This window comes from Phocoena phocoena, chromosome 16 (assembly GCF_963924675.1).
Source record: "Phocoena phocoena chromosome 16, mPhoPho1.1, whole genome shotgun sequence".
In the NCBI taxonomy this organism is placed as follows: Eukaryota; Metazoa; Chordata; class Mammalia; order Artiodactyla; family Phocoenidae; genus Phocoena; species Phocoena phocoena.
Genome location: NC_089234.1, coordinates 29,484,089 through 29,554,457, shown reverse-complemented (window position 1 = coordinate 29,554,457; position 70,369 = coordinate 29,484,089). Strand labels below are relative to the sequence as shown.

Here is a 70,369-nt window from a genome sequence, read left to right as displayed (position 1 = left end):
GTTTTTTTTTTCCCCTGAGACTACTTCAGGGGGGTCATAATGCCTGGTCGTTTCCCTTGCTGCCATCAGCATGATATTATGCAGGAAGAGAAATGCTGGGCATTTCAGAAAGGGCTCTCTGTAGAGTGGAGTCTGGGCAGAGTTAGGGAGACTTGGAGGCAGGCCAGCCAGCTGGGAAGCTCCTGCAGTGATCACAGCAAGCTGCTGCCTTCCAGCTTTGCAGATGACCTCTTGTAAACAAGGGCTGCCTTCCTGTCTGCATTTCAGAAGGCCCACTGGAGCTGCGGGCAACCCTCTGAAGCGACAAGCTTGTTTTTGTGACCTGGAGGGACTTGAGAGCCACCTGAGGTGCATGAAGCAACTAAATACAGCAAAAGAAATGAGCCACTTTTATGGCTATGTTTGCTTTTTTTCTGAAGCTTTGCTAGGTGAATTATATCTCCAATGTGCCGCCCCTCCCCAGAAACATAAAATCCCCAGGGGTTAGGAGGTGGGATGGAGCTGAGAACCCCCATCTGTGTGGTTTGCTGTGTGTGTTTTAAATGAGAAAAACAGCAGCTGTTTTTTTACTAGCAAATGCTTAAACAGTGAAAAAGCCCCAGATTGCAATATCTCATCCTACTAAAAAGGTATCAGGAACTTAACGTTTGAAAATGGTTTCCAATCTCTTTTGCGACCAGAAATAGTCCTGTTATCTGTATGCCCATCAGCTAGTCTCTGACTCTCCTTGAAATGCAGGAAGGAGAGAGAAAGAGAGAGAAGCATAGCATACTTCTTACACATAAAAGTATCCAGTAATGTAATTTCTGAATGTGTAACTCGGCTTATTTTCCCATAGTCTTGAGTCATAAAATGAGACATTAATTTTAGAAAACACTTTGATTCTAGGATGTAATAAAATCATATTGGATGCTGTGAAACATTTTAAAGTGTGCTCTTAAAGGAAAATAATACACTTTGGATGACTATTAAGGAGTTCAGCTATTCAAAATAAACTATAAAATGCAAATAGAAATGTACCTGGACTATGTTTGCATTTTGGCACCAATACCTTAGAGCTCTAATGTGGCAACAAGAATGGCAGCTGAGGGCTTCCCTGGTGGCGCAGTGGTCGAGAGTCCGCCTGCCGATGCAGGGGACATGGGTTCGTGCTCCGGTCCGGGAAGATCCCGCATGCCGCGGAGCGGCTGGGCCCGTGAGCCATGGCCGCTGAGCCTGTGCTCCGCAACGGGTGAGGCCACAACAGTAAGAGGCCCGCGTACCGCTAAAAAAAAAAAAAAAGAAAGAAAGAATATTTTGTAATCTCACTTTTGTTATTCAGTAAGGGTAATATCAAGGTATTTCTCTGATTTGTGAATACTGAAAGTCTGTGGTATGGTAACCAGCTGCCAAGTTGATGCCCAGGGACTCCTGGTCTTCATGACTAGAAGGGGATGTGTAGTCTTTCCATTGCATAGGATTGGCCTGTGTGGTCACTAGAATATGGCAGAAATAATGGAAAGTCACTTCTGAGACTAGGTCATAAAATACATTGTATCTGTATGCAAGTGATTGAGGTTGGATTCTTATCTCACACCATATGCAAACAGTTTACTCAAAATGGGTCAAAGACCAGAATGTAAGAGCTGCAACTATATAAAACTCTTAGAAGAAACCTAGGGAAATCTTTATGACCTCGGATTAGGCAATGGTTTCTTAGATATGACACCAAAAGCACAAGAGAACAAAAGAAAAAATAGATAAACTGGACACCATCTAAATTAAAATTTTTTGTGCTTCAAGACCAAAGTCTTGATCAAGAAAGTGAAAATAAAACCCAAAAAATGGGAGAAAACTTTTGCAAATTATATTTGATAAGGATCTTATATTTAGAGCATATAAAGAACACTTATAACTCAATAATAAAAAGACAAATAAAGGGTCTGAATAGACATTTCTCCAAAGGAGATATACACATGGCCAATAAGCACATGAAAAGATGCTCAACATCACTGTCCATGAGGGAAATGCAAATCAAAATCACAATGAAATACCACTTTGCACCCATTAGGATGGTTATAATAAAAAAGGTAGACAATAACAAGTGCTGACATGGATGTGAAGAAATTCAACCCCTTATACATTGCTGTATACATTGGGAATGTAAAACAGTGCAGCTACTTTGAGAAACAGTCTGGCGGTTTCTCAAAATGTTAAACATAGAGTTACCATATCACTGAGCAATTCCATTCCTATGTACATACCCAAGAGAAGTAAAAACACAGGTTGACACAAAAACTTGTACATGAATATTCATAGCAGTATTATTCATAACAGCCAGAAAGTGGAAACAACCCAAATGTCTATCAATTGATAAATGGATAAATAAAATGTGGTCTCTCCACATAATGGAACCTTATTCAGCACTGAAAAGGAATGAAGTACTGATATATGCTACCAAAAGGATGACCTTTGAAAACGTTATGCTAAGTGAAAAAAGCCAATCGTGAAAGACCACACTGTATGACTGCACTTATATCAAATGTCCAGAATAGGTAATTCCCTACAGAGAGAAAGTGGATTATTTGTTGTCTAGGACTGGGGGGCTTAGGGAGAAATGGGGAGAAACAGTTATGGGGTTTCTTTTGGGGGTGATGAAAATACTCTAAAATTGCTCATGGTGACGGTTGCTCAACTCTGTGAATATCCTAAAAATATTCACATACTATACACCCAAGTACTTACCAGCCTGCTTAAAATTCGAATATTACCAAGAATATTACTCACTCCAGTGGAATTCTTTTCCTTTTCCCAAAGGAAACGCTGAATTTTATGTTAATCCTTCCTTTACTTTTCTTTCCATCTATTGTATTCTAAGGTTTCTGGTTGTTTGTTTGTTTGCCCATAGCAGCCAGCATGTCTGCAGTGGGGAGGATTCTAGACCAGACTAACCATTTTCAGGTTTCTGGGTGAAAAATCCAGACAAGAAAAGTCTAATACCCATCTTCCCTCTCCCATGACCACCCTAAGTAACGCAGACTCTGGGTGGCATGGCTGTGTCTTGAAACAAATGCCATTAGTCACGTACCATTAAAGATCAAAGGGACTTTAAATATCATCTAGGCTGAAGATGGTAAATTGTCATCAGAATGCTGCCATTCCTGCGCTCATGCAGACATCACTAATCCATCAGGATGTTCTTTCATACTGACCTGTTTTGATCGCAGGGAAGAGATGGTGGCTGTTACTACCATCAATCAACCACAGGAAGGAAACTAACATTTATTAGACACCTACTATATGCCAAATGCTTTACCCTTTATCTTATTTAAACACCACAATTCTCTAAGCACCAGTATCTCCATTTAGGGCTGAGGAAGCATCACTCAGAGATATTGAGTCACTTGCCCATGCAGTTAGCAAATGTCAGAGCAGAGATTCAAACCTGTGCAGCTGGGGAGCTGTGTGGAACCTGACCCCTGAGAGAAATACAAATTAATCACAGTGAAAAGATGCCACAAGACCACACAGAAGTCCATCTCAATCAAACACGTGAATGAAGCTACCAAGTAGATCCAGTTCCTCACCTAAGAAGGCACAGCCTCTCTCTGGGCAGACATTAGCCAGCAGCAATGGTATCCATGGGTGCCCAGGATTCTCCAATCCTCATTACTGGAGGTGATGAGAAAAAAGAGGGAGAAGGGAAGCAAGGTGTCCTTTGGCAGCAGTGTCCCAGAGCTGACACCCCTGCAGTGAGGGGATCTGAAGGAGACCTCTTCTTTCCTGCCCTGTCCAATGTCAGGCTTGCCTCTGAGGAATCACTGGTCACCAAAACCTTCAGACACAGGTTTTTAACAATTTTGAAAGTTCCGGGCTATAAACTCAACTCTAGATAGGCCACGCAGAGGGCCTAGTTCAGACAGCTCTCATCTGATAGAAAATCCCAGGAGGCCTATGGATGTGGCCCACCCTGTAGAGCTCATTTGGGCACAGGCATCTGAACAGACACTCAAATCACTTGATGGACGAGAGATCTGAGCTGAATTCTGGCTCCAAACAAAGGTGGGGCCGGTCAGGGCACCCCACTGGAACTTCTGCCGTTCCCGCAGGAGAGGCTCCTGCCTCCAGGTCTGGTGGAAGCTGCGTGGATGGAGCCAAGTCAATGCTTAATTATCATCTAAGACCAAAACATTTTTAAAAAACACCCCCAAAATGCTGCTTTCAAGTTTGACGGAAGGGGACTCAGAGCGCTGAGCACAGAGCAGGAGCTGCTCCAAGCAACCAAAATGGGCGGGGCTGAAGCAAAGCAGCCTGGGGTTTTGCCTCCACATTTCAAAAACCTGAGTCAACCCATGATATTTTAGCCGCCTGTTGACTTCCTGAAGCCTAATTACAGCCCCCTGGGGAGGCGTGGGGCGCGGGGGAGGGGACACACACACACCTCTGGGTAACGCAGGGAGGCCCACGCACAGCCCCATGACCCCTCTTTGCACGTGCAGTGTGAAGTGGGAGATGATGCATAACAGGAAAGGGCTGTCACACCTTCTGAGCCGGGGACGGCTGATGTCGCGGGAATTGCCGACTTTGCCCTCAGTGCGCTCACCAACTCAGTGTCTTCTTTATCCCAGGTGAAAAGGGACGGTTGTCTCACTTGGTGCCCAGGGTCCCCAGAATGTTTACTCTTCTTTGTAGAGAATATTTCTGGGCCCGTCCTCTTTTCTCCCACACTATCTAGGACAAAGTTCCCCTTACAGATGGAGGGAGGACTGTGGAACCTGCTCTGGTTCCGTGTCTCCCCCCAGGATAAACAGCTTTACCCTCAGCTTTATGAATTCCTTCCTTATTCTTACTTATCTTAGAAGCTATTTTTAATTGACCCGATGTCTCATGATCTATTGATAAAAGCACCACTAAAAGTGTCCTGTGTGCATGTAAATCACTGTTAATTTGATGTTAAGTCGAGGCCTTGGCATAGATTAGATGCAAAGTCAGATTTTTACTTTGATGCTATGGCTCTTCCCTTTATGCTATTCTCCTTCCCCTAAGAGGGAGACAGAGGAGAAGGAGGAAATAGGGAAGAGACTGGGGGGGGGGGGTCTCTAGTTGCAAGCGACAGAAACTGACATCTAGCTTAGATGGGAAAGGATTTTATTACAGGGGCAACCAGGTGGCTTTCAGAATCCAGTGGCGGGTCCAAGGGCTTGGAAAAGGACAGGAACCGGAGTGTACTGGGGTCTGGGCAGGAGAAACTAATTAATAATAGCTGCCTTGGGGCTCTGTCCCTGGAACAAATTTGCTCCCACGATTTCTGTCTCACTTGGAGCAATTGTCGAAGTCCCAGGAGAGAGCCTGATTGGTTGTACTAGGACTACTTGTGTACCGTAGGCCAGGAAAGAGAAGAACCCCAAGATGACACACAGTGCAGGGGAGTCATCTAACTCTCTACATGCTGTTAGCAAATGAAGGAGAAATGGATGCTGAGTGCCCAAACGACAAATGACTACTATGCCAAAACTTTCTAGGTGTTGGGGACGAAGATTCCGGCCACCGCAAACTGGATTAGGGCTGGGGCAGGGCCCTGCAGGTTGAGTCTTTCTTATTCATGACATTGGGATGGCCGCCATCATTACCACCATCTCCTTCTATCTAGGAAAGGGGGGCTGGGCCCCTACATTCTCCAAACCTGGCTGCTGGCGGGGGGAGCATTTCTTCTCTCAGGAAGTAGTCCTCATCCAGAAACATAAGATCCAGCTATAAGGTGGCAGACCAATCAGCGACTTACAATCAACTGTGTAGACACACTGTCTTATAAAGACCACTCATAATGCAGTGGTCTTTATGGTCAAATGACTTGAGTTGGACATCTAGCACTACTTACCTGTTATGAGCCTCTGAGAAAACACCTATGTACTCTGAGCCTCAGTTTGTTCTGCTGTAAAATGGGGAGATAATAACATGTACTCTGCCTCCGTCTACATGTCGTTCTATCAAATGAAATAAAAATTGTCAGAGTTTGTAAGCTGTGAGCTATATACAGATACAAAGAGGCATGCTATAATTTTCATTATTATCAAGTGGGGCCAGGCTGCTTGAATAAGTGGACAGAGGCAGGAAATGCAGCTGGAAACCATAGTACCTGAGGGGAGGTTTGAGGAGTGGAGGATGGGAGCTTAGAGGGCAGTCATCTAGGCTTTCCGATTCTTCTCAAGGTCAAGCGCTATGAATAGGTGAGGCTCCACTAGATGCCATCACACATCCCAAGGCCAAATGGCCTGAGGGTAGAGTTATAAATTCCACCAGTAATTTTAACAGCTCAGTTTTAAGCTCTGTCCCCTTTACTGAGACCCCCAACTGCGAAAGCCTTCCTGGCAATTAAGCTTCTTGAGGCTGAGCATTGACAAAGCTGGGTTGCCTCCAGACTCCCTTTCCCCACCTCTCAGAGGTTGGCATCACGCAAGGATGGAAGCTGATAAAACACTCCCTCTTCCATCGCCTACCTGTATCTCGCTGGCCGTGTTTCCTGCAGCTGTGCTCCAAGATGAACATTTCAATCGTCGTTCCTTAATAGCTTCATCTCCCCCTACTCCAGCGGGATGTGAATTCCGCTCCTCGCTTACATGCCCCACTTTAAGCCATCTGCACGCACTACAGGACACTTGCCACCTGACATCTTGATGTTCAAAACCATCCAGATCCTCTGGAATCTCACTGCGTGTGCTATTTATGCCCTCGGAGCATGAAACAGAAAGCAGCCCTCTCATCTCTTTAAATGTTTCACACAGGTTCCACGGACCTGGTCTGTCACAAGATGGGCTTGGACTAACATAGTCTTTTTATTAATTTCTCATTGTCTTCCATATCCTTGTCCCTTAGTGACTATTCCAGACCCTCTCTTCTTTAAAATCGTATTCCTACTCACATTTTTATTGCTTATGTACTTCCCAGAGGCTTCCTGAGGTTATGGACTCTGTTTTATTTTCGTCTGTATCCCTAACACCCAACACACGCCCACCCCATCGTAAGTGCTCAATAAATGCAGGCCATGCCTGCACGGATAAGCCCTCTGACACTGCTGTAACATGTAGTACCCCTGGTTCTAAACTAAGCATCATTAAAGCAGCAATCTGGAAAGGGTTCTGTTAACCTCGTTGTCTCACTTTGGGAGTTGGAATCTTGTTTGGTCAGTCACCTGTGGGACCCTCCATTACAGATTTATAATTATAATGATATCCAATAACGTTTTTACTGTAGGACTTCTAAAGACAGCAAAAGAATTATTTGAGATGGTCTGAATCTTCACTCTGGAAAGAGAATCTTAGACAGCTTACTGTAAAGTAAACAAGCATAATTATATACTGTGAAGTACAGATATACAGTGGGATTCTGCTATTAATTTCCACTCACTCCTCACCAAGGATTGGTGAAAATCCTTAGCCAAGTGCAGTTAAGGAAATGTCCCTGTTTCACCTGGTTTGGGTTTATTGTCAGCGTGCCACTCACAGATCCTCCTCCTCCAGCTTCCAGGCTGTTCCTGCTTCACACTGCACGGTCCTGGGAGGCTCCGCTCCCTGCACCCGGATTCCCCACACAAGGACTTGTGTCACTGCAGAGACTTCTTGTGTTCTGATTGCAATCCTACACAATCCAGATTTTAAATTAAAAAGGTGAAAGTGGAAAGATGTGGATAGAGGTTCATAGAATATCATCATTGGAAGAGACACGAAACATCACTGAGTCCAAGGATCACACAGTTTTCTTCCTCAGGTGTCTTGCCAACCAGCGCTGTGTCCAGGCTTTGCCGGAAAAAATGCAGTGACCACTCGGTGATTTGGCCACGGGCACGGCATGAAGAGTGACGTATGTCACATATCTGCCTCCTTGCAGAAAGGCAGGGGAGTCATATGGGTGAAGGGAGGGCAGGATTCAAGTTGAAAATAGCCCTGGGGTTTCAGGAAAGTGGAGGCATGGTGGCAGAAATAGTATTCTTTTACTCAATATCAACTGATATTCAAAATCACTTTCATTCCAACAAGACTAGTAGCAAAGTGCAAAATAGTGGCAAGAATTCCACCCGGCTGGTATGGGGCAAAACAGGCCCAAACCTAAGCTTCCGTCAAACAACCAAAGCTGCAACTCGGCTGATTTCCAGACGGTGAGTGTTGGTGGGAGCACAGGGCGGTGGCTGACCAGCAGAGCCCCACCTCCCTCAGACCAGGTGCCGCCGACTTCATGCACCAGACATGTTAGGAGAATCTCAGCTCTAAAGAAGTTTCTGCAAACCCTCTCTCAGCTTCAGCAGAAGGGAAGTTGCCATCCCACAGGGGAGGGCAAATCAAAGTGTATCCTGGGACACAAAATGCTGGAGACGTCTAAAAAGTTGTAATTTAAAGAAAGGGGGATAACACTTTGATGAGACATAAATAAACACATGCATATGAGCTACAGAGAGTTACGGAGTAAATTACTGCTTATTAATAAAAATAAACCAAAGGGATTAAAAGACATAATACAACCTGTAAATTCTCTGGCGCTCTGAACTTTTGATGTTAGAAGTGAAACACAAAATTCCTAATTTTAAAATTCCAAACCTAAAATTAAAATGTCCAATTATAGGGACTAAGTAAATGAAGGTTTATACACTTAGGGGACTGTTATGCACCTATTAAATCTTATTAAGAATGAAGGGTTTAGAACAACATGGGAGATGCCTGTGATGACTTCAAGTGAAACCACAGTTTTGTAAACACGGGATAATGTGTTTCCAGCTAGGAAAAAAGGTGCTTCACTGGAAAAAGCTCTCTTTATTCCTTTACAGAGTAAGAAAGGGTTAGCGTTATGTATTATGTGTACTTACATCATTATCGCTCTCTGCATGTTTTCAGCTGTCCATCAGGCATCAAAATAATAACGGCATTTGTGCTCAAGAGCTGTAACTATGGGTGGTTTTCCTTTTGTTAGTTTTATTACAACTTTCCTTCCATTAGAGTTTATTGTAGCAATATTAGAAAAGTGATAAAAGTAAATTAAAACATTCATAATTCTACCCTGGATAGATAGCATTTGGTGTTTCCTTTCCAGGTATTTTCATATACAGATACATATGTAAGTACATTTATTTTATAAAATTAGAATCATACTTGTGTCCGGTGAATATTTATAACCATCGACCTTGCACTGGCTGGTGCCATCCTGGCCCTGGGAAGCTTCCTCTTTCCTCTGGGTGGAAGCTCACGGGCACTCAGATCACAGAGCAGTTTGTAACCCAACCAAGTCTGTTTGTTGCTTTTTAAGATGTTAAACCTGAAATCAAAATAATGTGCAATCTTCTTAGTTTCCACAGAGGTAGCCCCTCCCCCAGTAATCTGATGAGCAATTTGCTTTTGTCCTAGAAAAAAAACAGAGAAGGGCAGGATGGCTCATCAAATCCAGTGCCCTTGCCAAATGGCGTGTGGACAGGAAAATGTCAAGGGGTCCTCCTGGAAGCACTTGACCAAGAAGAGCACCCTCAGTGAGCAAGGGAGCGTGCCTGCCAGGGCCCCCCACCCTCCTGCTGCCCAGACATCATCCACCCTCTCCATGCCTGGGCTGTGTGCCCACCTCCCCAGGGAGGGAGACTCCAAAGCACTCTGATGTTGCTATCACAGAGACCGGGAAGACACAGTGAAGACACGGATTAGGAACTGTCCCTCCCTCTTTTGTTCCCCAGATACCCAGCCCCTGAGGGCTGAGAGCCACTTACAGGTCTTGTATGAGTTTCCTGGAGCAGCTGCGACCAAGTACCACAAACCAAGTGTCTTAAAACAACAGAAATGTATTCCCTCACAGTCCTGGAGGCTAGAAGTTGGAAATCAAAGTGTGGGCAGGGCTGTACCCCCTTTGAAGCTTCTAGGGGAGGATCCTCCCTTGCCTCTTGCTTCTGGTAGCCCCAGGTGTTCCTTGGCTTGTGGCAGCATCTCTCAGATCTCTGTCTTCACATGGCCGTCTTCCCTCTGTGTCGGTGTCTTCACATGGTGTTCTCCTGTGTGTGTGTCTCATTCTCCCTCTTCCTATAAGGACACCTGTCATACTGGATTAGGACACACCCTGATGACTGTGTCTTAACTGGATTACATCTTCACAGACCCTATTTCCCAACAAGGTCACATTCACAGATACTGGGGGTTAGAACCACAACATATCTTTTTGGGAAACAACTGAATCAATCCTCTTTCAGTATTTAGATGTATCTGGAGAGAGTGACTAAATAGGACAGATTAAGTACCTGAAAACCCTACAACTCTGCTCTCTAACACACCTCTATAATACTCAGAAAATCTTTTTGGGGTCTCTATGACAATCATAGCTTTGAAAAGTCATTTAACTTCCCTGGGTCTTAGTTTTCTCTTTTATTAAATGAGTTAATGCAGTGCCTTTGAAGGCATTGGCCATGACACTGGTGGGAAGTAAGTGTTGTTTTGATGACTGTTAATGACCCAGGAACGCCAGTCTTTTTCCTGGTTCCTGCAGGCGACTCAAACACTTTCCTTCTCACGTACAATTAAAGGCTGCTTGACAGCAACCCTCAAGAATTTGGTATTCATAAGCTAAAATTAGTGTTTGCAGGGTTCACCAAGGACTCAAATTTGTTATTCCAGGCTATACACAGGTGGAATTTCTCCAGTTTTTGGAAGGATGCTTTTTGGTTAGCTGTTTGGCATTCATTTTGAGTTGTTGTGGTTTCCAATAGCTGTTATTCATACTTTTTATTTATAAGTCACTATTGGTTTTGTGCCCTCATTTTCCATTTTAGTCTGATGAGAGATTTTGGTTTGTCCTAGAGTGGGTATTTTGGTCCTATAAAATAGTCCACCATTCAGACGTGGATATAAATGAATTGTAGTTTAGTAAATAATCCCTTATAGATCCCAGTTGCTAAAGGAGACAGACACACAATCCCTCACAGTTTGCTTGTATGGTAGAGTGAACAGCCAGCCATCCCAGGCTGGTCAGGACTGAGGGTTTTGCCAGGATGTGGAATTTTCAGTGCTAAAACTGGGGAAATCTGGGCAACCTGGCACCATTGGCCACACTCTAGTGTAGGCACACTTCCCTAGTGTCTTGCCTGCCGTGGATTTATGCTATTCTATTCTAACTTGCATCTCACGATTTAGATTAGTGTTAATACATGTAAGTAGGGTTGTTTTTGAGACCAGAGGCCGTTCACTCACGATGTAAAATCCAGTGTATGTCAGGCTCTTCTCTTTTAATACAAATGGGTAGTGAGTCTGATGTCACATGTTCAACAAGTTCAGTGCAACAAATTCATTGGGTTCCTCTGCGATTCTCACCTCCTTCCCTTTAAGCTCATTCCCCTAATTACCAAACTCAGGAGAGGCATGGAATAAATAGGTGGGACGTTGGTGTTCTTTGGAGCTGCCCAAGTGGGTATAGTTGAAAAGGTTTAGGAACCCCTGGTTAAGGGACTCAGAAGAATGTTCCTCCCCGCCGCCTCCCCTCTGCAGCCTCGGGTTGCAGATCCACCTGGATTTAGCTCAAGGTTCTAGGCAAAGGCAGAGTGAGGACCACAGCCTCGTGAAGTATCCCTGGAGGTCCTGACTGAGAACTACCTCAAGGGAGGGTGATTCTCACCACCTTAGGAAGATTTTGATACTGAGAGACTCCTTAGATAGTGTCCAGTACAGATCCTCTTATTTGGGTCCACTGTTTTATGGGAAGCAGGGGTGGGGGGAAGGGAGCTGCTATTAATGACGTGTACACCTTCAGCACGGCAGAGCTCAGATTAGGGGCTGTTTGCTTCTAACTTAATGTACTTCAGTCCTCGCAGCAACTCTATGAAGTCTGACTAACCCGACTTTGCAGATGAGGAAACTAGCTGGCCTGACATACCTCAAACCCTGTGCCCCGTAGTCCCCAGGGTCCCAGAGAACCGAGCACTCTACTTGCCTAAGCAGAGGCCGCTCTCAAACTGTGAAAGGAGCAGAAGCCTTAAGAAGCTCAAACAAACAAACAAGAGGTCGACAATTTAAAAATAAAACCAACACATACTGAGCCTGGAATGGAAGCTCCTGATGGGTCCGTCCTTAGAACGCACTGCCCCCGATTCACCCCAAGCCCTGGGTGACCCCTCTGCCACTGTTTAGGCTGCATTTAGGGTTCCATGGGCTCATGGGGCATCACAGCCACCATAAAAGGTGGCCGAACCATGGATGGGAGGCTGCTTTCCCCCCACGTACATCTCATCCCAACTCGGAATGTCTTTTCAAACACAAACATTTCTCTGCCTTATATTTCCAGAGGAGGTGTCCTTACGCGCAGGTAGGCGACAGTGCTGTGACCTGGTTCCTGCTCAGCCCTTAAGGTTTTTCTGTCTCCTGGCGAGGGACAGACACAGCATTCCAGGCAGGGTAAGCAGTGGGACTGCTATTTATTTAACTGCTAATCCCACTTATGTGAAATTGATTTACTATTATAACTCCCCTTGCTTCCTGCCCTGAAGGGCTCCTATAATTTACACCTGACTGCTTCTCTGTGCCCTGCTTCCTGGGCTGAGGGTTGGGAGCTGGTCTTGGGGTGACTCATGTTAGGAGGTTGTTTACACTGGAGAGAGGTTTTCTCATTATAGACTGAGGAGGGTTACCATAAAAGCAGTGGTGGTGTTTTTTTTTCCCCTAATAACCGGTTCCCCTTTAGGTCACCCCTTTCCAAGGCAGTTTGTTTACTATTATTAAACTTCTTCCCCACTCCAAGCGTGGGCTGCTCCAGTTTATACAGTGTGCAGATGACCTTCCACCTCCTCTAGCGCAAACCCGGCCCCTGGGTTCTCACCTGTCTCCATCCTTGATGAAATGCAGGTCAGCTGCATAGTCCCAGAGCAGGTGCTCACGGCCAAGGTGTCCGGGGCTGCTCTTAGAATAAAGAGCTTGCCGGGGCCGTTACTTACCAGGTTTTACAAACATCTCTAAAAGGCAGGGTCTGCTCAGTAACGCTTCTACAATAAAGGTCCCCTGGCCAGGGACTTTCACCTTTCTTGTGGGAGGGGTGAGCAAGGAACTTTTGGCATTGAGGTTGCTGGTGACAGGGCCCTTCTACTGAGAACAGAAGGATCCATGCTGGCCCCCTGCGGACACCCCCATATCGAGCTCCTGGCCTGAGCAGACAGTGGGGGTGATGGTCTGAAGATCTGGTTCTAGCCTTCTGGAGACACTGCCCCATTCCTAAGTCGCTTCCATCTCCGAACAGCTCATTTGGGTGCCTAGGAGAAGCCGAGAGAAGGCAGCCACAAAGCTTGCCTTGGAGGGGCGCTGCCAACATGTGAATGTGGTCACTTAAACAAGTGAAGGAACTGGTCACCTTCCAAGTTGTGTACAGTCGCGGGTGTCTTCTCAAATAAACCTCGTGTTGGCTGTAGAATGAAATCAGCCTTCAGCCAGGCTTGAGCCTTCTGTCCTGCCTATTTCCCATCATTGCTTTTCACAAATCCTCTTCCCAGCCAACAGCGTGCTCCTGAGCTCTCTGCCCATTGCTACCTCCTTGCCTTTGCCGCGTGGCACACTGGAGGACTACAATGCCCTCCTCATCCTTTTCAACCACCAAGTCTGGAGTGACCTCACTCTAGCTCAGGTCCCCTCTGCTGGAAGAAATACTCCCTGACCCTACTTGTCCACAGGCAGCTCTCTCTCCATCAAATTCCACTAGTGTGCTCGGTACAGGTTCATATGGCACTGGAGATGTTAATAATCCTTACATGCATGTTCTCTGCCTTCCCCCAGTGCCCTGTGGATACTGTGAGACTAGGGACTATTGCTTCACATTCGTGAGCAGCCCTTCACATAAGCAGGCCAACAATGAATGAGACTTGATGATGATACAACCAGTTATCTACTAGTCAGACCCAGAGTGTAGCTTCTTGCTTAGAAACTGCTTTTGGTGTCAGAAAGACCTCACTTCTAATCTTGACTGTGTCAACTCCCAGCTTTATGACCTTAGGCAAAAGCTATTTAACTTCATTGGACTTGTTTTTCATCTGTGAAAACAGACACCCAGTGGAATTGGCTCTGGGGTTTGTTGTGGATTTAAACGAAGTAACACATGTGAAATGCATGGTTGGTGCATTGGCTGGCACCGAATCAGGTCTCAATAAACAGCAACCGTTATTATTATCTGATTCTTTTTTGGGCTGGTGCCCAGGTATCTCTGCTACAGCAAGACTCAGCAAATAGCAAATTAATGGAGATGTTGGTTTTAGGGGAGGCATCCTAGTGAGAATGTTGAAGTGAGGCCTGGAGATGCAATAAGGAGAGAAATCAGGGGTTAAGCCAACCCTATTTCTCCCAACTTTTCAACCACCTGCAGACAGACTAGCTCTTAGCCGATTCTCCAGATATTGCAGAGTTTTTCCAGAGGCAGGTGAAGAGTGACTATGTGTGACTCTGAAGACCTGTACTTGTCACCTGACCTTGAACATAACAAACAGCCCGTGAGGAAGGTAGCTCCAATTACAGTCGTGGACTTGGAAGAGCTCTCTTAAGGCAGATTGATTTATTGGACCAGAAATTCAGCTGAACAGCCCATGCACAGCATCTGTCTTTGGCAAACTGCCCTGCCTGCTTCCTTCTCTCTTTGCTCTGACATACTGATCTGTATGTGTGAGCTGGTGCCTTGTAGAGGTCTGTGTGTGTGCTACTGTCCCAGGATGGAAGCTCCCGGCTTGGGGGCCCTCTGTCTGAGGGATCGCCAAGCCTGAAACTAGAAGGTCTCTTGCTCCATTTCTTCATGTGGTAGCTTAATTTCATTCGTCTGCTTCAGGTGGGCCCAGAATGTTCCAGACTTCCTCTCACTCTGTCTGGCCTTCTGTTTCTGAGTGCAGTAACGTGTCATTTTGCAAGGAAGGAAGAAACCTAGTCTTCGTTGTGTGCCTTGTGCCAGGCAAAACATCACTATCCCCATCAGTCAAAAAAAACTGAGACTCAGAAGTGTTAAGGAACTTTCCCAAGGTCAAATGGCAGTAGAGCCAAGATCCATGCCCAGATGTGTCTGAGTGATGACCTCAGTGATGGCAGACTCCAAGCTTAGTCCTGCTGGGGGACAAATGGCCAGCCATTACAGGAGGGACATCTAGATCACAGGGTCACCTTAAATAGAAATATTCTGAAATGTAGGGTCACAATTTCCATTCATGTCATCAGACATATTTTATACCCACCACGTGCATGGCTGTTTGCCCTCCCTTGTACTATCTATTGCTGTGTAACAAACTACCACAAACTTAGCAGCTTAATACCCATTTATTATCCCACAGTTTCTGCCGGTCAGGACTCCAGGCAGGTTTAGCTGAATCCTCTGCTTAGGGTCTCATAATGCTGCAATCAAGATGCTGCCCAGGGCTGCACTGTCCTCTGCAGGCTCGACTGGGGATGGATCCGTTTCCCTGCTCACAGGCCTGTTGGCAGCATTCGGTTCCTTGAGGCTGGAGGACTGAGAGCTTGTTTTTTGCTGGCTCTTGGTTGGAGGCTGCTCGCAGGTCCTACAGGCTGTTTTCCATGTGGGGATTCCCAGTGTGGCCACCTGTTTCCTCACAGCCAGCCCAGGAGAGAGAGTTACCTGCAAGATGGGCGCTACCATCTTGTGTGACATAATCACATACATCCCATCACCTTTGTCATAGTCTGTTGGTTAGAATCAAGTCACAGGTCCTGCCCACACTCAAGGGGAGAGAGTCACACCAGGGCATGGACACAAGGAAGCAGAGATCATGGGCTGGGGGCACCGTGGGGGTCTGCCCACCACATCCCTCTTGTCCTTTCCCTGTTCTTTCTTTCTCTTTTTCTTCATTTCACCATCATCCTCATCTAGACTCAGACCTAGGGCTTTGCCAGTAAGAGCTTTACAGCAATGACATTAACAAGTAATATGACATAATGCTGCAATCAAGGGTGTGCCAGGCACCAAGCTAGTTTTCTTTTTAACTTTCTCTTAAAGTATAATAGACACACAGAAATCTGCAACATCCAAAGTGGAGAGTTCGATGAATTTGTTTGAGACCGAGCATACCCGTGTAACCATCCCACAGATCAAACAGCAGGATATTACCAGCACCCCAAGGCCCTCTGCAAGCTCCCTTCCAGTCCCTACACCCTCAAAGGTAAATCTCTAACAGCATAGATGATCTCTTCCTGTTTCTGTACATTTTATAAATGGCGTCCTTCAGCCTGTGTTACTTTACGTCTGGCTTTCTTGACTCCGCATCTGTGGCATGCGGTTCTAGGTTGTTCGTTCTCATGGCTGAACAGGAGCCCCTTGTGTGAATATACCACAATTTGCTTATCTGGTCCACTGTTGATGGGCACTGAGTTGTCGCCAGTTTGGAGGTGTTACAAATGGTGCTGCTGTGAGCAGTGTATTATGTACCTTTTGGTGAACACCTGTAAGCATTTCTGTTGGAAATCTCCGTGGGAGTGGCATTGCTGGGTCGTAGGGTGTGCATATTTCCATGGGCTATGTTTCTATATAGAATCCTCACATCCCCTCTGTGAGGAAGTCGTCATCATCCCCTTTATGCATGACAACATTTGAGCCAGACCCGCACTTCTTCCAGAGCTCCTGAAAGATTAGACCGGAGGAAAGGCACAGTGGAGAAAGTGTAGGTCTGGCTCTAATGCTTTTTCACTATCGGCAACCCTCTTTATTACTTTTGTTTAAGAGATCCATCGTTTTGGAAGAGTTCTGCACATCCAGCTACCAAGCAAATGTCGTTTGTTCACTATCATTTAATTCATCTTCCAATTCTCTTATTAGTCAAAGACATATCTAACCAGCTGCAGTGTGGCTGATCCAACAACATGTATAACAGAACTGATATAATTTCAGAAAAAGACAAAGGAAGTCCTGGTTTGGGTTCACCTCTGTAGCCTCCTTATAAGAACACAGGGTTTCTAAAGGGCTGTGGAAACGCTGACAGTCTGCTGTCCTTCCCCTTGTGATGTGAGGGAACTCCAGGTGATGGAGATCCCCACCCCTCCACTAAGGAAATCTAAAACCCAGACCCTGTCTGAAATCCTCTGATTCATGATCAATAAATATACATTAGTGCATAAGTAATTCACAAATCATTCAGACTAGACCTAGATCATCTTTTCAAACAAAATTTCAAAGCCCCAACCATTTATTATGGGCTTATTCTTAAACTAAGATAGGTTATAAGGAGATAGGAAGGAACACTTTCCAAACTGCCACCAAGTGGCCAGAAAGACTCAGGCTATTGCTTACATGTGGGAGTACTAGGTTCTTTCCCCTTTGTTTCTGTTCTTCTCCATCTCTGTTTCTCTTTCTCTGTCTCTCTCAGTGTGTCTCTCTTCATATGTGTATGTATGACATATATACCATACAAATCTCTCTCATATACATATATCTCCTGTATATACACATATGTAATATCTACATATATATTAGAGAGACAGAAAGACGTCTATCTTTATATCTCTATCTCCATCAACAAAATTGGGATCCCACGGTATCTTACTTTTTTATTAGCATTTTTTTCTATGCGATTAAAAAAGTAATTTCAAAAACATGATTTAAAAAATATTGCTGTTTCGGGCTTCCCTGGTGGCGCAGTGGTTGAGAGTCTGCCTGCCGATGCAGGGGACACGGGTTCGTGCCCCGGTCCAGGAAGATCCCACATGCCGCGGAGCGGCTGGGCCGGTGAGCCGTGGCCGCTGAGCCTGCGCGTCTGGAGCCTGTGCTCCGCAACGGGAGAGGTCACAGCAGTGAGAGGCCCGCGTACCGCAAAAAAATAAAAAAATATTGCTGTTTGATATTCCATCACATGCAGTTACCATGATTAATTTAACTAATTCTCTATTTGGGGATGTTGAAGCTGTTTCTAATATTTTGCCACTGCTAATAACACTACATGAATATGTCTGTACCTAAATCCTTGGGGACATCCCTGATATTTTCCTTAGGCTAAATGACAAGATGCTGAGTAACCTACCAAATGGGTTGGCTTTTGGGTGTTGACTTTTGAGTCTCATTATTAAATTTAAATTTACGCTGCTGCCAACAGGGTATAGAGTGTCTTTTCTGCCCACCCTGGTAATTTTCTATTATAAATAATTTTTCTCAATTTTATAGGTAAAACACGATTGTTTGACTTTAATTGACTCCTGGTGAGGTTAAATATTTTTTCAGACTTGCTGTCCATCTGCGTTTCTCTTTATTTTGCGTTTTGTGTTCCTTTTTATGCCACGTGCTTTCCCACTCCTCCACAGAATGCCACCCTGTGCTCGGGCAAGCCTCTTTCCCTGCTGCATCCCTGCCTTTACCACGGGAGTGATATTAGTGTCCCATAGAACTCGGCATGGTCAAATGCTTTGCAAAGAGAACATGTCAGAAAAATGCACATTCACAAGGCCCACAGGTGGCTTGGCCAGCCGCATCTGTCATTCCTCGCATTAGGATCCCCGAATCCCTCCCTGTAAACCTCACATCTCGCCCAGACTCTGGACCTTCACCCAGGGGCCGTGGGAGCAGGAGGGGCTGGCCACGGTGCCTAATGACTTAACCAGGTGAGGGTCACGTGTGCATGACTGTGTCTCAGAGGGAGTGTTCCCTACTGCTTTGGGGAAACAGGCAACTGTAAATCAGGTAACAATACGGCACTGACTTATTTATCCTTGTAAGAGTTTTACATTCTGAAGTCAGCAGGGGACCCATTGCCTGATCCACGGCCAATTTTCAGTCTTCACTTTGGGAAAGCTCAATCCCCTTGCTCAGCTGGATGGCATGCAGGGGGCGTGCATGAGGCAAGGCACCCCACCGGGCCAGACCCCATCCTGTATCTCAGTTGGAACCAAATGTTATCTTCCAGAGATGCGAGACAGAGACAGGAAGTCACCAAACAGCAGGAATTTCTCCCCCTCACTGCTAACACTGCTCTTTCACACCCCCCAGCCTCCTGGAGCCATGTTCCTCCTCCTTCAGAGGGAATGTTTGCCAGGATGACAGCTGCACCCTGGTAGGTGTGACAGTGAGTCATTCGAGTTGGAGTGGACATGATAAAAGAGAGGCTGGTGCTATTTAGCAATCAAAGCCAAGACTGCACTCAATGTCCCCAAATATTGGGCTGGCCAAAAAGTTCGGGTTTTTCCGTAAGAGCACACCAAAATCCTGAACGAACTTTTTGGCCAGCCCAGTAAGTCATGGTATAACCCTTACAAGAGAATACTAGGCAGCCATTAAAAAGAACGTTGTCAAAGAATTTTTATGAGACTGAAAAATGCTCATGACATGAAGTAAAATGAAGGAAAGAAAGGTGTAAAACCCACCTGTAGAATATGATTCCAATTATGTAAGACTAGCTGGAAATATTGTACAATGGTGACTGATGATCTCTGCAGGTAAGATTAGGTTTGAGTTTTATGTTCTTGATTATTTTATTTAAAAATTTTCCTACACTAAGCATTTGTAACTTTTATTTACAAAAAGAAAATAATATTTTGAAAGACCGAGTCTGACGTGATCTGCCCCAGGCCCCTGGGATTTCACAAGTTCCTATTTGTTATTCAATTCTGCTCTCCTTAAGCTAGTGTTAGGGATGGATGTGCTTGCCCTCACCCCATAGCTTTCCTTCCTCCCTCCCTCCCTCCCACCCTTCCTTCCTTCTTTCTTTCTTCCTTACATTTTCCCCCCTTGGGCCCTGGCAAATCTTTTGAGAAAAGCAAATCTTAGAAACCAGACCAAAACCAAATTTTCAACAAGCTCAAAAATTTAGTTGTACCAATGTTGCATGAAGCAGAGGTAGGGGACAAGATTGACAGCCCTTATTGTGGGAAGACCTTGGTGGACCCAAAGATTGCTCTGCTCTGCCCTGGTCACACTGCTTCTAGTGGGCTGGTTAAAAAAAAAGGATGTCAAAAAGACTGCTTTCTGCAGAATCCAGAATCCACCATCAATACCAGCAGCAAGACCACCGCTGCGTACCAAATGCTCATCTTGTGCCAGACGGTGGACTAAACCATGATCTATTGTCTCATTGGATCTTTAGAACAACTCCTTTACAGATGACAGATCTGGGTTTATCGAGGTTAAGTAATAAGGCAGGTATTTGTTAATCTATAAATTTGCCCAGGAAAGGGAGGGAGGTGATGCCCCAGGGAATGTTGCACCTCCTCTGCTGATGGGGGCTCGGGACCACGGCCTTGGCTGCTGGGATGGAAGCAGCTGGATTACCATGGGACATTTGTGTGACACTTTCTGATCAAGAGTGACAACCCAACTCACTTCAGAACAACACAAGTTTATGTGGAAAGATTTTGGTGATGTGACGGGTATGGCTCGCTCATGGGAAGTAAGCGCTTGAATCTCCAGAACTAGGAATGTGGGTCCCCAGACGGCCCTCAGCTACACCCGCCTTGCACTCACCCTGACTGCTGTTTGTCTGACTCTGGCAGCTTGGACGGCCTGAGAGGCCATGCACTGCTCAGGCCAAGGCCCCTGTGGGTGACTTTGTGGGGCACTGGGGAATTGGGTCCTTTCTTATACAGTTTGCCAGAAATGTGACAGCAGTAGACTGGGCCTCCCCAGGGCAGTCCTTCAATCAGCTGGTAGAAGAGGCCCGACAGTGCGGAGAGGATGCTTGTTGATCAGATGGACTGTTTGGAGCTGATGCTGTGAGATTACTGGGTACCCCAGACAAGTTTATCCCATCTGGTTATTACATATTACCTATTGTACTAATACACAGAAAAATGCAAACTATCGATATAAAACAAAACCAGTTCATTCGAGAAGCCATAGATGCGAGGTTAACTGGGACCCAATGTAACTTGTACTGTTTTTTCTAGACTAGTGGACTTGCCTGCCTCAAGCCATATCCTGGGAAGCTGACCCAATGGAGACTTAACATCTCAAGGGTGAATTCATCTTCATGGGTCAGAGTTGGTTTGGGGGTCACATGCTCCTGAGGTCCCTAAAGACCACGTGAGCTGCATTGCGTCCAGCGGCTCCCATGACACCTCCTCCTGGAAGGGAGTCTCCCATGAACCAAAGCCGTGCTCACCCCCCTCCCACCCCTCCGTCCCCCCCATGGAACTTGCTGAGGCACCAGCCACAAAGCAGAGCAGGGACGCCTGAAGGGGGATGCTGGGGCCGTGGGTATCAGAACCACCTGGGATGATTATTAAGACAGATCCTGGACTCCCCTGCATCAGTGCAGGAAGGGCCAGGTGCCTGGTCCAAGCAAGTGGCCCCTCCCTCCGCCCCCCCCCCCCCCCACCCCAGCCTGAGAGCCAATGGGCCAGATGGTGAGACTCCCAGCACGTGAAACTAGAATGAGGGATTAAGGATTTGAGAGGAAGTCATGGAAGTATGGACCCTGTCTGGGGGGGCCGGGGCCCACATAGCTCAGAGGAAGCATTTGTATGAGATGAGCTTCCGTGGGGTCAGTAGGCCTGGGAAGGGAGCAGGGAAGAATTTTAAAATTGAGAAACTGAACTTTGCCGATTCTTACTGGTCTCAAATACGGATGGGAATTTAGAGGCATGGGTCTTACACAACCCACATGGGAACTTGGAGAGATGCCTCCACTGGGACGTATCCCCAGGCCTCGTGGGGAGGAGGTGAGCTAACCTGAGGGTTGTGGCCGGAGAATTCTCAACGTGGGTGATGGCTTGATCTCCCGGGAGTTCCCTCCCTCTCACTTCCCCCCTTGTTTACCCTGCTCCCGTCTGCAAGCCTCTGCCAGCCCTTGACGCCCGCACAGGGTAATGGGACCGAGGGTCACTCACCAGGATGGGCCCCACTTCCGCAGAGATACAGGCCCCGGAGAGGGCAGCGGTAGCTGGAGTGCAGGGGCACAGGGCGGGCAAAGTACAGCTGGTCCAGGGCCATGGCGCAGTGGAATATATTCTGCAGGAGGCAGGGCCACAGTCGTTAACATAGGAGTGTTACATTCTCCACCCCGCTCCTCTGACCTGTTCTCCAAGGAAGGTTCTTCTCCTTCCAGGATGTTTTCTCGGGCTCTTGTGATGCAGAATGAGGAGGGGAAGAGAGAGAATAGGCACAAGTCCTAGGGCTGGGGGTGAAGTTTCCTAGAGGCATTTTTCAAGAAGGAAGAAGGGTAGGGAGCATCTTCAGAGGGTAAGGAAACTGAATGGGAAAGAAAAGGGAGATTTTAAAGATGTTGCTGTGGACTCTGAATCCTCCTCACTCTGTTTGAAAAATAGAGGAAGTTGATTTATTTTGACTCTGGTACATGTTTCTTTGGCCAAGACACCCAGCTGAGCTTGTGCCCTGGGGTTCCAAGGTCACAGTAAATGGCAGATGGATACTGGGAGCTGAGCACGGTTCTGCTCCACTGGCCTGGGTCAGACCAGCCGAGGAGGGAGGAGGTGTGGGGGAGGGGGAAGGGCACACCTGCAGGGCAGGTCTGGACAAAAAGACCAACATCTGCTGGACATCCCGTGGGGATGACCTTCACCTGCCCCATCAACGTGTCCCAAACTGAGCTCGTCTTCTTCCCTCGAGTCGGCTCCTGTCCCATCTTCCCTGCCTCTGTGGATGGCGTCACCTCCCCCTCCTTGGCCTTCAGGTGGACCCTTTACGTCCCCTCCACCCGCCCTCTGCACGCACATTTATCAAGACTTCTCAATCCACCTGCCCAAGCCTTCCGCCTCCACCCTTTCCCTTCCCTTCGCACTGCCTGGCCTCTCTCACTCTCTATCCGGCCCAGCGCTGTCCAGTAAAAATATAATGGGAGCCGCACATGTAATTTTAGATTTTCCAGTAGCCACATTAACACTTAAAAGGAAACTGGTGAAATTAATGTTAATAATATATTTAATTTAACCCAATTAAATGATATATTTAATTTAAGCCAATAGATCCGAAGTATTATCATTTCAGCATGTGGTTGGTATTAAAATTATCGATAAGACATGCTACATTTTTCTGTACTCGGTCTTTGCAATCTGGGGTGCATTTTATACTCGAAGCACATCTCATTTTGGCCTGGCCACACTTAAGGGCGCAATAGCCACACCAAGCTAGTCACTGCTGTATTTGACCTGGCCTCCTGACCCACGCCCCTGCCTCCAGGCTCAGTGAGTTTTTGATAAGAGAAGTGTGAGCACATGCTGCCTGGGGGAGGGGAGGTCCCTCTGAAGAAAGGCAGATGGGAGGGGCTGACATGGACCTCCAGGCAGAAGGGCCGCAGTCCCGGTGACCTGCTCAGCAGATGCTGCCTCTCCTCACTCCTCCCTCACTGCCTAAATCTGACGGTGTCTCTGTCCTCTCTTCCTGCTGAAGGCTGGGTGTGGACGGACAAGATAAAGCCGCGTGGGCCTGCCAGGGAGTCGGGGTACAGGGAGGGTGTGACGAGAGACCCCAGTCCTGTACTCACCCCCCCAGGAAGCCCAAAGACTCTCTCCAAGTCAGGGGGTGTGAGGATGTCTCTGCCCACCACGGAGTCCTTGAAGCCGGGGGCGTAGGCCTCAATGCAATCACACACTAGGTGTCGAACACAGGGAAAAGAGATGGTGTTAGGAGAAAGAGGCATCAGGATTGTACAGCTCGGCATATTTACTAAATTCATCAAACTCTACACCTAAAATGGATCTTTTTTTCATATGCAAATTATACCTCAATAAGCAAAAAAACAAAAACAGTCCACAGACAAATAAACAATTCATTACAGAGACCTATGGGTGTCAGGCTAGTAGAACCTCCCACTCTTTCCCACCTTTTTACTCCAACCCTAAACACTTGTCTCCCCTTGAACATGCAAAAATTTCTTCACCTCATTACTCTGCTCAAGTTATTTCTTTTGCTTGGAATGCACTTTGCTGCCTGGTCGACTCCTATTCATCCTTTAAAACCCAGTTCAAATGTCCCTTCCTTTGAAAAGCTCTCCTGTCTCTCTGGCTCACAGCTTCCTCCTTTGGTTCCCCCAGTCCGTTGTACTGTAAGACTGGTTTGTTAGTCTCCCTTGCAGGACTGAGGGCAGGAACGATGTCTTTTTGGCTTTCTTCGCCCAGGGCCTGACCCCAGCAGTTACTCACTGTGTTGATTTAGGTTTCCCTGAGTACTCCTCTCTCCCTGGCACAGAACTTGCAGGTGTTAATCCTGAATGGGGCAGTCAGGAGGAGAGGAGGCCATTCGGGACGCTCGGCCAGCTGTCACTGTGAAGCCAGGGCGGTCTAGCCCTCCTTACCTCTGTCTGCGTGAGCGTTTCTCTCCTGCTCATCCCAGGCCTTGCCTGCAGCCAGTGTGTAGGGCGTGTACTGAGTGAAGAGGGAGATGACATGGCAGCCAGGGGGAGCCAGCGTGGGGTCCAGCGAGGAAGGGATGCAGAGCTCAATCATAGGTCTGCGTGTGACACGGGGAGGAGAGAGGGAAGGGGCTGGGGAGCCACTCTGAGATGACGGGACAAAATGAAGGCCTGAGATGGGAGGATGCTGGGGCTGGGCCGATGATCTCTGCAAGGTCATGGTGGTGTTTGCCTGCACGGGCTCGGTGACCACCAGGACAGTCCAGACCACCCAGACAGTCCAGACCACCCACGGGGAGCTCCCTCATCTCCAGACCCCTGTCCCCAGCCAGACCGGCAGGCTCGGGGCTCTCTGGTCCCTCCCAGGCCAGGATGGTGAATGAGCGCGGTCCCTGCCGTCCCACCACACCTCCTGTGCTCTAACCAGGGGCTCAAGCGTCTCCAGGGTCCCCACCTGTGGGAAGGCAGGCCATCCATGGCGTCTTCAAAAGCCTGATGGAGAAGGAGGGTGTCCTCACAGTTCAGGTGGATTGAGCATTGGTGATGGGGCAGTGGCTGGCCCCTGGGAGCATTGGGGGCCGCCAGGAAGTCAGGCAGCCTGTTGACAGCCACTGAGGGACCAAAGAGGAGGGTCAGGGCCCAAAGGCCTGTGTCCTCAGCCCCCCAGGGTCCTCTATCTCTACCCATCACCTGCTCACCCACATGGTGGACTGGAAAGAAAAAGTATGAAAAAGTGTTTCACCTTCAAACTGGGGGGCAGGCTGTGGGGCAGGGGATAGAGATGATGATGAAGGTCAGTCTTTCCCAGACATGAAGATTTCTCACTCAGATAACCTCAAAAGAAACAGCTCTACAATCTGGTGTGCCTCTTACCATTGATCTTGGTAACAGGCGACTGGGTGTCCAGCTGGGAGATTCTCTCCACGAACTCCTCAGGAAGCCACTCCTGAAAGAAGAAGGTTCTACCCTGGGGGTGGCCAAGGCCCCAAGGGGGCTGCTTTACTCCTTTGCTCAGACTGATCCCTCAACCTGTACTGCTGGAGACCCTCTCCCTCACTCAGAGCTCGGCCAAACCACTTCCTCTGTGAAGCCCTCCTGGACTCCTCCAGCTCAGCGCTAACCACTTCCTCCTTTGCAGTCTGCCAGCGTCCTGGCTGTAAATGGCCCACACGAGCTCTCGCTACGGATATGGCCCGTGGGCTGCAGCGTCTTTCACCTCTGGTCTGTAAGCTCTTGGAAGTCTTGATGATCTCAAAATTGTCTCAAGATGCTTTTGAACTGATGTTTGCTGAATTTGATTAGTGGAATCACTCAGAAAAAGTGGTGCCTTGTCCCCAAGAATAATCGCCGGGAGCTCCATGCTCATACACATATTATCATATCTTTGGGGGACAGGGAAGGTGTGATCAATTGCAAGAACTGCCCCAAGTCCCCAACCCTCCTTGTATGCACACCCCTTTTTATTGCCCTCCCACTGTGACTGAGCTGGGCCATGAGACAAAGCTAATGTTAGCAAATAGGATGCAAACTGAAGCACTTGCGTGACTGAGTTTGCTCAATTTTGCCTTTTGCCAGATCTGGACTACCGCGCCTGGGGATGAGAGACACATGGAGCAGAGCTGAGTCATCCTGGACATTCTGACAGCGACCTCTCGATTAGCCACAGCCATCAGCAGGGCCCACTAGTGACCCGCAGCTGCTGGAGGAGTGCATGAGTGAGCCCAGATCACTTGAACTCAGCCAAGATCAACTGATTTCTACTGCTCTGTGTGCTAAATCCGTATTTCTTGATATGCCCAGAAGCTGTGTGGCTGTTATGCCGCATTCATGTGGCAACAGATCACTGACACAAACAGTGGAATTAGAGCTGGTTAGAGGGGAGAAATCAGGACAGCAGGAAAGCTGTAGAAGTAACCCTGGGTTGAAAGTCAGACCTGAGTTCTAGCTCTGGCTCTGCCAATTGCTAACTGCCTGGCCTCGGTCACCTCACGTCCCCGGACCTTTCCCCTCACCTGTGAGGCTTCTTTGCTGTTTGCCCCCTGCCCGTTAGGTAGGAGAGAAGACAGATTTCCCCACATCCGGAGAGACTTGGCACTCACATCTCCCACCCTGATGCAGCCCTGGTCCCCTTCATCCCTCCACATTCCAACCCCAGGCAGACATCTCACCTCCACCCCCAGCCTCACCTGTGGCGTCAGCTTCAGGAAGGTGATGTGCGGTGACGCGCTGGACAGCACCACTTTGCTCCTTACCTCCGAGCCGTCTTGCAGCACGACTCCTTGGACGCGCCCTCCACTGCTCACCTGCACCTTAGCCACTGTCTAAAGCCACGGGAAAGAGCCCCCAGGGTCCCCGGGCAGGGAAATGCAGGGTGAGTCTTGGGGGATTTCCACTGTCCATGCTGCTCCTAGGCACTCACAGCCTCATCAGCCCTGGCCCCGATTCTCTGCAGCTCCTGGTGAGGCGTTAGCCCACCCCTCCAATGCAAAGGCTCAGCCCAAACGTGGGATAGTGGCTGTGAATTCAAATGGGGTAGGCAGAAGAACTGGGACCTGGTTCACAGCAGTACGGGCTGCAGAGCCCGAGCTCCTCGATCCTGAGCCAGGCCTTGTCCATCAGTAAAATGAGGGACCCTCCAAATCCGATACTCTGTTCTATTCTAAGATCCTTGCCAAAAATTGGGGTGGGGTAGAGGGGCTGTTCACCTTTTCAGTGAAGATACTTGCTCCGTGTGCGGTGGCTGAGCTTGCGATGGCGTTGGAGAGGGCACCCATGCCACCCTGGACGTAGCCCCAGGCCCCCCGCATCCCTTCCAGACCCCCCATCACGTGATGGAGTAACACATACCTGAGGACAGATCATCAGAATCAGTGGCTGGAGGTGGGGTTTAATCTCCTCAGAGTTCTAGGTGCAGAGAGTCCTTCCCGTCCTGTATCTTCAGCCCCTCCCTGCCCCCATCCAGCCCTGTCCGACTATCCTTTAAATGAGCTCGAGACTCTTGCAAGAGCCCTTCGCTTCCCATTGTGCATCCTCTCCCCCTGTAAACATCTGGGGGCAGAGCTTTGGTTCCAACAATGTGGCAGCGATGCCCAAACCTGCCTCTCCAGCTCTCTCCTGAGTGCCAGCCTGTATGCCCAGCTACCCACAGATATCTCCACTGGCATGGCTTTGGGCAGGCATCTTAAACCCATCCCCTTGTCCCCACTCCCCAACCTGTTTCTCCGTCAGTCTTCTCCATCCCAGTGAATGGCACCTTCAATTTCCAACAGAAAACTGGGTGTCAGTCTTGCCTCCTACTAGGCCCTCACCACCTCCGTCGTCGAGTGCCTCCCCAAGAACCTTCCAAGGCCCCACTCCCTGCGGCTTCCTCCCTGGTCCAGGCCATTCTCTTCTCTTTCTTAAGTTGCCGCAGTAACGTCCTCCTGATCGGACCCACTTCTCCCACTCGTTCTTCCCTGTAGACCTTTCTCCACGTAGAACCTGGAGCCCAGTCTCAAAACTCAGCTATGCTCCTGTCACTCAGCTCTTTTCAAGCCTTCACTGGCTTGTCGGTGCTCTGAGGACGATGGCCAGTCTCCAAAACCGGCCTCCAGGGCTCCTGCCTGCTCGTCAGCCTCGTCCCGCCCTACACTCCCCCCACACCCCGCACTCCTGTTAAGCCAAACCTCTCAGTGCCTCGAATAGATCATATGATCCACGTGCAGCTCCTACATTTGCACGCGCTGTTCCAGAGTCTAGAAGCCCCTTCCTCCCTCTTCTTTTATTTGGCTAATTCCTCCTGTCCTTAGAGTCTCAGATGAAACATCTCTGTCTCATGGGGGGCTTCTCTGAGCCTGGACCACGTTGCCCCACCATCACAGTGCCCACAGCTCTCCATTCCACTCCTTGCTCTGTGTACCTCCCCCATTAGGATTTCAACCCCATTCACCACCGTGTCCCCGGACCTAGTCCCCAGGCAAGTGCTCCATCGATATTTATTGAAAGAATGAATGAAAAAACAAATGACTTAAAGGCCCATTTCATAAACTGGGCAGTAGCTAAGCCTCCTGAACACCCACAGAGAAAAGGACCAGAGGCTCCAGCTGGAAAATCCAAATTGGCTGGTTGATCTTGGCCAAGATGTTGCACCTGCTGCCAACTCCCACCTTTCCATGGCCCTGGGGAATTTGGGGCTGGCTTAGTGTGTGCCGGAAGACCACTTCCAAAGTGCTCTTATCCCTTGAGAGATAAGCCGCACTGACAGCTTCTAGCTGCATCTTCTGGTGCACTGGAAATGGCCCAAGACTTGGCAGCATCCTCTATCCCAACACACACACACACACACACACACACACACAACACACAACACACACAAACAACACACAACACACACACATACACACAACACACACACACACACACACAACACACAACACACACAAACAACACACAACACACACACATACACACAACACACACACGCACCCCTCCATTCCTGCTCCTACAGGGGCTCATTAAATCATACCTCAATTACACACTTCACTGTGTCTGACTGCCCCCTCTCGGATGAGGCTGTCAGCACACCTCCCGCTCACAACGGGAAAGGCAGCTTCCCATCCATGTGAAGGTATCTGTGTGTGTGCGAGTCCTGGAAGCCAGGGAAAGGATCTGCGGGAGAGGGACAGGCAACGGGGATTTGTGGGAAGGGAAGAGATGATAGATAGGTAGATAGGTAGATAGATAGATAGATAGATAGATAGGTAGGTAGACAGGTAGATAGATAGGTAGGTAGACAGGTAGATTGATAGATAGATAGATGATAGGGAAGAAGATGTTCATGTTGAGATATCACAGGAAGCAGGACAGAGGTGTTTCTACTGAAGCAGTAGGGAGTAGTGGCTAAGAAGGAAGACCCAGGGTGGGGTTGGGGGCAGGTCAGACAACTTGGGCTGGAAATCAGCTCTGCCACTTACTAGCTGTGTGACTTTGGGAGGGATACTTCCCTTCTTTGAACCACAGCTCTCAGGTGTTGCTTTGAGGCTTAAATGAATCCTGTGTGAAGTGCTTCCGCCTGCCTGGCTCACTGGGTGAGCTCAGGGAACGGTAGTTAACGCTCTCGAGGGGGGATCGGCTCCACTCCTGCTGCCCCACCTCCCCTGCCACACTCACCCACTCCCCGGAATGTAGGGACTTGTCATGGCTCCAATCACAGAATCTGTTGCTAGAGTAGCTTTTAGAGGCTCAGACTCAAACCACTGATCCAGCACCTGGGACAGCAAGACAGCCAGGAGAAGGGCTTACCTCGGGAGCAGAGGCCCCCTCACAGCAAGGTCCAGCCTGAGGCTGGGAAGCCCCTCACCTTGACAGCTGGAGCTGTGAGGACCTGGTAATACTGGGGCAGCTGGGCTCCCAGGATGCGACCTAAAGGAGGAGATCCATAAAATGTAAACTGAGACAGGCAAGAAGGGAACACTCTGGTCCATAATGTCTCTGCACCTGTTTCTTCACCTGTAAAATGCGAGTACAAAATATTCTGTACCCCTAAGAGCTATTGTGAGGATTAAACGAGGTATGTAGAGCATTTCTAAAGCATTTCCATAGGCACTTAATACATTTTACCTGTTAGAATTATTTTGGGGCAATTTTTAATTTGTATCTTATTCCCCCACTTTGAGTTCTGTAAGGCCGTGCCCTGGGAGGCAGCAGCATGGCTAATCCATTCCTCTGATACTGATTCAAACTATCTCCGAGAGTAACTGGGCACTAGGACCTTGAAGGCAGAGGTCATGAACCCTAGGCATTGTAGCCCCAGTGCCCAGCTTGGTGCCTGGCACATAGCAGATGCTCAATAAATATTTACTACATGAATGTTTATTGTATGATGCTCCTTGGACTGGTAATCTGGGAGGCGATGTCTACTTTTGGCATCTGTGGTAGATTCTACTGGCTCTGACCCTTCACCCCTCCCTGTGTCCACACACTTTGCCATGTAACTCTGCACTGCTTCTCTCCCTAGCTGAGCTGACCGCCCTGCCCCTTGATTCTGGGCTCAAATGATTTGCTTGGCCAGTGGAATGTTTACTGATGTGATGCAGTCCGAGGCTTGAAACTGGCCTGCACATTGGGGCTTGCCCTCTGTGCTTCTGTCACTGACATAAGAAGGCCACGCCTGGACTAACCTGTGGCTTCCAAGAAGAGCATTAGAGACACCTGGAGCAGAGCTGCCCCAGCCACAGACACATGCATGAGACCAGACCAGATCAGCTCAGCCCAGCTGGGATCAGCTGAACCATGCAGACACTTGAGAAATAGATGTTTATTTTTATATGCCACTGGAATTTTGTAGTCTGTTATGCAGCAATTTTGTGACCACAGCTAACTGATGCCGTATTTTTCTAGAATATAGAAGCTAAACTGGTTTTTGTCCCCTAGAGGAGTGGTAGGAAATAATAGCAGGCTTGGTGAAACCTCCATTCTCATACCCACAGCAGACATCACTAATTCATCACAGACTTTTTTTCTTGCTGAGCCCAATAATCTAGCATCCTTCTTGTACGGGGGCATCGTTTCAAACTCTCTTGGGCGCCATCTCTTATTCCAGCCATGCCTATGGTGACGAGCTCCGTGCAGGCTCTCGTCAGCTTCACACAGTGCAACCTGACAGCATCCCACCTCAGACCTGAAGATGTGCCTCTTCATTTCTTCCCTGGGGCTTCTCTGGCACCACGACAGGACACCTACGGGAACCCACTTGGCACCCACGGATGCACAACCCAGAAGTTTATGCCTCATGTGGGAGTTAATACCCCAGAGGGCAACCTCTGACCACTGGAGGACAGAACCCAATGAGTAAATGTTTCCCCTTTCTCCTCCGGGGCATGCCCTCATGTGCATTTCCTAAGGCTTCTCAGAGGGAAGGACCTCACCAGCCACAGTGGTGGCCAGCTCAGTAATGCACCCTGGTATCGACTCTCCCTCTTTCCCGTTTCTCCTCCTTTCCTTGGGATCCCCCTTCAAAATGAACCACTTGCACATAAGCCTTTGGCTCGGGCTCTATTTTCAGAGCACGCCATCCTAAACCTTTGCCACTTCAAGTGCTCCAGGTGGCCCCTATTAATCGATGGCAGTTGGCAGGCTGCCTTGGAGGTTCAGGCTTATGTCCAATTGTGGAGAAGATGGGCTCAATCACGTGAAGGTGCTCATCATGCCCAGATGCCTGCCCTTGGACTTACCCGCCTGCAACAGGGGCTTGAGGGTGGAGAGCGACTTGAGCCTCTGCAGCAGGGAGCCCCGCTGGAAGGCCTCCATGTCCACTGGGGCTGCGTCCAGCAGAGGGTCAATGGCTAACGCCAAGCGGTTCATGAAGGCCTCATATTTGGGAAAGGCCTGGAACAGAGCTCCGAGTCAAGGCCCCATTGCCTAGAACCCCACAAAGACACTGTCCCCATACTTGGCCCTCCAGCTGCCCCATGTGGCCTGCTGCCCCCCAGCTGAGGCTCGATTCCTCAGGCCTCACGCTACCCCCAGTTCTAGGTCTGTGTGCTGATGTCAACACTAGGTGAGGTCAGAGAGAGCCTGGGTAGTACGAGGGTCACCACGTAGTGGCAGGGACAAGGGGGTTGATGTAGGCCAAGACCAGTCGTCAGCCACGGAATCCTCAAGTACCCTAGGAAGTGGTCTCTGTGATAAACCAAAAACCACTGAAAAGTTTCTCCTCTCTGTCCTGTCTTTCTATATCTTACTGATAAAAGTAAGATCTCTCTGCCTGTATTCCAGCATGCTGACTGTTCTTCCTGGGCTGCAAATCTCCCGCATCCTCTTGTCATCAGCAGGGACAGAAGCTTGCATCCCTTCACCTCACAACCCCCTGCAGCAGAATCCACTTCGACAGCCTGGTTATGACCCCCACACCCCCTTCCCTGGATGGGCGACAGGAGCAAGGATGGGCACCTGTGGTACCCAAGGCCCTATCTTATCTCAGCCGAGAGCTTTTAATTTTTGGTTCATCTAGACTCATGGATATACCCATGGAACTTTAACGACTCTTCCACAAAGAAAAGCTCTGTGTTGAAGTACATTGGAGAATCTTGATTAAAATGAAGGGAAACAGCTTTCTCTGCAGCAGGTCTTTAATGTGACAACGCGCAAAGACAAAACCAGAATTCAGCTCCTTACTTTCCACAGTGGGATGTGGCCTCTGCCTCCCGCTCCTGTGGTCACCAGCACACAGGGCTCCGGCCACACACGGCCAAGGCCACTGCTCTCTAGGCCCAGGGACCTGGCCTTGTCCTGAATCCTCTCTAGTGCATCTGAGACGAGCAGGGCTTGGAGAGGGTGTAGGCAGCGGGCCCCAACTCACTGTGCAAAAGAATCACTTGAAAAGCACTTTTTTTGGGTTGACTCGATCATCAGCCAGTGTCTGGAAACCACTGGCTGAAGAGAGATGCCGTGTCTGTGGTTTTCTTGGTTTTACCCAATACTAGATTAACACAACAAAAAGCAACACACACGGATTGGTTAACCCAGGTTCTTCTTATAAAAATGTTTCCACCAAGATATGAGTTAATGCTGTGCCTTCAGCTTGTATCTAGGCTTGGTACAAAAAATGGCCATTCAAAGAATCTTTTCATGTCTGTAAAACCAATCACACCGGGCCCGTTACCTTCAACGACTCATCTAGACAAAGCTACCCAGCAAATTCCTCACAGTGCAATCCTAGGAAAAGAAATGTGCCTTCTCCATCAGATGCGTGTACTCCCTTTCACCAGACCTGCTCGCCATCACGGCCACATTCTTGCCTTGGGCTGCCAGGGGATGACGCCAAAATAAATGAATATTTACTACGATGCTCTTGTCCTAAATTCCTGATCCAGTGTGTTCTATCCTTAACTGTCTCTGATCTCCCCTTCTTCCTTCTGGCCTTCATGTGCTTTAATATTGATGACCACCTGGAATTCTGTCTGAAGGCAGGAGAGCTAGAAAGCACTTAGAGCATAAGGACGTGTCAGTGGACTCCCTTCTGAAATTCAGGCGGAGGCCACCTGAACAGTGGCCTCATGCTGAACACACACAGGTTTGAGGGTCTCCAGCGTTCACTGGTCTTAACCAACTGTCCTCCACTCCTTCTCTTTGCAGTGCCCAAGATCAAAGGCTGGCACAGACTGGAGCCTTCCTAGGGCGGATGAAGTGGCCTGTCCACACCCTTGTGGCCTTTGACAACCTGCTGTAGGACAACTCCAACCAAGCCCATTTCTTTTCAAGAGCGGCCACCAGGCTGAGATGGAGGAGATCAGTCTCTGGTCACCTTCCCTACCTGGGCATCCTTCCGTGAGAACTGGGCGATCTGCTTCTGGTTTTCTGCCATGTCTGTGCCCAGCAGAAGGGACCTGGGCACCTTGCCCGCTGTGCCCTCTTCCAGCATAGGTGTGAATGAGTGGGGGTTTCGAAGATGAAGCCTCAGCCCGTGTTTCTGCAGAACACAGACAGCACAGGTAACATTTGAGGGGATCTGCCCGTGACCCTTCTCTGATTGTGTTTGTGTGACCACTTAGGTACCTGCATGCAGGTTCCCAAGGCCTGTGGTCCTGGTTCCTATTTTTGATACAAGTGTATAAAAAGCCCTCTTGCCCAGGCACCCTATGGCAGACCATACCATACCACGCCACGCTACCCAGTGCCAGGGACTGTACTAGGGTTTACAATGGTTACATCACAACAGCTCTGTAAGTATATCATCCTCATTGTACAAATGCCACAGCAGAGGCTCAGAGAAGTGAAATAACTTGTCCAAGGTCACATGGGGAGGTGGACCCTGGTTTCGAAACCACACCCCTGTGACTCCAAAGCCCTGGCTCTCAGTGTTAGTCTTTAAATGCCCCCATTTCAGAAATAATAGCTAAAGCTGAGAAAGACACAATAAAGCCACGGTCATGTGAAAATCCACATTTACAAGGTGGATAAATCGTTCACATCGGAAACAACTTATTTACTTTGCAGACTCATTTACTCCAGGGTCACTTTAAATGGGAGTTCCCCTGATGCATTGAAAATATGATTTGATTTACAGATATTTGACTAGCACACAGAACTTTCCAAGAGTACATTTACTTCTTCAAAGAAGGTGGAGATAAAACAAAAAGGGCCTGTGCTGCCTCCACCAATACGACTTACTGCTCCCGCTGGAGACCTCTTTGTTCTTAAACCACTTTATTGACATACAAAGAGCTGTACGTATTTAACGTGCGACTTGATGAATTTGGCGTTTAGAGACTTCTTCCCCCAGATTCTTGGTCTGCTCCCTCACCTCTCTGAGGTCTTTGCTCAAATGTCACCTGAGTAGCAAGCTCCCCACCCCCATCCCCTGCCCCCGAAATGAGATCTGTGAGCAGAAGTTTTAGGAAAACACGAGGAAACCAAAAGAGATTTTTCCAATAATTACAGCAGAAGTTTCCCCAAACCACAGGTGTTCCAGATGGCAGGGTCTCCACGGTTGAGCGTTCTGTGGAGGTGAGTCTGAGCGTTGGTAGAGGCAGGTTGGGAGACCTGCAGGATCCTTTCTAACACTAAGATGGGGAATGCCTTTGATTCCAAACTGGAGGAACTTCCAGTTTGGTTCCTCCTGATACAGTGAACTCTTTCCCACCCAGGTGGTGTCCCTAGTTCCTCTGTGTCTCTCACCCTTGGCATCCCAAGTCTCACAGCTCAGCCTCCAGACCTGGTCCATATGTCCCCGCCCTGACTCAGCCTGAGCTACCACCCTGCAACCATGGCTGCTTCCACCACAATCCACACCATCCAGCAGGTGGTATGACCTTTCATAAAGTCATAAATCCCATCACTCCACTTCTCGATTTAACACCTCTGCCGTCTGCCCCGGCGCTCAGGAGAAAGCGCAGGCCCTTGCTTACAGCGCGCGAGGCCCTGTCTCCTCTGGCCCCTGGCCCTCTCTCACACCACCTGCGGCCTCTTGGCCGGGCACTCTCTGCTCCATCCACATGACCTTCCCTCCCCTTGGGCCTGTCCACCTTCACTTCCCTCTGACCGCAACGCTTTCTGCTCAGATGTTCACAGGGCTGGTGACTTCTTGGCATTTGAATGCTAGCTCAAACGTCACCCCTTCAGGGAGGTTTTCCTGGTCACCAGTCCAGGCTGGACCTCCAGTTCCTCACTGTCACATTGCTTTCTTTTCCTTTCTTTAGGTGGCACTTACCTCTCCCTGAAGTCCTCTCACTAAGAGCAGAAGCCTTGCCCCCTTCCCTCACCGCTGTCTCCCCACATGCCTCTCCCAGGGCCCGGCACAGGGCAGGTGCTCAGAAGCATTTGCTGAATGAATGAATCAATAACCTCCCCTCACCGAAAAAGGGACCCAAGAGGATCCCAAGGGTTGTTTCAAGTCTCAATAATTGAACAGGATTAATTTATTTATCTGATTCCAGGACTTTCTCTCATCAAGGGAGCCGTTGTTATTCTTGATGGTTTTGATGATGTGGTGTCAGAATAAGAAGGGGCTGTTAAACCACCGTTATATTATCCCCATTAGATTTGCTCAGATCACGCAGTTTCCCTCTTGTAAAAAACAAAACGCTTCTGATTTACCCACGGGATTTCTCAGCACGTACAGCCGCCCTGGATGGAAATTACTGGGAAGGGACAAGCCGTGCATTAGGGAGCAGAGAAATGGGAGATTTAAGGGGTGTGGTTCTCAGAGTTGTGCTCTGGGGTCCTCCTGCTTCAGAATCATTGGCTCCTGGGCCCACCACAGTCCCACAGAATCACCCTTAGTTCCTCTGAGCAAGAACCACTTTCCCACCAGTTGCCCAGATTGTTCTGAGGGACCTGAGAGTTTGAGAGCCCTGCCTTAGAGAGATTTCTGAGGAAAGCAGGAGCAAAGGGCTGGGGTTGGGAGCCAGACGGTGAGTGCAGGTGGGAGGGAGGACAAGGGGGTGCCACATGAATGAGGTCAAGGCTGGTCCAGGGAGAGCTGGGGAAGGCAGCTGCTGGCTGATACAGGATGAAAGACACCACCTCCCCTCTGCCACATACACCCAGGGCAAAAGCTCTGCCCTCCTTGTCGGGATCCCACGACTCACTGTGGGGCCACTGTAAAAGCAAGCTTACTATCCAGGTGGATAGAACTGCGAGATGATCTCATCGACAGCTGGGGAAATTGAGACTTGGAAAACAGGCCCAGTGAGGCCCCAAGCAGGTTGGCGGAGTCATCCTCTGGCTCAAGTAGAGCTCAGTCTAAGCGGGTACAGGCCCACAGTGGGAAGGTCTGATAGGAAGTAGCAGGCCACAGGTCCTTCTGGAGCCTCAGTTTTCTCAGCTGACGAATGGGCATAATATTGGGTTGGTCAAAAAGTCCGCTCGGATTTTTCTGTAACATGGAAAAATCGAATGAACCCAATAATACTGACAGTTGTCGAGCACTGACCGCGCCCCAGGCACTGTACTAGTGGTGAGCAAACACCAACCATTACAACAGCCCTGTGAGGCAAGGACTCTACATCTCCACGCTACAGACGAGGAAGAGGAGGCGCCACCAGGCCGAGTCACACAGCTGGTAACAGCAGAGCAGGGATTCCAAAGCGACCAGTTAGGTTCCAGAGCCTGCAATCTCAGCCCCGTGCTCTACCGAGGCCGGAGCTGCTGGAAGAGCTTGTGTCTGTGACCTGGCCCACTGTCATCGGCAAAGCGCCTGGAGGTGCACGAGGCTGAGCTGGGTGGCTATCAAGGTGCCCACGGCGGCGGCACCTCACAGAACGAGGAGGAGTCAGTTAGACCTGGCTCAAGTTCTTGGTCACTTCCTAGTGTGCGAACTTAACCCCCCTGAATCTCGGTTCCCTCATCATAAAATGGGGACACTACCTGCTCTCGTCTCACAGACGAGGACAAATTGGCAGAGCATGAAAGCTCGTAGCCCAAGATGTGACACTGGTAAAATAAATGCTCTTTATTATTGTTTTGGAAACAGAATATTCCCAGAAAGACGAACAGTTGCCCTCCTATAGGTATTTTCTGAGTTGTCAACGTCCTGTTAAAATAAGGTACCCCACACTCCGGATGGGATTAGTTCTGTGCATCCTGCAGCAGGACTGCTTCCCCCCTTGATCTGAGCACCGTTCTCCTATTAATGCAGCCCAAGATCAGAGATCAAAGGATATACTCAATTCACTTGGGAGCTGCTAGTTAAAGGAACCCTATGAGAATACCATTTTCAAATGAGTAACTTTTTAATAAAAATAAAGACAATGGACTTCCCTGGTGGCGCAGTTGTTAAGAATCCGCCTGCCAATGCAGGGGACGTGGGTTTGAGCCCTGATCCGGGAAGATCCCACATGCCGCAGGGCAACTAAGCCCGTGTGCCACAACTATTGAGCCTGTGCTCTAGAGCCCGCGAGCCACGACTACTGAAGCCCGTGTGCCTAGAGCCCGTGCTCCGCAACAAGAGAAGCCACTGCAATGAGAAGCCTGCGCACCGCAACGAAGAGTAGCCCCCGCTCGCCTCAACCGGAGAAAGCCCGCTCGCAGCAACGAAAACCCAATGCAGCCAAAAAAATAAATTAAAAGAAATTCCAGGAAATTATTTAAAAAAGAAAAAATAAAGAGAATAATTATGTGAAAATTTCTGTTCTGTGATCCTCAGCATTCATAAGTTAGATTTTTAAAAGGAGGGTCTACCCCCACCCTTCCCCTCACACTTGCCACTCTGCATAATTGGTGTGTCAGAAGCAGAAGATTGCCTTCACCTATCGTCTGGTTTGGACTGAAGTCCACAGACCCATTCCCAGGCCTTGGCAGGGTTTCATCCAGTCCTGGCTGGTGACAGGTGTGTGCTCTCTCTCCGTGTCTCTCTTAGGGGCACAAAGAATAATTTATTTAATGGGTGTCAGTGGATTAATGTCTTATTAATTTAAAATTTAGGGCAAAGTTGATGCTGAAGTGCCGTCAGCGTCATATACAGATGGCACAGGGGACCTTTCTCCAAGTGGTGGGTGACAGAGGCACCAAGCAGGTAAGCTAAGTGGGCTCCCAGAATGCATGACCAAGTTTGTCAAAGAGGCAGTGAGGGGGTGAAGGAATCTGAAAGGGCGGGGGGCAAGACTGTGGACCAAGGTGAGGCTAAGAGGAGTCGACAGAGGCAGACTGTGAGTCCTCAGGATGCCCTCAGAATGGCCCAGGAGCCCAGAGAGGTGAAAGTCCCCGAGTCCGACTTCCTGCTCAAGCTGCCGAGGACGGTGACAGGCTCTCATGTGTAATGAGGGCAGAAATCAGCTCAGGTCCTAAGGCAGCTTTGCAAACTCAGATGCCCAAGGGTCCTAGCAGGTTTCCTGTGGGGGCTGGACAGACCCCAGGAAGTGATGTGACAAAGCAGAGCTGAGACCGATCCACGTAAAGGCCCGGCCGGTACAGCACGCAGGAGCGTGCGCCTGACGTTGACAGAGCTTGTTCTTCGAGAGGTTTGATTTGTGTACGAAATTTCCTGATCTTTAAGACACTGGGTGGGCCAGACAAAGCCCCTTTGTGGGCAGGCACCACGGAGACCATGGGAGATAGACACACCCTCGGAGGGAAGAATAGCAACTGCCCACTTCCCCAGCTCCCAAGCCATGGAGCAGGTGGACACACACACACACACACACACACGCGCTCTACCTTCAGCTCCAGTTCGGTGTAAATCTGCGGTCGTAGCAGGCTGAGGAGGTAGGATGCTCGGGAGAACTTAAACCCTGAAAATGAATCGGATGAAGACAGTAACCAGGGGTCACCAGTGGTCACCCCCCATGCCCCTCACCCACCTCTTTGGCTCACCTGGGATTATTTCCTCTGTGACAGCTGCACCCCCGATCACGTGGCGTCTCTCGAAGACTGCCGTGTTCACCCCCAGTCTCTGCAGGTATGCCGCCTGGGGCGGGGCACACAGGGCCCTCCCTTTACCCCTGGGGGCTGACCCACACTCTCAGGGTCCTCACCACAGGGCTGGCTCAAGCTGTTCCTGCCTCTGAGATGCCCTTCCCCCTGCCACCCATAAATGTTCACCCCACCCCCGAGATGTTCTCTAAGACCTGACATGATTGGTCCTGCCCCTCCACTTCCCAGCCCGAGGTGACCTTCCCTCCTGCAAGGTCCAGTGCCTCTGTGAACTCTTCATCTCCTGGGGAGGTGGGGTGGCAAGCCTCGCTCTCCTCACTGGCCTGAGGCAGGCAGCACGGTGAGCTTGCCTTACGAGTGCTGAGCCAGACCGCCCAGGTTCCACTCCTCTTTCTCTTTTCTGCTGGGGCGGCCTCAGTACCTAATCCATCCAGCCTCAGTTTCCTCATGTGCAAAAATGGGGCTGATGATAATAACACCCACTTTGACTGCTTCACGGGGTCACTGTGAGAATTCTCTGAGCTGGTCCCTAGAAGGGGCTTATACAGGGTCCCTGGCACATGGGACGTGTTCAATCAATGAAGCCATGATTATAGCACAACCTTATTTTGGGGAACAAATGATGCGGGGGGGCGGATTAACTTTTCTCTAGCACTTAGTGGAAAATCAATAAGTATTTGTTGAACGGAACTAGTCCTGAGTCTACAGACCTAAAATGCTGGTCCTCACACCACTGCAGCTACCACCCCCAAGGTGACAGCAGGGATGGTGTAGCTCTGAAGGCAGACTTTCTAAAAAGTTCGCTTGGCTACTACAATGTGCCAGACACCGTGCGAGCATCATCTCATATAATCCATCCTAGAGGTAGGCACCGTGATTCTCCCCACTTCACGGAGGAGGAAACCGAGGCTCAGTGAGGCTAATAGCTCAGGATCACAGAACTGATGAGTAGAGGTGTCAGGAACTGAACCCGGGCGGTCTGGACCCAGAATCTACACTCCTGACACATCCTAACGAGAAAGGAGAAAAGAGCAGCCCAACATGACATTCAGACGGTGGCCTGGCCCTCAGAGGTAAGCCCTGTTTCTCCCACTCACAATGATGACCGCAGACAGGGATAATCTAGACCACGACAAAATGGGACAGAGCAAGCCCACTTCACAATCGTGTCTAAGCACAAGCGAGACAGGGTCTACTGGGCCACCACAATACCATCTCTCTCGGCCAAGATGAGGGATGCTACGTGTGCACAGTGACTGCTCTCCTCACCCTAGTCTCCCCTCCCCGCACACACGGTTACTGAGATGCCTGCTCACAGGGCTGCCCCCACTCTGACAGTATCCAATCTAGAGCCGACCCCTACCTCCTTAGGCTCTCCCCAGATCAGTCAACCGAAGTGCGTGTCCTAGAGTTAAGTTCCTCCTATACCTCTTATCCTGGGACGCCCCACGCTGTCCCCATGCTCACCATTTGTGTAAGGCTTTATGAGCTGGGTCCTTGGGGCACATCATCTATTCCCTTCACCTCAATTCGGTGAGGGTGGACATTTTAATTCTCATTTTACCATGGCTCAGAGAGATAAACTGACTCGCCCTAACCTTTGCAAATGGAAAGTGGCAGAGCTGGGGACAAACCCACGTTGGTATTAATACAAAATCAACGTTTTAAATTACTGATCGGTTGAGTTAAATAATATCCCCTGTGAAATGTTCAAGTAAAACTGCTGTGTCAGGAAAAGTCTTCAGATTTAACACAGGTCTCCTGGCTCTCCATGTTGCTGAGCCCCCTGCATGGATATCCTAGAGCAGCCGCTGCTTCAGGAAGATGCTCCATGTTAGGCTTGTGGCCTGAAGCCCTGTAGCACACACTGTGGTCTCCGAGGGGTACATGGACTCTGGTCTGAGAAGCACAGCCTTAGGGTAACCCTGGCCTGGCTCAGCTTGGGACCCAGAAGCCACCTGTGCTGGGGCAGGGCCCCGCTTCCTTTTCTAGGTTGGCTTCCTCGCTGTCTCCAGGGCACATTTTGGACCGTGTATAGCTGCTGTGTTCCCCAGGTTGGTACCTGGCCTAAACCTAGCTGGGGAACATGGGGTCTGTACACAAGGACAGCCCACTACCTGGAGTCAAAGGCCCCCCAGCCCCAGTTACCTGACCCTGCAAGCTCCAACCTGCCTCCCAGGCTATGCCCATTACACACTTTCCCAGCTATTTATCACCTTGCTTTTGAAAGGTCATGGGGGAAACCTATGAGCATTAAGGAGAGGAGAACAAGGGAGCCCCCTGATATCCTCCTTAGCAACTGCAGATGTCCATTTGAGCCAGCTGCTGGTCAGCACCAGGGCGTGAGGACTAGCCGGCCTTTCCTTCTCCCCCTCGGCATTCACCCTGTGGCTTCCTTACACTCCTGCTGAGGGCCACACACCCAGGGACCAGTGAAGCGGGGCAGAGCGGGAGGGACTCACAGCCACCAGCCCGTTGTGTCCTGCAACGAGAAGGAGGAGGGGGGAGGAAAGCGACAGTGGTCAGCGGGCAGACAGACACATTCCTTGAGGAGTGTGGCCACCCACCCCTGTCACCATGCCCATGAAGATCCTGGAGAGGTGGCAGAACTTGGGGGACCCCCTCACCTGTACCTCGATGTTGGAACAGCATCTAGCTCAATGCTGTAAGACACCAGTCTTTGGGGAGTCAGAAAACCCCAGTTCTTGCCCTGAACTGAAAAAAGTCCTGTCACCCTGGCTTGGCCAGTGGCTCATGCTGGAGTGGGGACAAGGAGAAATCCACAGTCATTAGTTGAAAACTATCCCACGAAGCCTCGCATTGCTGGGCTTCTGGCACTTGGGGACGAGTGGGTGACTGTCAGAGGGAGTGTGACAGTTGACTTAGCAGGGAAGAGAGGGAGGCGGGGCTGTACGATGATGCCAGACGTCCCTGGCTGGCATGGAATCACCAGCCGTCCGGGTGAGCGCTGGTCCTGTGGACAGTTGCTGCCAGGCATGGCTTGTTGTGCCCAAGCGTGGCTCACAACAGTGCCCCAGAAGGGGCGTCTTTGTCAATTCCTAGTGTTCCCCAAATAAAACAGGAACAGCTCAAAATGAATGAAACACATACGGCTTTGACGTGCGCTAGAGTAGCTCAGCGTGCTTCAGGGGTGCCAGCTGACTGGTCAGATTTGTCTACTATAGAGTTTCTTTCCAAAAATTTTAGGCAGGCTGCCCCTGGGGTAGGAGCCCTGAAACTTGGCTTGGGATCCGATGTTCCACACCAAGCCCACTGCTAGCAAGTGCCTCTCCAGCTCTGAGAAGCTTCAGGATCACATGAGAACTCGAGTAAACACCGATTCCCCAACCCCTCCCCAGAATCTACTCAGCAGGTTGGGGGCGTGGACCAGGATGTACTTCACAGAAGCTCCCCGTCATTCTGATGCAGGTGGTCTCAGACCCACAGGCCGAGCACATGGGGCCCTGGGGTTGGGGCCTCCCCTTTCCTTGGTCTCAGAATAAAATGCAGCAGCTGGAGAAGTCCTCGATGGGCGGAGAACGGGTCCTGGTTGCTTTCAGGGAGGGGGGCCAGGCCTCCCCTGGGACACATGGGACATGCTTCTCTTTGGTGGTGGGACGTCACTCTGAGTCTTCAAAGATGCCAGAAGGTAACTATGTTCTCTGAGTGCCAACCTGAACCCAGCGTTGACTCTAATAAAGGTCTCAGCCATTAAACTGACAAACATCCACAAATAGGAGGCAGCAATGACCCACATGATGGATTTCTCATGGCTGAGTTGGTTTTGTTTTACATTTTCCACATAGAGACCTGCCAGAATTTTCTAGGTCATTGGGCCAATTTATCATCCATTAAAGGAATCTCTGAAACGGAGTTTTTTAAACCTCTTTGACGGTGATCTGAGGAAGAAATGCATTTTACTCTGTGACCTGACACCCCCACACACAAATAAATGTATTTCACAGAAACAAAAGTTTCAGGAACTAATATTAAATCATCATGTGATAGGCATGTGATGATCTACTTGATTACATTTCATTTAAAAATTCTGATTGATATAGTACTATTTTTAATATGTTTTTGATAATTTTCTTAAGAAAGTTTCAAAAATATGATGGAAGGGAATCATGAATGGATGGATTGCAGCCTGAAATTTGGAAAGCCCTGCGCTCAAATACATATGGCAAATCAAAGGCAGACTGTCCTGGGCTCATCCTGGCTTCTGCTGTCTTCCTCACGTGTAAAAACAGAGGGCCTGCCGGACCTGCAGTGTTGAAGGGAGGATAACCAGTAATGCAGGGAAAGCACCTGTCCCTTAGCAGACAATAAAAGGTAGCTGCCTTTTAATCAGCGCTGATCATAAATCTCGGAAAACTAATAAAAGCTTCCAGGCAACAAGGTCCAGTTCAGTCAACACATGTAAGCCCACAAATGCACAAACAGACCTCAAAGGGCAAAGGTCGAGGATCCAACAGCCCAAGTTCCTCTGCCCTCCCCCACTCCCCTACCCCTAGTCCTGGCCGAGCCTTCCTGCGGCTTCTGGTGACCTCTCCTTTCCCCTTGAAGGAGTCTTAAGCTGTGGGCTCGGGCTCAGCTTATCTCCAGGCCAGACTGCAGGGTTCCTTATGCAGCAGGCACGGGGCAGCTCTGGAGAGAAGCTGCTCTGAACGTGGGTTCTTGAATGTGTGGGCTACAGATGCCTCCATCAGATCCATTCCAAGTGTTGGTTAGATGTGCTGACTTCCTCAGAATCCTACTCACCAGGTAGGGGGTCCAGGAGCTGCATTTTAACAAGTTCCTTGGGTCATTCTTAGGCAAAGTTAGTCAAATGACTAAATCAGGGTCCTCTTTTAAGGTGGCTCCCAGTGTGGCTTCAGGGAGCAGAGATAATCTTTATCTTAGAAGATGCCACTGTGTTCCTCACTCAGGCTGGAAATGCCTTCAAACCAGCAATTAGAGAAACAATGTCAAAGAAAAACTCAGGCCTGAGACTCACACACTTGTGGCAATTCACCCAGGTATCTATCTGGGGACCTACGATCAACCTTCTCTGCCAAGAGACAGCAGGGCTGGGCTGTCGCCAAGGGCAAGAAAGGTGGGAGGCACTTCCACTTCCGGAGCCCAGTCAGGGGGGCTGGAGCAGGAGTCCCCCAGCCCTGGAAGTTGGTGAGATAGTTGTCAAACGCAGCCCCTGGTAAAAAATTAAATCACATCAACTTACAATGAAATAATTATATTAAAAACAAAGGTAATAAATACTCAAAGCTTGTCACTTCCTAATTGTTTTACTTTGCTTTAACGGTTGGCTATGCTTTCACGGTTATTTACCTCTATAGACCCATAGAGGGGCCATGCTACATGACGATCCTTGGCTGCATCTCTCTCCCAAATCCACCTTTGGTGACATCATATTGGTAACTTTGAAAAAGGCCATAGTAGGAGTATTCACACTATGGAAATCAGCAGACATTACACACCAGGGCTTGAGTTAGTATGTTTTCGGTTGTTAGACTTAAGAAAGTGATGGAGAACCTGCTAATAAAGTAGATTAAACTTGCGTCTGTAGCTGTTACATTGTGAAATGGTGCAAAAAATTGAGGAACTGTTCTTCCAGTGTTCGAAAAACATTATCTGATTGAGCGAAGTCATTCCCGTCGTTGAGGAAGGAGTGACGTTCAGACATAAATCTTTGTTTCACTTTCTTTCTGCTGTTTAAATAAAAATATCAAACAACATTCTTCTCAGAACTATTTTCATTTGTCAAATTGCAGCCACAGGTTGGTTACTGAGTTTGGCAGAAGTCACAGGTACTTGGTAAGAACAGATTGGCTACCTGGAATTTACAGTATTGTGTATATATATATATATATATATATATATATATATATATATATATATATATATATATATATTTTGCGGTACGCGGGCCTCTCACTGTTGTGGCCTCTCCCGTTGCGGAGCACAGGTTCCGGACGCGCAGGCTCAGCGGCCTTGGCTCACGGGCCCAGCCGCTCCACGGCATGTGGGATCTTCCCGGACCGGGGCACGAACCCGTGTCCCCTGCATCGGCAGGCGGACTCTCAACCACTGCTCCACCAGAGAAGCCCAGTATTATATTTTTTATCTGCAAAACTGTGTGCTACACTTCTTTTACTTCCGTATTTATAATAAACTTACATATGGATATATATGCGCACATTTTCCCTGGAGAGGTGACTAGTAAACATTGGCCAGCACACGACTGCTCTTTGTAGGGGTAAAAATGAAGAAATGCCCAAACAGGGACACAGCTTTAAAGCTGTGTGATGAGCATGTCCTTCCAGGCCTGTCATGGTCGCTCTGTATAAACCCAGTTGGAAATAATGTCAGAAGCTGAAATTGGGGCTCTGTGTGTGAGTGGAAGGCCCGGAGGAAAGGCAGCCTGGTCCTGGCCTGCAGCCTCACACACTCGCAGTGGAATCAGGTGCCCTGCAGCCTGGGGCTCAGCAAGGCATAGCAGGGTCACTGCAGCAGGTCTCCCACGTGCCCAGGCAGGCAAGGCAACAGGGGCTGTCACCCTCTGCGCGTAGGCAGGAGAATCTCTAGGACTCATTTCTATTTTTTACTAACTCCCCTTTATGGAGCAACTGCAGTGTCCTCAGGGGTGGGGTGTCCCAGGGGTCAGGTGGTGGTGACCAGAACTCAGGGCACTTGGGGCGGCTGGATTTCATACTTCTTGTCCCAGGGCTCTTTCCTTCCAAACCTTACGTACCATATGCTTTCCAAGAGTATGGTGGCAACTAGCTAATTTCACAGGAGATACGTGGAAACCCCTGAATTCACCTAGTCCTCCCTGGTCATTCTAGATGGGAAGACTCAAGCCCAGAGAGGGCAAGAATCTGCCCCAGGCCACACAGTGAGTCAACAGCAAAGCCAACCCCAGAACCCCGGCATCTGCTCGCAGACAGGTGGGCTTTCCACACCAGCACCTGCTCTCATCCCAACTCCTGGCCAGCTTGTGCCAGAGTAGAGGGACGCGAGGGCCTTCTGAGCAGGGCTGCCCTTCAGCCCCTCAGCTCCGGCCCAGCCCACTTTACCTGCTCCTATTACCACTGCATCGTACTCCAGCTTCAGACGTCCCCTGGTGTCGGAGTGAGCTCGTCTCAAAGCGGGGTGGGGAGAGGCACCCACGGCCCTGCGGAGCCCTCGGCCACATGCAGCCATTTCTGCCCGGGCTAGGCCAAGAATTTGCTTGCAAGCAGCTTTTCGTGCCTCTGCAGGCAGGGGGAGGAGCAGGGAGAAAGCAGGAAGAGAGGAGGAGCTGCAGCCCAGCTGCCGTACTTGGCCCTGGGCCATGACTAAGCAGGGGAGGCTGAGCTGCCCACAGCCCAGCCTGACCCCGTCCACACCCGGCCGAGTCGCGGGAGGTCGCCTGTTAACCAGGCAGAAGTCCTGCACCTCCAGGCCCCCAGAGAGTAACCACCGTGCTGCTAATTCTCTAGGGCTCCTGTGTGCCAGGCCCTGTGCTGACCACAGTCGTGCAGCCCCTCGTGTAAGCCCCAGACGAGGGGCACTGAGGCTCGGAGAATGTGCGTGTGTGTGTGTGAGCATGCTAATGAGTGTTCCAAAGGTCCGTCTCCTCCCCTGTGCTGTCCCGCTTCTGGTTAAGGAATTAAAGGTCCCGGATGAGTTGGGGGTGGGAATCCAAGTAAAGAGAGGGACTTGGGTCAGACTCTGCTCCAGCTTCCCGTCCCTCTGGCTTGTAGGGGGGTAACTGCTCTATGCCCACAGCAGGCTCAGGGACCCGCTGCCTGAAGGCCTCTGGGGCAGGCCCTCCGCACTGCCGACACCAGGGCCTCAGCAACACTGCGGCGGGGGCATCCGCCCCTGGGGCCCCCAGAGAGCCACACGTCCTTGCTTAAACGCCATCCAAATGCTTAAACGCCGTCCACTTCTCAGGCTGCCGCACAGCTGGAAAGGTCTGGGGGCCAGTTCAGTCCTCGTGATTTTGGGGGTTCGCCTTTTTCTTTTGAAGGCCTGAACATTTCTCTTCTGTGTTTTGGTACGTTTCCCATTTTCCAAGAATCCTCAAGGATTAAAGACCGCATCGTAAATATCTTTGGCTTAGTGCTTACTATCCTCTGGCCTGTCCTGAATTAGGAGCCTCTTTCGCTCCCTGCCCATTGGTCAGGACATTCCCCGTATAGGAAAAAGCACCCTAGGGGCTGGGAGTTTCTGTACTGCTCTGACATCTAGAAACCCGTTATTAGAAGTTCATCTCAAAATCAGAAGAGTATGTGGAAAGTCACTTCTGGGTAAGAGGGACTTCCGGGGACACTTCTACCCTCGAATCAGACACCCCTCCACACGCCACATAAAGTTTACACCGTGTGTGTCTCTGCTAAAATCCAAGTCAGCATCTTCCCTCCAGTGTTATTTATAATATTGAAAAACTAGGGGGACTGGTTAAACTAGACGTGTCACAGCATGCAGCTGCTAAAAGTGAAGGGAAAGTATTAGGTGACAGGAGTGAGGATCCTAAACAGCAGTGGGCTTCTACACTTAGTCTTCCCCTTCTGCTCCTCTGTACTTTCCCGATCATGTCATAATTCCTGTCCATAAAGTCACGATATTAAGGAGAAAGGCAGTCCCAGTCACCTCGTGACTCTGTCCCTCACTGCCACCTTCTGCGGACTTCAGCCCGCGGTGTTGGTCTAGCTCCTTCAGTATCTCTGTCCCGGTAAGCTGTTCACTTAACAGGAAAGATCAGTGTGCTCTTATGAATTTCAGCTCAAGACTGAAGGCACGGAAGGCCTGGCTGCTGTCTGGTGTCACACGCAAACCCACCGCCTCGCTGCGCTGTGTACTTCCGCCTCCTCACTTCCCTCTGTCCCAGCTGTGGCCTCTCGGCCCCAGAGCAGTGGATGCTCCCAAGTCCCAGGGCTCTGACGGCCTCTTGTCCTTGTGTCCGTCTGGGGGGGACTTTCAGGTTAGAGGAAGGGCTGTACCCCTGGGGCAGTGCTCTCAACCCAGGGCACACCAGGACCCCTAGAGAAGCTTTGGAAAACCTTAAAGCCTGGGATCCACTGGACCGAGTGACACGAATCTCTGCGGCGAGGCTGGGGCAAGAGGCAAGAACCAAGAAGGGCACAAAGAGGCCACCGAGAAGGGCCAGGGGCTTGAACAGTAACAATAACCATAACCAGCATTTATTGAGTGGCTGCCACAGCCGGCAGCCCCACGACCATCCTGAGAGACGGGTGCCGTCACTCTGAATGTGGGGAGACAGGCTGAGAGGTGGGGAAACCTGCCCAGAGCCGCAGAGGGGGCGTGGCAGAGCTGGAGTTCAACCCAGCCAGGAGAGCTCCTTTCACCTGGGGAGGGAAACAGCTTCCTGGGAAGCTTTCTCTATTCTGAGAACAGCAGACACCCACAGGCTGTGGGGACTTCCTTTGTCTCCTAGGGGTAAACGGAGAGGCAGATCCGAAAGAGGGGCTGTCCTGGGTCTAAGCTCACAGCTACTGCTGTTCTAAAGAGACCAAAGAAACCCTCTGGCCCTCCTCTCCCTTCAGAGGGAAGGATCTGGGGGTTTGTTCGTTACCCGGAGTGGAGACTGGTCTAGGTGGAGTTTCTTTAAGAAACTCGAGGGCCGCCCTGGGGACTGTGCCATCCTCAGGAGGCTGCCGTGCACAGGAGGCGGCTCTCACCACGGGCATGTCTGCAAGCCAGGTGGGCCTGGAGAACAGGTGCACGGGCAGGTGCACGGGGGCAGCCCACCCCGGCCTAGAGCAGGGGGACACGGGAGGCCTCGCCCAGGCGCCGGGCCAGCTCACCGGCCTGCTGCACCAGCACGTCCGTGGGGATGACCGACAGGTGGAGGGTCAGCAGCTCACGGCACCTGACAGCCTCAGCCGGGTGGCCCTTGCTGTAGTAGCGCAGGAGCTTCCTGGGGGAGGGAGGGGGAAGGAGGACAGGATTCAGGAGGGAGCCAGGCCAAGGGGCCTTCCCGGCACTGCACAGGTACAAAGTCACCTCACTAGGCCCCGGCACCGGGCCAGAGGCCTTCCCTGCCCCTCGCTGACCCAACCTTACAAGGTTCAGCCCCAGGCTGCCACGGCCCAACCCTCTGGGTTCCTGATCCTGGAACGGGGTCCACTAGATGGCAGGGCCCCATCTATGGGGCACACAGAGCCGTCAGAGAAGGTCTTCAGGAGCCCAGCAGAGATGCCTGCAAATGCTGCCTCGATGTGCCAGCAGGAAGAAGGGCAAGAACCCCCACAAGCGCCCCACTCTCTTCCTCTCGCTGAATGCCTGGCTGTGAGGAGCTTCTAACAAGGGGAGACAGGCTCAGGGGGACATTCCTGAAGGACGGGCTGCACACTCTGTGGGGACTGGCACTGATCGCCCATCGTCTGTTCCCCTCTGTGCCCAGGGCCTGCTGGATCGGCATCACCTGTAGTAGTCTCCTCCCAGCATGCCGACAGGAGCCGAGTCATCGGACAGGACAGGCACCTCGATGATCTGGAGTTTGTACCCCTGGGGAAGGAGGCAGGGCGTCTTGAGTGGGGAGGCGGTGGGTGTAGGGGGAAGAGCATGGGCTTGAGCCAGACACTCGGTCTGAGGCCGGGCTCAGCCCTGCTTGGCGTGTGGATGTCACCTGTCCACATGTCACCTGGATGCTGCCTTGATCAATGGCATGAGATTTTCAGAGAATGGGTGGAGGGGCCTGAGCGCAAACGGGACCTGAGTTCTGGGTGCCAGCCAGCTGGGCTTAGCTGTCAGCTCCACCAGGGACAAGAAGAGCTGGAGACACAGACTGAACAGAATCCAGGAGAAAAGGATCCAAGAGTCACAGGGAAAGAAAGCATTTCAGGACTGCCCTGCCCTGGGCTGGCCACACCCACCATCTCGTTCTCGAACCACAGGAAATAGGAGCAGTAGAAGTCCCCCTCGCGGGACAGCAGCGTGGTGTAGCCCTTCTGCAGGTATCTGCGTGCCAGCTGGATCAGAGACCAGACCTGGGGAGAGGAGACAGTGCTCATCTCTGCAGCCTGTGGGGCGGCCCTCTCTCCACGGCAAGGGCTGGGATCAGGTTCTCAAATCCCGAGGGGAGAAAAGCACTCAGAGGAGGAGCTCCTGGAAGGCCAGGGGCCTCTCCTGCTCATCTTCTTCCTTAGTGTCCGGGCCCAGCCTTGGCTCAAAGCAGGAGCTTAATAATAAATGGATGATGGATAGATGCATGGATGGACTACCCACCCCTCCAGTTACTGTGACGACAAAATATACATATAAACACTTTATGTACCTTTACCATACACACAAGCCATAAAGAGTAGATTCATCTTTCAGGCCAGAACAGAGCCGGGGACTTAAGAGAAGACGAGGGAGGGGGTGGCCCCCTGCAACCCTCCTGCTGTTGAGGGCCAGCCACTCACCTGGGCCCCTCAGGACTGAGGATCTCTGGCACAGGCTCTATGCCAGAAAGTTGCTGGAAAAGTGTTTGAACGCACAGAGTGCCCTGGTCCAGGAACGTCCTCTGCTCCAGGGCGAAGTCTGAATGAGGGCTCACCAAGGGCACCGACGGGAACACAGTGACCGAGGGACAACGTGCCTCAGATCCCCTCCGCGAGATTCTCCTGCCTAATTCAAGGACTTCTGACGCTGCCTGTGAACTGCCCTAGGGAAGCTGGCAGCAGGGGCAGCTCTGCTCCCCCACCTCCCAGGGCCTGGAAAGGCCTCCTGCACTCTCACCAAAGAGCTTAGAGAAAGCTTAGCAGCAGGCATACAGGAGCTACTCCAAACCTGCCCACAACACAATGTCTAATGAAACCTGCCAACAAATACACGGGTTTGCTCTGTTTTTCAGGAAAGCAATTCGACAACATGTATCAATAACCTTAAAAACACTCCTTCCATTTGCCTTTGTAATTCCATTTCTGGGATTCCATATTGAGAAAATAATCAGAGACGAGGACAAGGATGTACGCCCAGAGGCATGTGCCGCAGAATTACTTACAAGCGCAAGAGCCTGGGAACAATCTAAACGTTCAACCAAGTACATGACGTTATGTTCACATGATGGACTATTGTGGAGCTGATGATAATCACGTTGATAAAGAATTAATGACATGAGGAAATGCACCAGATACAAAGTGAAGTGAAAATGTGGTAAACACACTGCTTACACAGAATGATCTCAACTATAACCAACCGCACGAAAAACAACGAAAAGAAATGTACCAAGATGACCCCAACTATCTCCAGAAGGAGATGAAGATGCCGGGAAGGACGGTACCAGGAAATGCTCAACCAACTCCAGCTGCGGTCTGTGCCACACGCTGTGTTAAGTATATTACACGCATCATCTCATACACTTAACTTACCATCTCTGCGGCAATTCTATGATGTCACTAGAGTTACTATCCTCTCCTACAGATAAGAAAACTGAAACTTAGACTTCGTAATACCCCAGCTACACAGCTAGTGAGGGGCGGAGCTGGGTCTCCAACGGGCCTTTTGTCAGGATCTTGTTTTAACCATTATTATACACCTTATTTGTATACACAATGTATATGAAAATGTATAGTTTTTCAGAAAGTGGCAGAGGTCCTCTGTTCTCCCCACCAAAAATACTAGCTTGCTATGAAGATGAATCAAAGAAAAGGACCCCTGGAGACTGTTTCCTTCGTAGAAACCACCTAGTTTTACATTCTGATACTCAGGTTGATTAACCCGTGTGTCTTCTTTCTGTTTCAGTGAACTCAGCCAACACTTATCGGGCACTTATTTATGCCAGGCACTGAGTTAGGCCCTGGCCATTTCCTCCCCTGAACTCGCTGCCCAGACTCTGCTGCTCCAGGCACATTGACACACCCGGGAAGGTGGCCCTGAGTGCCGACCGGCATCCTGGGGTGACGAAGATGGGCAACTATTCTTAGGAGCCTGAAGAGTTGGGTGCAGACACCAGGAAGAGTGCCATGAAGGGTTCTGGCGGGGGTGCTCAGGGCCTCCTGGGAGCCCGAGGGCGGGGGCTAGTCCTCTGGGCAGGGGTCAGCACGCCCATCTGATGCGTGAGGAGAGGGCCCAGGCCAGGCCAGGTTACCTTGGTTCTGACGAAGGTGGCCAGGGGCCCCCTGCCCAGCTCTGACGAAGTCCTTTCAGTGCTGCTGAGGGAAGGGGCCACCATCTGGCCGGTGGTGCGGTCCACGTAGATGAAATGCACCAGGCCGGGGAAGTCTTCCAGGTAGGTGAGGGTCTGAGTTAAGGTGCTTGTTAAGCCAGAACCAGGGAGGGAGCTCCTCTGTCCTCGACCTAGGCTTCCAGCGAGGCCCGCCACCCGCCCCCAGGATCCCCCCCTTCCCCAGGTCTCTCTTTACTGTCGAATCCCGAACCCTGAGAAGGTCTAAGATGCAAGTACAATGGATCCTTGGCTCTGGCACATCTAATGCAGGGAGTTCTGGTCCCAACAGGAACATGGTATGCTCATGTTTTACCATTTTCATGTGGGATGAGTTTAAATAATACACAGGCTGCGGCTGGTATGAGAGCAGAGCTATAGAGCTGAAGAGTGAGGCTAGCTGGCCGCCCACCCACCCGCCTCACCGTGATCCTGTTCACCTCTACACTTCATCTCCAGAGGCTGGAACGTTCCCATCTGAGAGGAAGGGCAGTGGCTGGTGGCTAGCAAGGCCTTCTCACCTATGCACTCAAGACCGAAGTCTCCAGAGACAGGAGGCCACACCCTTTAGAGATTTTAATACAGAAAAAGCTGTTTCATATAAAGTTCCAGGGAAAATCAGTATTTGGTAAAATTAGTTCTGTAATAAAAGGGTAAGTCTTGGAGGTGGCTTTTCAAATGGGGACAAATAAACACATTTACTGCAGGCCTTCTCAGAGCCTTCACGTGCCACTGTGTACTGTGACCTCTAAGAAGGAGGACGTGGCCACTCAAACCTACCCAACCCCAGGCCCCTGCCCCTCGTGGGAGACCCACTGCCACTTAGCTGGCTGGACAACACCGACATAAACGATCCCCAGGGCTCTCAGAAGTAACCATGGGAGAGCAGGAATTTCTGAAATTCCAGCTGTGGAGTGTTCCTACAGACAAGACCCCTGGGACACTACCTCCTATCATTTTTCTTCAGAGAAAGGAAGCTGAGGTGGTGAAATATATGCGCTTTCTCCCCAAAGCCGCAGCCCTTCAAGTGAGTGGGTGGAGGAGGCAGGTAGTCCCGAAAGGCCTCCTCAGGGCCAGCCATCAGGATATGACACCATGGTGACATTCCTCCTGCTCTTCACCAACAGGAAGTCCTTCCAGTCTGCCAGCTTTTCTCTGCCGAGGAAGCAGGGGGAACAGGGCTGGGGTCAGGTGCGCCCCAGCTCCTGCCCTGGCCGCCGAGGGGCCACACCGACACTTACTGCATGAGCGTCTGGACCTGGTCCTGCAGGTGCTGGGGCAGGGAGGGGCCTCCCCGGCCCGGAGCCGTGGTCAGGAAGCTGAGCCGGTAGATGGCGCAAAGCTGCCTCTTCAGCCTCCCGCATGCCTGGAGCAGCCTGGGCACAGAGAGGTGAGATGTCACAGCTGGAAGGGCCCTAGGAGGGCACGCCCAGGATGGTACCCCATCCCCTGTGATCACCCTCCTCCTGGACTGACATACAGCACAGCTGATGCCCCACACCCTGGCCCTCACTGAGCCAGGAGGCAGCTTCCCAGTTTTCCCCCAGTGTGTGCTCTGAGCACTTAGAACCTCATCCAACCTCATGGTTTATTTTATGGAGAAACAAGGGGCAGTGACTCGCCCGAGGTCACACACTGAGTCCGTGCTGGAGCTGGGCCTCTGCTGGCCGTGTCGGGCCTTCAGGCCCTGCTCCTCAATCTCTGTCCTCTCTGCTCCCAGCCTCCCCTCAGCATCCGTGGGCTGGACCCGCCCTCCCAGGACCCCCTCTGTCCTCAGAAGCGCCTTCCTGAGCATCCTCTCCCTCTGGGCCTGGAGGAAACTTGCTCCTCTGTCCAAACGACTCCCCCCTTGACCTCAGAGCCCACCACTCACTGCCAGGATGATCCGGGCTCACTTCTGGAGAAGGCCTTGGTCTTGAACTCCAGCCAGGTGCTCTGTAAGGAGGACAGGTGACAGGCAGCTTCCTGACAACATTCCCACAGCGAGGTCCAGGGGACACCCTACATTGTGCTCTGAAAGGCTCCAAAAGGTCCCCTGCCTCCATGGCTTATTTAGGCCCAGCACACACCTGCCATCCACAGCCAAGCTAGGTCTCTGGCAGGTCCCCCAGCACCCGGCACCCCACTGTATACCAGGCTACTCATTGAGCAGGCGTGTATTTAAAGAGCAGTCTCTGTGTGCCAAGTACCAGGCTCACTGCCTCGCTGGCAGATACCGTAAACCAATGATGCCAGAGTGACAGGTAGGCGCCTCAAGGGAGGGGCGGACACAGGCAAGAGCTGGGGTGCTGACGCCCCTCAGGGGAGCTCTGCATCCTAACACGTGCTCACTGGAGTGTGCTGGGCATGGAGAGATGCTGAGCGCTGCGGACTGACTGGTAATTTGCGTCTGGGCTTCAGTTGGCTGCTCTGCCTCTTCTAATCCCTCTGCTCGTTTTCAGACCAGTGCAAACTCCGTGCACAACGAATCTCAGTTCCTTGAGCCCTGCCAGCTACACGAGTGGCCTCAGATCTCAGCCCAGTGTTCTACCCTTGAGAGCTCCCCCTGCAGGCTCCGGCCTGGGCTGTGCCCCGTTTCCTGCTCTGCTTGCGCACTGTCCCAGGGTCTTGGCCTCATCTCCCAACCTGGGTTCTACGCCCCCTGTGGGTGCAGCGGCCTCCCTGTGTCCTGCACGTCTGAGACCAGCCAGGTGGTGAGGGGTGTGGCAGGCAGACCACTGGCCGTCGCTGAGCCCTCGAGTTGGGCTCTGGCTCCACTGCTCACCAGTCCAGTAACTTTGGCCAAATCACCACTTATCTGAGCCCGGGTTTCCTCATCTGAAAAATGGGAGCTATAACTCGTCACACAAGAACGTTTTGGAAATGTCAAGTGCCACTGCTGTAAGTTTCTGTTTCTGTTTCCTAATGGGGGAAACAAGGATCACAAGCCCACGGTGGGGTGGGGCAGGGCCCCTCACCTGGGCCCCTCACCTGGTGTGGACAGAATGGGCCCTGCCCCCTCTCCCTAAGGTGGGGTGTCCAGGGCTTGCGTCTCACCTGAAGCTCTTGCCCACCTCGATTCTTGACAAACTTGTCCATCCTCTGGCGTAGGTCCCCCATGAGGGGGTGGGACCGCAGGGCACTCCCGGCCTCCTGCCCCTCCTTCAGCTTCTTCTCCAGTAGAGAAAACCCATCCAGCAGCTGGTACAGGGCCAGGGCCAGGGCCGTACTGGGGCTCTAAGGTTAGGAGAGCAGGGCAGGGCAGACAGGGGCAGCCATGGGGCGGGCATCTAGGCTAGGGCGTTGCCAGGGCAGGCAGGAGTGCTCGTACCTTGGTCAGGAGCACCATGTTGATGCCTGGCCACAGCGGCAGGCAGTACATGGTGTGGGGCACCATGGGGCAGTAGCTCTCTTTCACGGTGGCATCCAGGAAAATCCTTCTGGGGCTGGAGGGTCCTGGGGAGCGAGGGACCAGCGTTTGGAGGGTGTCCTCAGCCATCTGCGGAGGAAGAGGAGCTGTCAGCGGGAAGGGGTGAGCAGCTGTCTGGCCTCCTCCCCACATCGGGTCCACCCACGGCTGCCCACTTGCCATCCTCCCTGTGAACCACGAGGCATAAACTTTTCTAGCCCCAAGAAATCCCAGTTCCTAAATCCCTGCGCTCTGCTGCGGCTGCCCTGGCAGCTCCCGTCCTGCTGCCCCTCTCTCTCTCAACATCCTCGGGGCCCTTCTGCCGGGAGTCAGGACTGGATACCACACGGAGGTAGCGGGTGGTAAGAAGGGACGAGAAAGGTGGGAAAAGCAGCCGGCGTGGGGTGGCATGAAGGGGAGGCGGCTCCTCTACAGCTTTCTGTACACGAAGCATTTAAAGCTGATTAACACCTGTCATTTCACCACCTTCAGGACATCCTGACAGTCATTCCAGGGGGGCAAGTGGGGCATAACAGGGCTAAACAAGCAAGACTCCAGCCTTACGAGGGCTCTGAGTAACAAAGTCTTTACGGGCAAAAGCAGAGAATTAAGGAAATCATTAGGGATGCCACAAAAACTTCTCTATAAGGAAGTCACTGTAGTCTTACGATAACAGCAGAAGACTCCATACAACACACTGGTTGTTCCAGGAATTTGCTAAATAAATAATAGCATACGCATGCAATGCACTCTCAACAGTCTTGTTAAGAACCACACTGCTGAGGAGGGCCTAGTTAATGGGAAAATGCTCAAAAACAGAAAGAATAATGGAGACTAGAAGGAAACACTCCAAAATCTTAGTAGGTAACATCTGGGGCTGGGATTTGAGAGTGATTTTTTTTCTTTTTCCATATTTTACTTTTGTTTATCCCAATTTTTCTACAATGAACGTATTTACTTTATCATTTTAGAAAACATTAAAAATTAAGTTGGACTTTCACTCCCAAGAACAGTGAGGGTGGGGATTTCTCAGGAGTTGAGGCCAGGTGTCTGGGGGAGGGGGAGGGGAGGGAGGCGGTCACCCTCATCCACCACTCCCCCCACCCCTGCACTGGCTGGCCAGCCGTGAGAGGGCACGAGGAAGGCCAGCGTGGCTGGAGAGTCACCCCAGGAGAAGCCCTCAGAGTCTCCAGTGCTCACTGCAGCATCTCAGATCAGCTGGTGCCCCGGCCAAACACCCCCACCCCCGAGCCCCCCAGGAGAAACTCACCTGGACATGGGGATCATCAGTGGGAGGGGTACCCCCATCCAGCCAGACTGTGCTACCTGCAGGCCATAGGTATTAACATAACAACATAAATAATGGCAAAATGTAAATACTGGCCCAACAGCCTGTCAGCAGGGGAGGATGGAGCAGAGACGGGCCCCATGCCATCAGCAGCTCACAGCATGTTAATGTGAGCTGGGGAGACTTCCCCTTCTCATCCTATCCCAAGCTGGTGAGTGCAGGGCAAGCTCAGAGGTACCAGAGCTGGAGCAGCCTGGGCCGGGGAAGAGAGGCTCCCTGCTGCCCCAGTGGGCTATGGGGAGGAGCTCCTGCACGTGTACCTGGCGGTGTGGGGGTGTCCCTCAACCCCCTCCTCGGCCCCCAATCCCCTCCTTGTTTCTGCCCTCCCTAACCCTTCAGGCCCCTCCCTGGCTATAACAGTGCCTCTTCACTGGGAGGCAGCACACACTGTCTACAGTTCCCCATTTATTTAGTCAATCAGCAAACTTTAACTGAGTATCTACTATGTGCTGGGAACTGAACTAGATTTCCTTTCCTAGGTCAGCTCACAAAAACCAGCTGAACCAACCGCATATTTGAAATATTGTAGGCTTGTAATAATAGCGCTCTCTCATATATTTCATTGCAAATAACTATCATTTATAATCATGTTTCTCTGGGGAAGCCTGTGTCTGTGTTTCAAACACCTGACTTACGAATGGATGAATGCAACTCCACCCATTCGTAAGCTGTGAGTTCCGTGCACTGTGGAACAGGCATTATTTACAGCTTTGAGGCATGAAAAAACTACTGAGAGAAAGGGGCCAGGAGGAGGAATGAGGGAAGGGAGCAGTGAGAAGAAAATGGAACTTCAGCCATTACCCCAAAGCAGTGCTTTTTGACGTTTTGGGCTCATGGAGAGCTTAGAGAACCCAGGACAGTTATGATCCCAGCCACAGAGAAATGGACAAGCAGGGATGAATTGGCACATGGTCTCAGGGGTCCCAGGCTCCTTTTTTGTTTTGTTAATAATATTTCCAATATTTTTCGTTTCTTTTTATTGTTTACCCACATACTTTGGAAAAGCATGTAAGCTATAAACCATATAGACTGAATATTTATATTTTAAATCACTGTACTAGAAATAAAATGATTACTTAATTATTTGATTACTTATTAATTATAAAAAAGAAAGAGAAGGCAAAGAGCACATATATGAGAGATGAATTTTTAAATGAAATCAACTTGTCATAAAAAATGTTAGGGATCATTTGAGCGGTCTTAACAGTCCTTGAATTCAAGCCGGAGCCGGAGGGCAGACAGAGGGTTTGCTGTACGCAGTGTCCTGGGCTCTAGGAATTTGGATGTCTGTGCCTGGACCCTTACAGGGCGTCGGGATCCACTGAACCCTAAGACGGATTCTCCCAGGGCTGCCTATCCACCTTGCCTTCTCCAGGTCCCTGTCCTGTGCCCCTCCTCCTCTCCAGGTCTCACCTGAACTCTGCTCCCCCGGGGAAGGAGCTGGTGTGAAATACTCCTCCGGGAGGGAGAGGCTGTCTGTCTCCTGGGAGGGAGAAGAGGCAGCTGGGTTGAGGGCTCAGAGAGGCTCTCCCAGGGGGCTCGACCCTGGTCCCTGCTCTCTGGGGAGAGGCCAACCCTCCCCTCCCCTCCCCTTCCCTCCCCCCTCCCATCCCCCTCCCTCCCACCCCTCCCCAGAACATAGCACATACAGTCCCTGCAGAACTCCTGGTCGGGTCTGCAGAACAAGAGCTCCAGGCCTGCTGCACGGGGATGCTCTGGCTGCGGAGGGGCCTCTGTGGGGAAGGCTGCAACAGGTCCGGGGATGCTAGTTAGAGCTGCCTGCCTGGCTCCTCTGCCTCCTGCACTTCACAGCGCAGCCCTGGGGGGCGGGGGCTGCCAGCCCCTGCGCACACTCCACTGTGCAGCCCTGGGTGTGTGCCCTCACTTTCCAGGGACGTTTCAATTTTAGAAATTCCAGAAAGTCCGACACATTGGCACCCAAACCACTGCCAGCACTTACTGAGAGTGTTCACTACACCCCAGGCACTGCTGAGCTCTAGGTAAACTGCGTCCTTTATTCCTCATGACAACCCTGAGAGGTAGATGCCATCGTTGTCCCGTTGCACAGATAAGGGAATCGAGGTTCAGATGGGGTAAGTACTTGCACAGCAAACAGCTTAGTGGTAAAGTTGGGACTATGTTGGGACTATTTCTGGGACTCCAGAAGTCTGCACTTTTAACCCACTAAACTACATGCATTCTAGAATTCCCCTTACATCTGAAAGCAGCTGGAAAAAAGTCATGCCCAACCACATGCCCAGGACTGTGACTTGGAAACCACAGTCCCAGCAGCCTGCCCAGCACTCTCCAGACTGGTTTTCCAAGTCGCCTTCCTGAAGGCCTCCTGCTGCCCAGAGAGCTGCCCCGAGACCTGGGTGTCGCTGTCCTCCGCCGTGCTCTCGCTGGGATAGAGGTCCTGCACCAGAAGGATGAGGGCAAGGAGGTCGGCTGGGCGCAGGGAGCCGGCGCTGTGGCTGCGGAGAGAACAGGCAGCAGGTCAGCGTGTGCCCGCTGCCCCCAGCCCACAGGTGGCAGTGGACAGGGGCAAGTAAGTTAAGGGAGTCTGGAGCACGATCCCTGCCCTCAAGGAGTTTACAAATGTGCCCGCTGACTTCATCCTTTCTGGAGAAAGACAAGGTATGTACAAAATTAGTTAACTCATCCATTTAAAAAATAAAACTTGGTTGTGTTGAAAAATAAAAATTACCAGTGGAAAACCACCAGGGACGAGTAACAGCATATCAGGAAACCCTAAATTAAGATTCTGAGACAGTGTTCCGGGAAGAAATAATTCAGAGAAGGAAGTGAGCTGAGAGGGGGAGAAGAACTGAAGAATCTAAGAAGGCTTCCTGGAAGAGATGGGTCTGGAAGGTTTCCCTGGCCCAGGAGGTGGTGCTTTTCAGGTAGGGGGAATAAGAAAGGGTGAAGGTGAGGGGACCCAGGGCCTCCGGGCCACCCCATGCTGGGGCCCTTGGGCTCACCTGGAGTAGAAAGCCAGCAGCTTGGAGTGCACGAGCAGGAAGGCGTGTAGGGCCTCCTCGCCGGCCCGCCCAGGGCTGGAGTTGACGGCCTGGACGACGTGCCGCTCCAGCACCTCGATGCACAGCTCACATAGCTGAGGGTGGATCAGCCGCTCCACAGCCTGGGCATGCAGGCAGGGAGAGGAAGTCACATCACCCCCACACCTCCCGCTCCAGCCCCAGGCTGGCAATACATTCACTCAGGCCACAGTGAGCACACACCATGTGCCAGATGCTTGGGAACAGGGAGGCTCGGGCCAGCACAGAGTCTGCCCTTCTGGGGCTTAGTGTGGTCACTAGACTCTAGTGGATGAGACAGACAATATGCAGAGAAAGAGGTAAAATAAGTGCTAACAACTGCTGTGTAGGAAATATACAGTATTGGACTAGAGAAGAAGAGCAGAGACCTAAGTGTGTAGGGTGTTCAAAGAAAATGTCCCTGAGGAGGTGACCTTTAAACTGATATCTAGAGAACAAGAAACCCCGTCAGAGAAGAAGGGAGGGGCGAATGCCGCAAGCTGAGGAAAGAGCACATGCAAAGGCCTTGAGGTGGAGACAGAGTTTGGAGCAGTGCTGCCTAACTGATTACAAAGGCAACCCCTACACGTAATTTAAAATTTTCTAGTAACTACATTAAAAAGTAAAAAGAAAGAAGTGAAATTAATTTTAATAATTGATTTAACCTAATACATCTAAAATATTATCATTTCAACATAACGTATAAAAGCATTATTAATGGGATAGTTAATAATCCTATTTGACATTCTTTTTTTTTTTTTTTGTCCTAAGTCATCAATATCCAGTGTATATTTTACAGGTATAGCATAACTCAATTTGGACTAACTATACTTCAAATATTCAACAGAGACATGTAGCTAATGACTACCACATTGGACAGAGTTGAACACAGAGTGCCCCGGAAATGGGAAGAAGTCCCGGGTGGCCAGTGCATGGTGAGTAAGGACAAGAGAGGCATGAGATGAGGCTGGGGCAAGACAGGCAGTGGTGGATCATACAGGGCCTGATAGGCTTGGTAAGGACTGTGGATTTTATCTTAACTGCATTAGGTCACCTCCTACAAGAAGCCTTTTGCTGATGCCTCAGAAGGAGTTGACCACGCCAACCTCTGTGCCACCATGGATTTTGAGAAACCCAACCTGGCAGCACCCAGTATACTTTATTGTTTTTAGTACATATGAATGGCTGATTTCCCCTCAAGGGCAGAGACTTTACTCATCTCTGTATTCCCGGGGCCTGGCACACCTCTTAGCATATGGGAGGTACTATATGTTTACTGGAAGAGTGAATGAGTGGGGTGTGAAAATGAATTCCTTCAGATCTATTTTCCTGTTCATTAATTCTCTTTCCAGCTATGTCTCATCTATTATTTAACCCATCTCTTAAGGTTTTCATTTTACCAATTATGTTTTCACTTCTAAAACATCTATATGGGGTTTCTCCCTAGCTCTTATGTCTTCAAATATTTCCTGGTTATTTTATGTCCTGTACCTAAAAATTCTAGTATATCAAGCTCCTTGGGATCTACATCTGCTGGTGATTGATTTCCCCGACTCCTACTCATGGTGGCTTATTCTCTTGTGCATCTGACTGTTAAACTGTGAGCTCGTATTTGTTTGCGCTTAATCTGTCCTCAAAATCAACGGCTTTCAACATGTAGCTCCCAGACCAGCATAACCAGCATCACCTGGGAGCTAGTTAGAAATGCACATTGTAGAGCCTCCCACCCTTGACCCCCCACAGTGAATGAGAAAAGTGAGGCCCAGAAACCTATATCTAACAAGTCCTCCAGACGATTCTGATGCACACGGAGCGTGAGAATCACCGATTTAGAGAGAATCTGTGTTTGTCTATACAAGGAGCAAGGGGGTGCTGCTGACGACCACCTTACTCTTCAGGTCTGGGCTTAAGTAGGAGCTGCAGGCTCAGCTCTCCTGTCGCTGTTGGCCTAAGGTTTAGTTTTCTGGTTGCAGTGTTGGTACCGTCATCTGTACTCAGGCAATCTTGCCTTTAGTGCTGCTTATTTTTCACTACTTTCCACTCTAGTTTCAGCTCAATATAATTTGGGGGGTGATCAGAGTGGAGGGGGCTATCTTCAGAGATTTCCATAATTTACTGAGAGCCCAAAAACTGCATTAAAAAGTCCGTTTTATCCAAAATCTAGCTGTGTTAAGATAGGGAGGCCCATCAGAGTCCCCAGCCCAGCATGTGGCCAGAAAGAGCAACCCTCAGAAATGCATGGGCTTGAGGCGCTGCCTGTGCCCTCACTCACGGAGGGGAGGGTGGTGTCAAAACATGGTCTTAACGCTGCCCGGCCCCTCTGACCTGACATCTCTGTGGCCCGAGGACTCCCGCACCCAGCAGTCACCTCCACGGCGAAACACTGCTCCTGCTGCCGCAGGCGGCCGTAGGTCCACAGCAGGCTCTGGAAGTGCTCCCACACCTGCACACGCTGCCCCAGGTCTGGGGGCCGCAGCCTGGGGGCAGAGCAGGGGAGACCCATAAAAAAGCTGGCTGTCCCCAGCTTCAGCCAAAGGAGCAGCCTGACATCACTGCCAGCGCCAGGCAAGCTCACGTGACATGACCAGACCCCTGCGGGAGCCCACACAGCACAGAGGGGGCGTGTCGGGCTCTGCCCTCTCTGTAGAGCTAAGTGGGATGGGCACGGAACCAAGAGGTGGGCGCCTGAGCAGATCGCCTCACTTCTCAACCTCTCTCACACACACACACGTGACAACAGCCAGCTAGAGAGACCCAGGAAGAGGCCAGGGGCAGAGTGTGACAGGCAGCTTCACTGAGGCTGGGTGCACACCGCCTGGCCTTGAGAGGGGCTCAGCACAGCACCCAGGGGACTCACTCCTTTCGGATGAGCTGGCCGTCCATGGTAACCAGCCCGAAGTGCACCTCGAAAAGGTACTTGAGCACGCACAGCTTCTGCCGCAGGTCCCCCTCGCCCTCGGTGTGGTCTCCATTGATGGCAATGAACAGGCACTCTCCGAACTGCAGGCACAGCGGTCAGTGGGTGTCAGCCAGCCCCAGGGGACCCCCTCACCTCCCCGATCGCTGGGGACAGTGAGGGGGGCTCAGATCCCAGGGGATTTTGTTAAGATGCAGCTTCTGTCTTCTAAAAGAGTCTGAGGTTCAAGATGAGGAGGAGGCGTGTGGACTGCAAGGAGCCGAGGGAAGAGGAACACGGGCCCCAGGGCCGCACGCTCACCAGGTGAAGGACGTACAGGTAGTTGCCATTTTCCGTCGAGAAGCAGGTGTATGTGTCTGAGAGCTTCTCCAGCATCGTCATAGAGGAGATAATGACTGGGGCCAGGAGGGTGCTGAGCTGGTCCTCCAGGGCGGGAAGCTGCAAGAGGGGGTAGAGAATAATACTGCTTAGTGTGCCAGACCCTGGGGCAAGGGAATGGACAAGACCCAGGCCTTGCCATCAAGGGCTCCATAGTTTTAGACCCGCCTGGGAGGCTATCACTGTCCTGACAGGGAAACACTTGGGTGGTAGTTAGGAAGGCTGGGAAGGGCCAGGCAGCTAATTGTGCTGCTCAGGCTGTGATTCTAGAAGGAAACGTTAAGGAATTAGGCCACATTTCCACAGAGGAATGTTTGGGGCATTTAATAGAGAGCTGGCCAACTCTAAGAAAGTTCAGTATGTGTACCAAAGTCCATGCCCTTTGTTGCAGTTAAGTTCCCTTTGGGGAACGTATCCTAAGGAAAATAATCAGAGATGAGGCAGAGATACATGCACAAAAATGTTCCTTACAGCGTAATTTATAGTAGAAGCAACTGGAAAGAATGTATATGTCCAGTACCAGGGAAAGAGTTAAATAAACAACAGTACATCTGAATGATGGGAGAATATATAGCACTTAAAATATTAGAGTGTTTCAGTGACATGGAAAATTCCTATGATACAATGTAATGTTTAAAAAAATGGTTGTGAATGCTCTGTATTTTCAAATGATAAAAAAAACAAGGTATTGAAAAACCAATGAGAAATTCACACTATTAAAGTTACTGCTTCTGAAGAGAAGGATCAGGAATGATCTTTCCCCCCAGTTTTTACATCTTTCTGTACTTTCCCTATTTCAGTAACAAGAATGCCTTTACTTTTATAATCTCTTCACTCATCCATTCTCTCTGACCTCCAAATAAGAAACAGAACAAACAGACAAAACCAAGAAGAAACTGGACAAATTTGCTGAAGGTCTGGGAATAAAAATGGGATAAAGCCAAGGGAATGGTAATAACTCAAGTTCTCAACACTGGAATGAAAAGATAGGAGGAGACAGCTGACCTTCCCCATGCTGATCTCAGGAGCCTTGACTGAAACAGGGAGAAAGCGGAGTCCTAATTTTAACTTGTACACAAGGAGCTGAGTAAGACCTTGCCTTCAGAAGAACAGGCGAGCAGCCAGGGGTACTGTGCGGCACTTAAAATACAAGGGGGTCCGCGTCACGAGGGGTGTCGTTTCCTCCCACAGACTCAACATTTAGGAGCCCAGCGCCGTGTCCACTGCTGCGGAGGCTGTCAGTCACCTGCGACAGGTCCCCACTCAGGCAGCTCCTCTCCTGACCACCCCCAGGCCACACCACCCCAGCCTGCCCACCCCACACCTGTGAAATAAACCCATGGTGTTTATTTGCCACCTGGCTCATTTTCTTTAGACTCTGAATTCCACAAGTGCAGGGTCACGTTGCTATGTTCTCTGTAAACAGTCCATTCTTTAGTCATTTAGGAACTGAAAAGTCGGGAGTTTGTTCCTTTATGAGGTTTTTAATAAAGAGGAAGAGAAACACTATCAAATAGTTTGCCTCTTAAATTGACCAAGTTGATATAGTGGTTTAAGAAGTAAAATACTTTAAAATTAAAAAATTATACATATTGACTGCTGAAAAATAAAAAAGCCTAACAGATAGACCTGTTTTTTAGCTTAAATAAGACCGCTTAGATGTCTATGATCTCTGATATGTCGTATCATTCCTAAAGAGTATCAGCGACGTCGAGGTGAACTAACTTGCTGATGTGGAGTTGGTCCGGCTGATGACCAGGCTCACTGGAGCAGGAAGGGCACTGAGAGGCAACCAGTCTGTGTGGCTGCAGAGACGCAAGGACTGTCTACTGCATCCCCAATACAAAAGTTTTTAATCCAAAATTAATCTGGAAAAAAATTCAAAATAAATTACTCCTTTAGAATGCAGAGCAGAAATTATATAAGTGAAAATGACAACTGTCTCTGAGTTGTGACATTAAAGCGTTAAAATGGATATCCATATGCAAAAAAATAAACTTTATACTTTACACCACATACCAAAATTCAAAATGGATCATCAGACTGAATATAAAACCTAAAACTATAAAACTTCCAGAAGAATATGTGAAAACTCTTTGTGATCTTGGGTTGGGCAAAGATTTCTTAGATATGACACCAAAAGTGTGATCCATAAAAGCAAAAAATGGAAAACATGGAGTTATCAAAATTAAAAACTTCTGCTTTTTGAAAGGTACTGTGAAGTAGATGCGAAGACAAGACACAGACTGAAAGAAAATATTTGCACAACATAGATCTACAAAAGGACATATCCATATCTAGGAAACTCTCAAAACTCAGTAGGAATAATAAGAAACAATCAACCCAATGAAAACTAGGCAAAAAGATTTGAACAGACATTTCATTAAAGAAGACATAAAGATAGCAAATAAGCACATGAGAAGATGCTCAAAATCATTAGTCATGAAGGAAATGAAAATTTCTTCATAGGGTGGGGGTGGGTCACTGGAGAGCATCAAGGGCTGACCTCTAAGGGTGCGCAGGAGTGAGGGGCGCCGGACCACACACAATGCCGTGTTCACCCCTCTGGCTGGGCCAGGACGGGTGGACAGGCTCTCCTGCCTCCTGGTAGTTCTGGGTTGTTCCCTCCCATCTGTCCCTCCTACCCTGCACTCACCCCTTCTCCCTCATTCTCCGACTGCCCAAACTTCAGCCGCAGACTCTCTTCAAACTCCTCGTCCATCCAGTAGAAGAGGACGTCCGCGCCCTCTGTGGCCACCAAGACGCACTTCATCTGCCAGGGAGAAGCAAGGTCAAGGTCACCTCCCAGCCCCACACCCATAGGCTTGGCCTGAGTAATGAACAGGATCATGATCCCGCAAACACCTACTGGCCTTTACTGTGTGCCAGGCACCACGAGGGCCTTCCCGGTGTTACTCTGTGGCACCCTCACAGCAACTGGACTAAGCAGGAATCTTCAGTTAGTCCTATTTTTAAGTGACAGAAGTGGGATCCAAACCCAGGCCTGTCTAATGCCAAGGCTGGGGCTCTTTCCTGTGTTATCTGGCCTCTCTAAACACAGCATCACACCCACCACCAGCCTACTGGGACCAAAGGCAAGGAAGGACCCAGCTCTTGATCTGAGCACGGGGTCAACTGTACAAGGGGGACAGGCAGTCAGGGCCTGGTCTGGAATGGAGGGCAGCTGGTGCATCTCCCTCCAGGAAGTCCAGAAAAAATGTGCTTCTCCTCAAGTCACAGATAGCTCCAGAGGACGAGCTTCAAAGCCCACGGGCAGGGGGTTCAGTATTACAGGAGTCTGATTCACAAGCTCCTCCTGCTCTGGTGGACACAAAGGCTATGTGACCTTGGCCACGGCTCATTCTCACTCCTGCTTAGCTGTTGCTTCCTCAGCCACCCCCACCGGTATCTCCTGCCCTTCCGGGCCTCCTTCCCCAGCACCCACACATTGTAATGCTTGACTATATACAATGTGTTTTCATATTCACCATCTGGTAGGTTCTTAATCCAGAGCTTCCCATGCTGGGCCTTGGGCCTGTGAGGTGCAGCAAGACATTTATCTTCTCAGCACTTAGGGAAGCCTGACCATGCCTGGTGAAGCCAGAGCTGTCAGGCCAGCTGCTTGCTCCATTCAAGGGCTTCAGACCTTCTCCTATACCTCAGCATGTCACACAGATATGAACACATCACCCACGTGCTAGGACGTGATAATGAGGAAGCTCTGTTCTAACTCTTCCATGGTGGATGCCCAGTTTCCTCGACAGGATCACAGCATCTCGAGGTCTCAGACTCAGTAACATTCTTCAGGATGCCCTACGTGGTACTTAAATTCCTCCCAAATCTCTAGTTGGTTTATCAACTTTAACTTGGAGAACCTAGCTTGATGATGTTTCCAGCACAGTGAAAAACAAAGAATGTATCCTATTCCCATGGAATTGCTAAACACTAGGCAGAGACTGGGAGAGCAATGGAGTGTGAAGGAAAGGTTGCTGGACGAGGGCAGGTGGGCTTGACGGGAAGGGAGTGCATGGGCTGGAGAACAGTGGGCTGTAGAATGGAGGCTGTGAACAGCAGGGAGCCCCCGTAGGCTGGTAAGGGTGTGGATCATGGATGGGTGGGGTCAAGGTTCCGGAGGCTATTGTCCTGGTGCGGGGTAATGTGGGTCCACTCCTTGGTGGAGGCCAGGGGAGGAAGGGGCTGATTCAAGAGGTGTAGCTTAGAGACTTGGTAGGCCATGATGACCTCCTGGATGCAAGGGAGGAAGGACAGAACAGGCAAAGTTGACATCAGGATGCAGGGCTGGGACAGGGGATGGAGATGAGATGTCTCTGCACAGCCGGCGAGAGCTCAGTCTACTGCCTAAGTCACCCTGTCCACCTCCCAGAGCCCGAGTAGCCCCAGGGTGGGTGCTGCCTGCCTCCATCTCAGGCAGGATCATCTACCTTGGCAAGGAGCACAGTGGAGCTTCCAGACAGCCAAAGATTCAGAAAGGGCTGTGGTAGACAGACTCAGTGACCAGTTCATGGAGAGCAGCATAGCATCCCAGGTCCTGCTTAAAACAGGGAGGTCATGAGGGCAAGCAGAGGCTCTTGTTCCAGCTGCTGCCTGTTCCCAGGAGTGGACAAGCTGGTGAAGGACGGAGTGGTCAAAGGTCTCTATCTGGCTCTAAGGCCTTCTGCTCAGAACATACTCCCCTCGGCCAGGAGGTGTCCAAGTGCCCCACATTCTGCCCACCCCTGCCCTCCCACAATGGAGAACACAAACCCGGCAAGCACCGTCCTTTGGCCATAGCACGTGTCCACAAACATTAATTCTCACCTACTGTTTCCTTCTGAGCACTCTTACTTCCCCGTGGGTCACTCTGAGCCATGGTGTGGTCAGCAAACCCACCCTGAGCAGCCCCGGGAAGCCTGCTATGAGTGACTATTGGGAAACAGCATAGCACATCCCAGGGAGACAGAAAAGCAGTCCTGGGGAAGAGAGGAGGTATCCTAGGGTAATGCAATGAATGGCAGTAAAGCAATACAACAGGCAGGGGAGACCCGGTTCTAGTTTTGTCTTTGCCAAGACACTTAAACCTCTCTGAGCCTCAGCCTCTGGCTCCACCTCCCTCCAGGCTTCTAGTGAGAGCCTGGGAGTAACCAGGCAGACACACCCCTAGCAAACTTTCTTACACAGAGGTGGGGTGGGGGCTCGTTATTCTTACTTCCCAGCTTCCCCTCCTCAAATAACAGGTGAACTAAACTGGTTTCAGAATCACTCATATTTTGATGATGAAAAGCAGGAACAATATAAAGCTTTAGCTTAATTAGGAAACCAAACATTGTAAACAAACAAGACACAGGAAAGGGCTGTTAGGGGCTCAGCATCTTGTGCAACTTGAGACTCACTACATCACCGGCATGATTGACCTTAACGCCATATTCCCAGAAAAATGGAAATGCTCTTTAGTGGACGTTAGGTTCTACTTTTATTCCACAAGGTTGCTGGAAAGAGAACCTCACCGGTGTTATTTTCTGATTATTATTATTATTGTGCTATTATTATGCTATTTTCTGATTATTTATGCTCTGAGGGAACACAGGACTCACTGGAGCCCCAGATGGCGCCGGGGCAACCCGGGGAAACGCCCCCACGCCCATATTCGCCATCCTCCCAGCAAACTGCCCCTATGGCCGCCGCCCCTGCCTGCCAGCAGCCCACACCCTCAGTCTCGTCCTTGTCCCCGATGGGCTGGAGGACGCAAGAGTGAAGACCTGCAGGGCGCGCCCGCCGAATGGCAGCCTTCCAGTTTGCCCTGCACTTTACAGTTTATGCAGCAGTTTCACCCCCAAGTCCCCCGAACCTCACAGATACCCTGGGAAGAAGGCCCGGCTTGTGACTACTGCCCCACTTCGTTGCTGCAGTAACTCTGGCTCCGAGAGGTGAGGCGACGGGCCCACGGCCCCACGCCGGGTGGGTGAGGCTGGAGGTGGAGACGCCCCCACTTCCGGGAGGGAAGCGCCGGGATCCCGGAGTAAGCCCTACCGACTACCGAGGCCCTCCGACAGTGCGGGAGGCCCACGTACCGCGTAGTACCCAGACACCTGCCTGCCTGCCAGGAGCCAGCGGTCGCGCTTCCGGGTGTGGCCACGTGACCGCCCACGTGACGCCCGGGGAGGGACTGGAAGCCCGCCCCGCCTCTGCTTGGTTTACGCCTCTGCCTGTTCGGTTTGCTTCCGCTCGGAGGCCGGGCCCAGCGAACCCTGACTCCTGCGCTTTGACTCCTGCCGGGCGGTGGCCACATTCCACCCGTCAACAAGGAGAGCACCGAGGCCCACAGTGTGGGGGACTTTGCAGGCAGCCGTCAGAGGCACCTGCTGCTTCCGGCCCTGCAACCTGCCTTAGCTCAAGCCACTCCCTACCGAGGTACTAGGAAAGTCTCCATTTACAGAAGAGGAAACTGACGCCCAGAGAGAAGAAATAACTTGCTGAGGGGCCGAGTTAGGATCAGAACGCAGGTTTCCCGGCGCCCCGCTGGGCTCTTCCCCACGCTCTGGCTTTTCTTGCTGAGCTGCAGTTCTGGGTGGGAGCTGCCCTTCTGTCACCGGTTTCCCTCAGCTTCTTGAGAGGAGAGGCAACCTGCAGAAGGACGCAGTTACCCCCAGAGTACCACCGCTGGACTTTTTTATAAGGGTTCTCAATCCATTTGGGGGATGGGGTGCACATCAGGGTCTTTGTTTTGAACCTGTGTTTGCTAGTCTCTTAAATTGTATGTGTAGTGGCTGAAGGTGGGGGGAGCTGATGAAGATAATGCAAGGGATGAAATTCCCACCCAAGCCACCCCTTAGTGCCCTGGTGCCACCTGCGAGCTTTGAGCACAGCCCAGCAGGGGATGACTTTCGAGGACTGGCTGGGGTACAGCAGTTTGAGCGCCACCTGGGGCCAATAATGCCTCCACCACCTGCAGACAAAGCGAGTTATCACTCTCCACCCCCCCTTCACCGCCCACCCCTCCCAGCCCACCTTAAGCCCCAGACCTTCCAGCCCCCCATCTACAGCACACAGCCC

The 70,369-nt window shown here is 50.5% G+C and overlaps 2 protein-coding genes across 8 annotated transcripts; both read right to left on the bottom strand.

The window, feature by feature from the left end:
- Window positions 1-20,739: 20,739 nt before the first annotated feature.
- On the bottom strand, window positions 20,740-46,355 carry PYROXD2 (pyridine nucleotide-disulphide oxidoreductase domain 2). Its single transcript, XM_065894199.1, has 16 exons — window positions 46,171-46,355; window positions 41,557-41,576; window positions 39,035-39,128; window positions 38,879-38,952; window positions 33,537-33,692; window positions 31,456-31,609; window positions 29,583-29,644; window positions 29,393-29,490; window positions 26,950-27,091; window positions 26,431-26,565; window positions 25,118-25,190; window positions 24,699-24,855; window positions 24,188-24,342; window positions 23,378-23,484; window positions 21,765-21,885; window positions 20,740-20,999 (listed from the first exon to the last, which is right to left on the bottom strand). Exons 1-16 carry the CDS (start codon window positions 46,295-46,297, stop codon window positions 20,929-20,931), a joined length of 1,746 nt encoding a protein of 581 aa, XP_065750271.1. The 5' UTR covers window positions 46,298-46,355; the 3' UTR covers window positions 20,740-20,928.
- Window positions 46,356-48,856: 2,501 nt separating this feature from the next.
- Window positions 48,857-66,092, bottom strand: HPS1 (HPS1 biogenesis of lysosomal organelles complex 3 subunit 1). Of its 7 annotated transcripts, none has more exons than XM_065894009.1 (18): window positions 65,976-66,092; window positions 63,242-63,379; window positions 62,882-63,024; window positions 62,393-62,501; window positions 59,968-60,128; window positions 59,358-59,460; window positions 58,636-58,731; window positions 58,400-58,469; window positions 56,909-56,964; window positions 55,561-55,728; window positions 55,287-55,466; window positions 54,124-54,185; window positions 53,492-53,626; window positions 53,340-53,405; window positions 52,176-52,320; window positions 49,978-50,091; window positions 49,527-49,609; window positions 48,857-49,019 (listed from the first exon to the last, which is right to left on the bottom strand). In XM_065894009.1, the coding sequence occupies exons 1-18, from the start codon at window positions 66,090-66,092 to the stop codon at window positions 48,857-48,859; spliced, it is 2,109 nt and encodes a 702-aa protein (XP_065750081.1). The 7 variants fall into 7 exon arrangements, with proteins under 7 accessions (XP_065750081.1, XP_065750082.1, XP_065750083.1 ...); XM_065894010.1 differs by having other exon boundaries at window positions 56,915-56,964; XM_065894011.1 differs by lacking the exon at window positions 58,636-58,731 and having other exon boundaries at window positions 56,915-56,964.
- Between the last annotated feature and the right edge of the window lie 4,277 nt (window positions 66,093-70,369).

Excerpts from the sequence above, each read along its gene's own strand:
- PYROXD2 (XM_065894199.1), bottom strand. The coding sequence starts at position 46,297 with ATGGCTGCATGTGGCCGAGGGCTCCGCAGGGCCGTGGGTGCCTCTCCC. Across the intron at positions 31,610-33,536 it reads TCTCACGGAAGGATGCCCAG|GCCTTTCCCAAATATGAGGC; the intron begins GTAGGGAAGGTG and ends GCTCTGTTCCAG. Across the intron at positions 29,645-31,455 it reads CAAGCCCCTGTTGCAGGCGG|GTCGCATCCTGGGAGCCCAG; the intron begins GTAAGTCCAAGG and ends CTCCTCCTTTAG.
- HPS1 (XM_065894009.1), bottom strand. The coding sequence starts at position 66,092 with ATGAAGTGCGTCTTGGTGGCCACAGAGGGCGCGGACGTCCTCTTCTAC. Across the intron at positions 59,461-59,967 it reads CTGCTGGCTTTCTACTCCAG|CCACAGCGCCGGCTCCCTGC; the intron begins GTGAGCCCAAGG and ends TTCTCTCCGCAG. Across the intron at positions 54,186-55,286 it reads GAGGTGGGCAAGAGCTTCAG|AGCACCTGGCTGGAGTTCAA; the intron begins GTGAGACGCAAG and ends TCCTCCTTACAG.